This window comes from Amaranthus tricolor, chromosome 7 (genome assembly GCF_026212465.1).
Source record: "Amaranthus tricolor cultivar Red isolate AtriRed21 chromosome 7, ASM2621246v1, whole genome shotgun sequence".
In the NCBI taxonomy this organism is placed as follows: domain Eukaryota; kingdom Viridiplantae; phylum Streptophyta; class Magnoliopsida; order Caryophyllales; family Amaranthaceae; genus Amaranthus; species Amaranthus tricolor.
In genome coordinates this window covers 5248862-5320950 of record NC_080053.1, presented here as the reverse complement: position 1 = coordinate 5320950, position 72089 = coordinate 5248862, and the positions used below count along the sequence as shown (strand labels likewise).

The 72089-nt window shown below is 33.8% G+C and overlaps 3 protein-coding genes, 1 long non-coding RNA gene and 1 pseudogene across 4 annotated transcripts; 2 read left to right on the top strand and 3 right to left on the bottom strand.

The window, feature by feature from the left end:
• Window positions 1–11152: 11152 nt before the first annotated feature.
• LOC130818915 (uncharacterized) lies at window positions 11153–12281 on the bottom strand. The gene has a single exon (XM_057685178.1). The coding sequence runs from the start codon at window positions 12029–12031 to the stop codon at window positions 11399–11401; it is 633 nt and encodes a 210-aa protein (XP_057541161.1). The 5' UTR covers window positions 12032–12281; the 3' UTR covers window positions 11153–11398.
• Window positions 12282–16707: 4426 nt separating this feature from the next.
• Window positions 16708–19000, bottom strand: LOC130818914 (uncharacterized). Its single transcript, XR_009044036.1, has 3 exons — window positions 18668–19000; window positions 18439–18574; window positions 16708–16929 (listed from the first exon to the last, which is right to left on the bottom strand). It is a non-coding gene; the product is annotated as an uncharacterized LOC130818914 (long non-coding RNA).
• Window positions 19001–25988: 6988 nt separating this feature from the next.
• On the top strand, window positions 25989–34650 carry LOC130818913 (tRNA-aminoacylation cofactor arc1). The gene is made up of 12 exons (XM_057685177.1): window positions 25989–26237; window positions 26409–26507; window positions 27336–27530; window positions 28270–28335; window positions 28493–28558; window positions 30203–30361; window positions 31874–32016; window positions 32124–32214; window positions 32392–32460; window positions 33007–33098; window positions 33356–33419; window positions 33732–34650. The coding sequence occupies exons 1-12, from the start codon at window positions 26175–26177 to the stop codon at window positions 33834–33836; spliced, it is 1212 nt and encodes a 403-aa protein (XP_057541160.1). The 5' UTR covers window positions 25989–26174; the 3' UTR covers window positions 33837–34650.
• Window positions 34651–43244: 8594 nt separating this feature from the next.
• Window positions 43245–57214, top strand: LOC130818414 (two-component response regulator ARR17-like; annotated as a pseudogene).
• Window positions 57215–69831: 12617 nt separating this feature from the next.
• Window positions 69832–70684, bottom strand: LOC130818413 (uncharacterized). Its single transcript, XM_057684584.1, has 3 exons — window positions 70538–70684; window positions 70272–70445; window positions 69832–69843 (listed from the first exon to the last, which is right to left on the bottom strand). Exons 1-3 carry the CDS (start codon window positions 70682–70684, stop codon window positions 69832–69834), a joined length of 333 nt encoding a protein of 110 aa, XP_057540567.1.
• Between the last annotated feature and the right edge of the window lie 1405 nt (window positions 70685–72089).

Sequence of the window (72089 nt, the reverse complement as noted above, 5' to 3'; positions counted from 1 at the left end):
CAATTTTAAGTTGAAGATCTACATGGATTTTTACCCACCACCATCTGGATTTTCGGTAGCTCTTTATCGTTTTTATTTTGCCATTTATCTTTGATATTTGATTCTGATATTTGTTTGACTTAAATGCTAATGTAATATTTTGAATTCAAATTCTGATATTTATTCAACTTCAAATTCAAATTCAAATGCTAATGTTTTTGATGTATATGATGATGGTAGATTATATATAACTGAATTCTGCTTGTATATGATGATGGTAGATTCACTAGATTGGTAATTGATTGTGAAGATGGTAATGCTAATTAATATATAACTTGTACATTATGAATTTATGATGATAATTGGTAACTGAATTCTACTTTAATATTCTATTTTATATATAACTTGTACATTATGAATTTATGATGATAATGATAATTGATAATCTCTTTTCAATTGGTAGGTCATAATCGATGAAACCCTTGACGTCGTTGAAGATGATTAATGGAGCTTGAAGTTTCAACTTATAAATTTTAATCGCTTGCTTTTAGTTTTTTAATAGTTAGATCTTAGATGTGTAACTTTATGAGTTTATGGAATTATGGTTGTATTTCAATTAACTAATGGTTGTATTTTAATAGTTTATGACTAATTAAGTTAAGTATTTATAGAGATTTAGTATTTGAATTATATATAAAAAAAATGTTAAAAGAAATAAGGAAAAAAAAAAAAAGTTTTTAACAAAATCGGGTATTCGGTTTCCGACCCGGTTTAAACCGGATACCCGAATTCCGGGTACCCGGTTTAAACCGGGTCGGAACCAGATCACAATTTTAGGTATCCGAAAAAATGGGTACCCGGTACCCGGTTTTCCGTATCCGGGTCGACCCGGTATCCGGTTTTGAACACCCCTAATGATAATAATTTCAAGTCCAATGTTGTAAACCCATAGGTTAGTAAACACAATCATCCTCAATTTCAACCTTTGACTCCTTTGAAATTATTTGAGGGGTCTAAGCCTTAAGTGATATACAACTCACATCATAGAATGAAAACAACATTACTTTACATAACCAATTACAAAAGTATGGTTTAAGCATGTACCTTGGTAGCACGATAAATCAAATCAAATCACTTCACGAATGAAATCTCAACCTCTTATGAATTGAGGTCCTAACACAAACACCCATACAAAAAAATCACGTATTAGTACGTATTTACACATTCAATCCACTTTATACTACCAAGGCATCACTAAATTCATAATTTTAAATTATTAAATTCTAATCTCAATAATTTCCTAACATCAAAATACAACCAGTGACTTTATTGGCCTTTTTGGAAAGTTTTGAAAATTCAAACAGAAAATCCGACTTCACCATTGCGTCCGGAAGGTATCAATTACGTTGGGCACCAAATTTCATAATTTTTAACACCCATTTACTATTTTTAATTAATTTTAGCGTTTAAATGACTGTTGATGGCATTATTGAGCGATACGACAACATAACGCACTTAAATTCGGGGTTTGAGTCGCACCTGCCGAGAGAAAAAGCTACTGTCCAGATTATTATTATTATTATTATTATTATTATTATTATTATTATTATTATTATTATTATTATTATTATTTATTTTATTTAAATAATTAAATTCCTTTAATCTATTTTTTTTATAATTCAATGATTCAATCAACAACACATTATACATAATCAACATTCACTATCACTATTAACTTTCAAAAATGAAATCAACTAAAACTTTAACATATTCACAAAACCAAAACAAAATATAAATAATCATTAAATATATATTCCCATCAATTATCAAATATATAGATACATATAAGTATATTTTTTTCTTTATGTATAAAAAATTAAAGCCATGAACATGATCCTTCTAGCAAATTGAAATTTTGCTAAATAATCATAATTTGTGATAACTAAAAATAAATAAATGTGCACACATAATTCTTTTAATAAATGGAGATTTTGTTATAGAATTATAATTTCATAAACCTCATCAATTAAATGTATGAACACAACCCTTCTAACAAAATTAAATTTTGTTAATGAATTATATGTCATGAAAAAAACTATATAAATTAAAAATAATGCTTATGAATAAAATTCTTTTAACAAACTAAAATTTTTTAAAACAATAACGGATTAATAACTTACAATTTTCAAGGATTAAAGGTTGAATTTAGAACAAGTGAACACCCAAAATAAATCCAAGGTTTTTTTTTCTCTTTTTTCTCTCTTCTTCCCTCTTGTAGCCAAAATTATGAAACAAAAGTGAAGAAATTTTCTGATTTTTTTTGTGTAATCAAAAGCATTAGGCGACCTTTCAAAGATAAATTTCTTCATAAATTATAAAAATAATGGTCCTTATTTAATACCATAAATCTTGCCATTATTTTAATTACACGAAATCATGTAACTCCTTCTCAAATTCCATGTGACCGGCCTCCATCCCTTCACTTTCGCATTTTTATTTTTTTAATTTACTTTAATTACTTTATTGTTTTGTTAGACACAAAATTCGTTACGCGATAAGCTTGTTACGCGACGAAACACGCCCACAACAAAAGTATGCTCAAATAATTATTAAAAAGAAATTTAATCGACTAACTATTTATTAAATAATTAATTTTTTTATCGATATATTAACGGGGTGTTATAATGAGCTAATTCCCAGAATATTGCGTAAAAAAAAAATTCTCACTTTACATAATTTGGGAAAGTATTTCCCACAATACCGTCCACGTGGAAAAGTGTTTTTTTTTTATTTTTCAGACAAAACCGCCACTTGAGATGGCGGTTTGCCTTAAGCAGAAAAACGCCACATGAAGTGGCGGTTTGGTCAAGGCAAACCGCCATCTCATGTGGCGGTTTGGTCCCTGGTAAACCGCCACTTCATGTGGCGGTTTGCTTATGGCATTTTATTTTTTTATGTTTTTTTCTTTCATTTTAAAATAGTGAATGCAACATGCATTAAAGTAGTTCAATACCATCTATTCCATAATAATCAATTACGAACCAGCTTGTTTTGGAAAAAATAATTATGAAAATAATACAAAGATATATTACAATTATGGAAACTCATACAAGGAGTTCAAGTCATATAAGAATATACAAAGTTTGTTAAACTACAACCCCCGGCCCCTTTTGTTTTGCGCACCGGTGGATGATGATGGTGTGAACTCGTCAACCTCCGCAATGACATTAAGAGCAGGAGCTCGTCGTTGACTAACACGCTGATATGTGATAATCCTTTGCGGAGGCGATGGATGTGGCGGAGGAGTGTTGATGGAAGACGGGGGAACGAACGGCGACATAGTAGCGGATGCCGATGGCGATCTGGAAGACCGACCTCGAGTAGATGAACGCTGGCGGCCTCTTGTGGACCGAGAACTGGATCCTCCGGAAGAGCTACCTCTATGGGCTGAACTCCTTGGAGAAGGAGTGTGGAATGTGTCATCTACCTCGCCAATGACGGGTGGAGTCGGTATGAGGTACTCATAACCCGCCTGACTCAATGCATCGGTCAACGACGCGTTAATGGAGCCTAAGGTCTGAGAACATAGCCGATACCCCACGTCAACTGGCGATGTAGCGGCCCCTTGAATCGTGTCATTACATTGTATGAGTACCGATCGGATGCGCTCAGCCTGTTTGTTATCATTATATTGTTAAAAGAGTTACTTAAAACTATTACTATTTGTTATGAGTGTTGAAAGAAAACGTACCAGTAACGTAGATGTCGGATGGTAATGTGATCTTGGCTGCGCAAATGCGGTGTTCGTTAGGCGTAATATGGAGATGCGCCTGTACCAACTCATGTACATAGCAGAGCTATGACCTGTGAAGTTATCTCCTCCAACCAATGTGGATGCTCGGTCGTTCCACGCATCTACATGCGATCTATGTCGTACGAGGTAGTTCTTGTCCCCAGTCCTCCGATCGATCACATGTAGTTGAGGTTGGGTGTCACAGGCTTGCGGAATTACCTGCTCCAAATCGAATTGACGCATGACACGATCCGGGAGATGTAGCTCGACGATGTCAAAGCAAATAAGAGGACAACGCGATCTCCAAATCTCGTGGCCCGATGTACATATGTGCGGTAGAGCTTCCATCTTAGCCGCTGTGTAAGGCTGCCATGTCATCTGTAATAGAAATCAATATGCTTAGTAATGTATACAATTTATTCATAACTAATACAAATAGTAAATGTTACTAACCTGCTCGTCCCGTTGTCGATCTAGTGCGTCCCTGTAGTAGACGAGAGTATGTGGGGAGTGGGATCTCGAAAGATATACGCGAAGCCAGCTGCAAACAAATAAACATTGATTAACATTTTCATCTATCATAAAATAGTGAAATTATGAATTTGAATAGTGAATTGAGTGTTGCTACCTTACTGCCAAAAGATCCATCCCGCGCCGATGCTGTGACCCTAATATCGGTTCAAAATCATCCGCGTCATCTTCCTGATCATGTTGCCCATCCGGTCGAACCGTCCGAATAATGGGCCTCCCTATATGAATGTGCTCCCATGACCATATCTGTAACAACATCAAGCATCCACCCATGTCCTTGGCACCCTTACGAGATGCTCGACATAAGTTACGATACAGATACGCTAGGGTAGCACTTCCCCAACTGTACTCATCTACGCGCTCCAAGTCTCCCAGTAGAGGGAGATAGATCAACTGTACCGAGTCGCCGCTCTTGTCCGGAAACAAGATGCATCCAAACAGGTACAAGATGTAAGCTCGGGCATGTCTGTCAACCGTCACATCATCTGCATCATCCTCAAGCGCGCTAAAATGCTGTCGAAGCCAAGTCAGCTTCAATGACGATCCAACGATGATCTTCGGCTGTGAGGGGTCTTGAGGGTTTTCCGGCCAAACCCCTAGCAGCTCATGTACTAATGCTGGCCAATTTCCCTCCCCATGACCAATGACTGCTGGTCCTTCAACCGGCAGTCCCATGATAACTGCCACATCTTGCAACGTGATCGTTGCCTCGCCAACTGTGAGGTGGAAGGTATGTGTCTCCGGCCTCCACCTCTCCACCAATGCAGTGATAAGAGCTCGATCGAGCTCTAAGCCCCCGCCCAACAACCGGTGAATGTATCTGAAACCAGCTAGCTCGACTACGTCTAATACCCTGTCATCCACCTCCCACCGTAACGTACTCGCCTAGTAGTGCTGACGAGTAACCAATTGGGCAGTGGAGCCCTCTCACGCAGCTACGCTCCTGTGTGTCGCCTGAAGCGTAAGCACTGATGGATCAACTGGGCCCGGCATCGCCATGATCGCTGTTACGTGTTTTTCATCGCCATAAGTGTTATAAAAATCATAAAAATATCATGACTTCCCTCGCATTATCCAAATTTGCAACCAATTCAACATGTTTTTCAATGGGATAATGATCTTTCATGTGATATCTCCACCAATTTGCTACCAATTTGCAACCAATATCATGACTTCCTCACCCCAATACACTATAACGGGAAGTGTAAATTTGAATACAAGAATTTGTGATATTAAGGTATTAGAACACTTATTAGAAAGTTCATTACAAATATAAAAGCTAAAAATACCATGAATATATACTAAAACCATTAAACTAACCCTACAAAGTAATAAACTTTCATTGAAGCATTTCATCAAACACTTTATATGCATACAAACCAAATCCTAAAATTCAACTATAAATGTGTAAAATGTAAGCTTAAATCATGAAAACAAGAGAATGTAATAAACAATCAATGTATTTATAACTTCAATTGAAAACAATAATGAACAAAATATTCAATTTGCAAATTGAAATAAATTAGGGTTATGTTATTACCTTAAATGATGATGAATATGAACAAGTAAAGAAGGAGAAGATGAGAATGTAGTTGATTAATTTAGTTAAATGAGAAGAATTGTGAATATGAAGTAAATGAGAATTGAAGAATTTTATTTTTTTAGATAACCGGCAACAGCGAAGGGAAGGAAGCAAATGAAATGAGTGAAGAAAAAGAACAGATACTGCCGTTTTGTACACGTATAAAACCGCCACTTCAAGTGGCGGTTTACCCAAATTTTTTTTTTTTTAAAAAAAAAAATTACCAAACCGCCATTTCATCTGGCGATTTTCTTCAATTCCCTAAACAAAACCGCTACCTCAAGTAGCGGTTATATTAAAAATTAAAAAAAAAAAATTTCAAAATAATCCTACGTGGACGGTAAAGTGGGAATTACTTTTCCATTTTAAGGAAAGTGGGAATTATTTTTTTATTTTGCAATATTGTGGGAATAGACTCTGTTATAATTCAAGAGTACTTTTTAGAGTTATTGGAAGTGAATGATACTTCAAGATTAGGAATTTTTGTTGAATTACAAAATGTATTAAAGTCTCCTATCTCAATGTTGATGATAGAGGTCAAGGTTATGATAATAATTCTAATACGAAAGGAAAATATTAAGGTGTACAAAAGCGTTTATTTGAAATAAACTCTAGAGTTTTATATGTGTCTTGTGCTTGTCATAGTTTGAATCTTGCTCTTTCTGACATGGGATATTCTTCGTTACGAGTTATTCCATTCTTTTGAATTGTTCAACGCCTATAAACAATTTTCTCTTGTTCCACAAAAATGGAAAATATTGCTTCATAATATTTCTGAACTCACTCTCAACTGTTTAATAGTCTTTGGGAGGGTCAAATTAAAAGTATTAAAGCAATTAGATTTTAAGCTCCCAAACTAAGATTAGCTATATCAATGCTTTATGATTCTTGTGGTAATGATACAAAAACAAAGAGTGAAGTAAAGTATGGTTATTTGGTATGAACTTTATTTGTTACAAATAAGATAAGCAAGAACATTAATCTAAGCCTATGTGTGTAAACAGCACTATAGAACAAATATAAGGCATGTTGTTGTCATATTTTGAAAAGTTAAGAGATAAAGGGCTTATTTCTTTCATAAATATTGCTAAAAATATTGCGCTTGATATGAATGTTGATCTCACTCTTTAAATAAAGTGTCATATAATTAGAAGAAAAAAAAAATTTTGATGAAAATGATTTGGAGGATGAAAAAAATCAATCATTTGAAGAATTGTTAAAGATTGAGTACTTTTTGGTTGTGGGTATGGCAATGACTTCTTTGAAAAGTAGGTTTGAGCAATTAAAACATTTTGAAAATATTTTTGGATATTTGTTTGATTCAAACATGTTAAAGACATTAGATGAAAAGGAATTAAGAGAATGTATGTAGTACTACTTTTCACTATTCTTTTTCTCACAAAGATTTCATTTGATATTAATTTAAATGATTTTTACTCAAAATTGAAAATTTTACAATCTACTTTGCAAAATTAACTAATGATATGAGTTGAAATTCTTGAGTTTATTCATTCTACATATTGTTATCTAAATGCTTCAATTCATTAAAATATTTATCATTATTCTAGTGACTGTGACATTAGCGGAAAGAAGTTTCTCAAAGTTAAAGTTGACCAAAACCTACATGAGTTCATCAATGTCACAAGAGTGGTTGAATGATCTTGCAACATATATTATTAATTGAAAAATAATATTTGTAAAACATTGATGTTGATAATATCGTAAATGATTTTGCTTCGGGAAAAACTCGTAAAACTCATTTTATATTTTAGAAATTTTATAAGAGGGGTTTGTTAAAGCAAGTGCCAATAATCTTAATGATGATGTTAACTTTAAACGTATAATCGAACATGCTTTGTCTTGTACTTTGGAGAGGGTCGATAAAGATGTGTCGGATATGAGTAGTTTAAGGTTTAGAACGGTTGATGAGAGTTGCTTGATCAAAGCAACAAGAAAAGATGCAAACTGTGAGTGGCTCGACCAGGCGCTTGATCAAGCAGTGTCTAGCTCGACCGATCGAGCGGTGTTGGCTCGGTCGAGCAGAATGTCCAAAACAAGTCAGTAGCTTCACTGGAAGCTCGCTCGACCAAGCGAGGTAGTGGCTCGATCGAGGGGTAGTCGAGCAGACTACATTGGATCCTGTTTTTTGTCAGAATTTGTAGTGACTATGCAATAATATGATGCATTACTCTATTGTTTATTGTAATGTTTATTGTCATAGTTAATTAGGGTGTTAATTGGGGTGTTACATGTAAGTTTATGGTGATTTATGAGGGAATACTAAGAGTGATGAATACCTTGCCTATAAATAGAATTCATCACTCATAATAACATACACAAAAATATAAATAAATAAATAAATATACTGTTGAGAGAGCTATTGTATTGTAAGAAACTTGAGAATTTTCTTACTTTACTTTAGTATTTGTGATCTTAAGAGATTGTTTTCAAGAGAAGGGAAGGTTTATTATACTTGTAATTGTTGAATTCAATATAATAAACTACATTTGAGGGGGAGGTATCCAAGATACCTCATATACACTAGTGTTCATCTTTGCATAATATTTTTATTTGTTTTTCATTGTTAAACCACTTTGTGGCTTTCATTTTCAGGGTTTATTTTTTTCATTTGGCATAGGACCTAATAAACGCCAAGACGACATTGCCATCAACTACGCCACTTTGATTATCAAAAAATGTCACATAATATGTGATCCTGCACACAATAAAATGTGTTGCAATATGTGGTATTGGTTGAAATTTTGCTTTTCTTAAAAGAAAAAAGAAGTTTGTTAATTGGATTGGTTTAGATATAATGATTTTCCAAACAAACTAACAAAGAGATAAATATAGCTTCAAGAAGAAGGAAAAAATACGCAAAAAAAGGGAAAGTTTCACGGGGGCGCATATATGGACTTTATCAGACCAAGATCAATAATAGCGCACTTTTGTGAAATATTGTGTTGAAGTAAGAGCCGATCCCTATAACATTGGTGATGAGTTTGATCATCTCATTGCCTATGCTTTAGCTTGCACTCTTGAGAGTGAAGATGTGAATAGCATGGGGTTTGGGAGGATATGTTTTGGATTACTTAATGAAGTAATCATTGGGGATGGCATGACATGCTTTGATGAAAGCTATGGAGTTAAAGAAAGGTGTTGAGGTGTGCATTGATCAAGACAAGGCTCGAGGAGAACGTTGCAGGACCAAGGGCTTGCTCGACCGAGCGGATGCCAGTCTAAATTTCTTTCGACATTCTGTTTATTGCGGGAAATTCTTAGGCTTTAAAGATTTTTTCCTAGAGTCTTCTAATATGTTGTGGGGCTATAAAAGGGGGTTTTAGCTTAGAACATCATTAGGGTATTAGAAAGGTTAATAGAAGAGAGGCAACTAGAGTTATCACCATTAGAGTTCTTCCTCTTTATATTAGTGTGTTTGTGAGAGATTGACATTAAAGGTTCAATCTTTATCTTGAGAAAGTGTTCTCAAGTCTCGTTGCATGTTTTTCAATTACAATTAATATTGGCTCTTTGAGTATTACATCTTGCGGATTTTTCTTACTATTCGTATGATTTCTAAGATAATCGAAATTTCTGTTTGCGTCAGCTTGTTTGTCTAAGCCCATGCCTAAGACCTTTTATAGTCGGTAATCTTCGCTTGTACTTGCTTCTCCAACAAGTACAAACTTGTCATCTACCTATCAATCAAGTCTTCATCTAACTAAGCTTATTGAACCATGAACTCAAGGCACAACTTCAACATAATTTCATTGATTTCTATTGCCACAACTGCTTACTCAATCCTACTTTCTTATTAATACTAACTTCAAAATTATATTTGGTTATTTTGAAATGAGGATGACAGTAATTTACTTCTTGTTGATGATACCAAACATTAAATATTATATTCACTCATATTTGTTCTTCAATGATGTGTCTTCATATTATTTTTCATACTTTTTCATTGCATTTCATATTTAGGTGGAGGTTTTGTAGTTTCCACATGTTTTGAGGAAAATGAGTACATTGCATGATTTTTGAAAGCTTGATTACAAATAGCTTGGAGTTAAATGAAAGTTAAAAAGGGACCAAAAAGGACCAAAATAGGAAAGAGAGATAGAGTGAGAGACCGTGAGAGGGATAGCTCTATAGTCACATAATTTAAGGAAAGAGAGATGTTAAATGGGGTTAATTAAGGGTAATTAGTAGAGTATTAAAGAGTATAAAAGTGTGTTGAGAATACGGAAATTTGTATAAAAATAAAAATATGACAAATTTATTATGACAAACTAAAATGAAAAATAGAGCAAATTGAGTAAAAAAAGAGGGAGTATAAAGTTTCATATGATTAAACCTCATATCTTTATGGACTAATTTGTTATATTTGAGTTAGTTTGCCTCTTTTGTAACACCCGAATTTCCTCCCTTCCTTCACGATTCTGGTTTCGTTGAAGGGGTTGGAAATTCCATGAATTTCCAACCCCTTCAACGAAACCAGAATCGTGAAGGAAGGGAGGAAATTCGGGTGTTACATCTTTAGTGGTTAATAAAACACTTTTACCAATTAACTCACATGTTAATATTTATAATTGTCGAGTTAAAAGCTACTTCATCTTTTCCTATTTAAAGTCTCATTTACTCTTAACAATTAATCATAAAAGATCAAATAATAATGAATGAAGTACAAATACACACGAATAGAGCATCTTTGGCAATCGCAAACCTACAAGTGTAAATTTGGCTCGTTTGGTAGGTGGTAATAACGATGATAATGAGAATGAAAACTAGTGTAATTTTGGTTGAAAAATCTCTTGGTTACCTTAATATTCATGCTTGTCCAACTTCAATCATATTATTTTCTTTATAAAATTCATTCCAATGCATTATCAATGGAAGAGGTGATATTAGGTGGTAATGAAAATTTGTAAACAAAAAATTTTTTTTGTGATGGAAGTTTCATTACCATGGGAATAAAATGAAACTTCTGATGAAATTTTATATTATAAATGATTTCCATTACCACCATTTAATAGCACTAATCGAACGGGACACTAGAATACTAGTGGTATGGTTTATTCAAGAAATACAAATGTAGCAAGAAACAATTGATTTAAAAGATTGATCTTAAAACGTCTAATAAGTTGCTCTACTAATTGTTCATAAAACTTGTTAATATAAACTAAAATAAGCGAATATTATCTTTTAAATATAAATTGGATGTATTGCATCAATATTCATCAATATTTAAAGAGATCATAAAATATAAATAGATAAACACACAATTTATATACTCTTACCAATCAACATAAAGTTTTATACCATAAAACTTCACATGATCTTACAATCAAGATGGAAAAAACATCTTATAATATTATTATACCCCAATTGTTATAATCATGAACTAATAATAATCATTTTGTACAACTTAAGACAACAATCTCTTGAACAATTCATGAATCAACCATCAAAGTGACATAGCCAAGAAATTAAATGCCCAACATCTATGACTATGACTATACCAACCAACAACTATTAAGTTGTGATCTTGCTGATTCCCTAAAACTTTTTACCCTCACCAAACAAAAATGTGTACAAAACAACCCTAAATTACCACACCCAACTTTACTAGTCTTCAACAAATAACAAGCTACACCTCCATCTTCTCCTTTTCCTTGTATTAATACCCCAAATGCTTTTGTAGAATCCCCTGTTTGCCCTTCAACTTCTTCAAGAATACCCATTTCACCCTCTTTCAATTCCTCCACAAGAATGATCCCTTCTGGGGATGGTTCTTCCCCTTTAACCCATCTACCCTTTAAATGGCTCCAATCATCTGCAATTGCTTTCTCTGTCTTTAATTTAGTACCGGGCTCACTGTACACGTGGACGAATAAGGGAGCTTCTTGAAGATTCTTCACAATTTCTCCCACTGATTCTTTCACCCAACGGTCTAGCTTTTCCGATTCTGCTGTCATATTGTAATTGTGGGTCCTTTCTTGAACTAATTGAATCGCTGAGCAGTTTGCTGCCATCGTCGGAGCTAACCGAACCCGATTCTTCTGGGAACTTGGTGACTTGACCCGGTCAATGACTTGATAACTCTTGAGTGTTATTCCTCCACTTGATCGGAGACCCAAAGACGCCATCTATGGCCGTAAATCGGGCCAAATACCAAACCCAATTGTAAGCCGTGAAAATTAGAGATTAAATCTTTTCAGTACCAATCAATTTGAGAATATTAAAATTGAAAATGATAATAATCTGGGTAAATGTTAGAATTTTGAAAGTAAATCAGAATTGAAGAGGGTAAATAAATGGATCTGGTGAAGCAAATAATGAATATATTTAGAAAAAAAGGAAAAAGTTGTTTCGGAGAAGAAGAAAGAAATGGGTTTTAATTTGAAAGGCGAGTGTTCGAATAAGGCGAGGATAATGCAAAGCGCGCGCTACTGCGTGACTAACATTCCACGTCATATACCACATAGGATTAAACATTGACAGCATGGAAGATTGGATATTCCACGTTAGCTAAATAATTTGTAACGTAAGAAGAGCACGTGGTTTTTTGAGATAAGCGCGTGCTGGGCTCGGGTAGTTTGTTGGTTGGGCTCTACCATACGTTAGTTTTAGCGTAGACGCGGCGTGTTCGTTGCGTCAAAGTTTGTGTTGCTTGTGAGATTCATTCCGCGATTTCGGGCGCCGACAGGGTTGACAGCCCAATTGCATTGAGTTAACAAAGCCCAAGTTGTTTTACTGATAATTGGGATTCAGTTCTACACAATGTAAAAAACATGAACTTTTTTGCACAAATTCTCAAATAAGAAAGTTTTTATTACGAGATTATTTATATGGAGATAGCATAATATGTAATTTTTGTATTAAAATGGTTATCTATAATTTTAAAATAATCATTTATAATTTTAAATCGATCATTTTATAGTTTTAGAGTGATTATATATACATAAGTTATAACCTTAAATTAATTATTTACAATCTCAAAATAATTAATTGAAAAAATTAATTAATTATATGAGCTCGTTTCATGGTGAGATGATTTCTTACAAGACTTGTTTCCGTAAAGAATCACAAAATGATGTTTCCCCAATGTATCTTGCATTTGTGATATGTTTGTGAATGAAACTTTATTATTTTCTTGGGATAAATTTTTTTAATTTTGCGTTGAATAACTTAACATTGTTAAAGGATCAAGAAAATAAAATTAATTCGATCTCTTTAATTCCAATAATAAAATGTTGTGTTAATGTAGAACCTGAACAGTAATTGATAGAAGCATGACAACAATTCACAAGGCAACAAATGAAACTATTATTAAGAAAAATTGAGTCAAAAAAAATTGCATCATAGAAGGAAAAAGATGAAAATTTGAAAAATAAATGAGGCTAAAAACAACATTCTTGGAAGAACCCTTAAACAAATTCAGAGAAGATGCAAAAGTATGGCACATAAATCTCGCCATTTCATTTTGGAGTTGTGTGTTTTTGTTCTCAAATGTGAAGAGGATTTCAAAAATAAAAAAATATATTATCACTTGTTCGTTGTTATTAGAAGTGTTTAAAATAGATCTGATGATCGGAAATTCTCCCCACCAGTAATCAAATCCGATTCCGACTTAAAAAATGAATTACAACTATGTAAAAAATAATATGGACACAAAAAACCCAATTTCAAACTGACTCAAAACATCTAATCTGATATCAACCCAATGACCTAAATGAACACCTGTAATTATTACTAATAGCGAACAAGTAATAAAAGATTTTTTGAATAAGAATTTTGTTTAACCAGTTTCCTTTTGTTCACTGTTAACAGCAACAACAAACAAAGTCGCGATAGGTATTTTACTTTTTTAATGTGGTATTTCACTTGTTTAATGTTAGTAACATTAAATAAGACTTGAATACAAGCTCGAATAAAGAGACGCTTATTTTAGAAGTTATATTTCCAAAAAAAAAATGTTGGTATTTTTTTTTATTATAAAAAGTTTATTTTCTTCAAAAGTTCTTATTGTATCCATGATTTAATTTCTAAGATACAGATTGTAACTAAATCAGTCTTGCCTAATTAAGTACAAACAATTAGAAAAAATGAGATCAATTAGGGAAAACTTTTTTTTTTTCTTAAAAAAAAAAAAGCATTTTTAAAAAGTTATTAAGTATGTTTCTCTTTATTCCAAGCTAGTAAGGAATTAATCATTATTAGTGATAGTTATCCTTAATGAATCTGTAAAGAAATCAACAAATTAAACGTGTTCTTTTTACTAACAACGACCTATTAGAAATAGAATAAAGGGATTTTCTTAGCAATTGGATTGCTCGTTGTTATAAATAGCGGGCCATTATGAGTTGCCCGCCCCATTTTCATCATCATTCTTTGTTCACCATCATCTTCTTCATTTACCTCCACACCTTTATCTCTTCATTCATCATCATCATCATCATCACCATCAACTCGACACCATTTTGATCATCATCATCATCATTGTTTTCTCTATCATCATCACCATCCTCTCCTCGTTCATCATCTCCTTACTATTTTCATCGTTAACACCATTCCTTTTGTCTTAATATTTCAAGTACATATTGTTAAGATTAATGGTGTGACTTGAGTGCAAATGTGTGCATTCATGTGTGACTCATGGGATGGAATCCTATGGATGACTTGAATGGGTGCATTAAGTTGTTACTTAATGTTTGTGATTTATGATGAAGTTTAAGAGCTTGATTAGTTCATGAAGTTATTTGACTTAACAATGGGAATTATGGCACTTAATGAAGAAGTGTAAATGTTTGATTGAAGATGCTCTACTATATTTAGTCGAACAAAACTGTCAGAAAGCACACTAAAGGTCGTTCGACCGAGCGAGCTCCTGGGTGGGTCGAGCGAACAAACAGAATGTATCCAGAAGCTACCTGTAGCCTGCTCGACCGAGCGAGCCTCTGTTTCGGTCGAGCGAACCTTCTGACTTTTCCCAGGACACTGTTTTCGTCTTTTTAAGTTCTTGGAGCAGTTTCAAAGTGATTAATTCTCAGCATTAAGGCCGTAATCTTATTGAATGTAATTAGTACTATAAATAGTGAGCTCATTAGCAAACCAAAAACACATCAAACACAAACCCCTAAGCCTAAACACATAGCCTTTGCATTCTCTTACATCTTTTGTAATACTTCATTCTAAGAGTTGTATTTATCAATTGTGATAATATAAGCAAGTAACTACACACCACGGAGGACGTAGCCATCATTGGGTGAACCTCCTTAAATCTTTGTGTTCTTTTTGCATTGTTTTATTTCCTTTAAACATTGTCATAGTCATTGAAATTATATCGGTTCATCAAAGTTACTTCGTGCCTTTCGATCTTGGTAACATTAGAGCTTAAGTTTCATACTTAAACTCTAATCAAGCAATTATTTCAATTGGTATCAGAGTCAAGGTTGTTTTTACGGGGGTATAAGAAGTCTTTTGTTGGTGAAACATGTCCACGATTAAGCTTAACATAGAGAAGTTTGATAGGAGTGTGAATTTTGGCTTATGGCAAGTCAAAATGAAGGTCGTTTTGATTCAAAATGGTTTGCAAAAGGTCATTGATGGTGTAGACTAAATGCCGGAAGGAACGACCGCGGCGAGATGGGAAGAGATTGACACAAAGGCACTATCAGCAATCCAACTTTGCCTTTCCAATGATGTTCTAAGAGAGGTTGTTAAAGAAACCGCAACCAAGGGGATATGGGAGAAATTGGAATCACTCGGTGTTAAGTGCTGAACGATTTAATCGGCTGTCATCCGTATCATGGATGGTAGCATTTTGTAGGATTTAGTTCAGGTTCCGATCCAGGCCGCAGGAATTACTATTTATCGAGAACTTAGTTGCTTTTTGTTTCTTTATTGATGACTTAATGATGATGTGTTTTTTTTCATTTTGAGTTATCAAATGTAATATTTTACTTTTGTTTTAAACAATTTCAGTTTTTATGATTTAAAGTTTTTAACAATTCGGCATTTTGAGACTTTTGCACTATTTTTGTATTAAACATTATTATTAAATGTTAATTATGTATCGAGATTGCCGCTCCTATTACATCATTAGAATACCAAAAACACATCAAACATAAACCCCTAAGCCTAAACACATAGCCTTTGCATTCTCTTACATCTTTTGTAATACTTCATTATAAGAGTTGTATTTATCAATTGTGATAATATAAGCAAGTAACTACACATCACAGAGGATGTAACCATCATTGGGTGAACCTCCTTAAATCTTTGTGTTCTTTTTGCATTGTTTATTTCCTTTAAACATTGTCATAGTCATTGAAATTATATCAGTTCATCAAGGTTACTTCGTGCCTTTCGATCTTGGTAACATTAGAGCTTAAGTTTCATACTTAGACTCTAATCAAGCAGTTATTTCACATATGATGAATCATCACGACCCACATTGTCTTATCCACTATTAAAGGTAACATAGTAATGAGCAAATTTTATTAAATGTAGATTAATTTCTTCTCACAATTTCACATGATAACTGTTAGCGTTTTATTTTAATAAACGGCAAGGGTACGGTTGTTGTAGTACGATTACGGGTCAAACACCAAGAAGGCTATGTGTCTAGAATAATTCAGTCAATCAATCACAATTGAACAACTAAATTATGATAAGTTTAAACTAAACTAAGATTGCAATGATGTAAACTTGATTCAATAAGAGAAAAAGGCCTAGGGCAATTGAAACAGTCCAAACAAACGTAAACAGTATAATAATACTGTCCACAACACAGCGGAAGACTTAAAGTGGTCTGGACTGAATATGACTTGTGATTTGATGATCACAGCAACTAATATCAGAGTTATTTAAAACTTTTTACATACATAAGTAAATAATATTTACAAAATATTATGAAATTATTACAATTTAATTTACGAATAACTAATTTACAAAATGTATTTCAAAAGAAATCCTCGCCTCGCCCGTAACACATATTACATGTAGACATCCTCTCCACCGCAGAGCTAACCTGAAAATGGATCTATCCCCCGTAAGGGATAGGCCCCATCAAAGACTGTTAACAACTAAATTGTTGAGTAATCCGACAAACTATTACATTTACATATAAGTTATTAACAAACATCTTCAATTAAATTTCTTGCTCAATTGGTAACTACTTATAAACATTATTTTATCCAAATTCGAACTCTTTTAAAAGACCATTTGGTATCGTTATAAACACGGCTAAGTACCTTTAGTTCATAATGAATCAAAACACGGCTATAACTTTGCAATTTAATAGCAAAACTCAAAATACAGCTATTACTTTATAAATCAATAGCGAACAATACGGCAAATAAAACATATGATTTCATTGCAAAACAAACAAAACTTTATATACCAAACGTATTTAATCAAAACCCATATTAAATTAATAATATAATAACACTTAAAAACGTGAGAATATGTATGGAACGTCAGGAAGTAGGCTTGATCTAAATCCTGAGAACACGGGTGATCGTCATCACCGAAAATACGGTTCTTGCAAGAACGAAACGGGATCGGGGACTCGAGACTGATCCAAATAGCCATTACCTATTATCAAGCTATAGGATTTCACAATAATCTGGATACAAATATCCGTTGCCAATTCTCACAAACGGACATTTTTCAATGTCGGATATTTTATAATAAAACAAAACAAGAATTCACTTGATTTTCTTTGAAATCAACAATCATTACTTAAAATATAAATCAATTCATCATCAATCATCAACATATAAGAACTTGAGTTACTAATTTTACACCAATCTTAAATCCCAATATCCAACTTATATCCGATCCAAATAATATCAACTAATCAAATACCCAATTGATAATTATGTTCCCAAATTTGATACTTGAACCTACACCCATAATAATCAAATAATAATCATAACTCAACAATACCAATCAATAAAGAAAGAATAATAACCCTAAATTGATCCCTAATACCCAATAAATAACCTTAAACATTTGATTAAAAGAATACCCAATTTATTTCATAGTTTCTAATCCCACTTTATAAATCCCGTATTAGTACATTTCAGGACACCTATTAGTATTTTAGTCATAACTTTCTCATACGAACTCGTATAGAGGCGATTCAAGTGGCTATGCGACCATGACTCAGAGCTCTAAAATTCTAATGCACACACTAAAACCCAGAAACAATCATAACTACCCCAAAAATGGCAAAATAGAAAGCTTATTCTCGATTTTCATGACAGCCTGCTAGTATTTTGGACATAACTCTCTCATACGAACTCATTTTGAGGCGATTCAAGTGCCCACGCGACCGTAACTTACAGCTCTACAAGTCTCATGAAGGAATCAGAACCCAGAAACGACTCTAACTATCTCAAAAACAGCCAAACAGATTCAGACAGAAACTTGCTCTGATATTCAGAACTTTACTCTCAACTTTGAACATGAATCAACAACCATTTAAGAACTTAAAACTACTTTAAAACAATCAATTTATACTTTAATAAATTAGTTTGTGAGTTACCTTTGAGCAAGATTAATTCCGCACAAAATTTCAGAAAATCAAAACCAAGATCCACTTTAGCTAGCAAGTTCTTCTATGGTTTGATGAACTTCAAACTAGTCTCCTCTTGATGCTACTTTAATTAACCATAAAAAGCCTAACATAAAACAATCAAATATCAATTTAAGGCCCTATTAACCATGAAATTAATATACAAGTATGAAATCAAGAACACATAAAGAAATCTTACTTCTAACCCAAAAGAGATGGAGATGGTGATAGTACTAGATGTGTTCTCCTTCTTCTACAATAGCTACAATCATCCAAAACACTTCAATTAACTCCCATATTTCATACTAATTTTGTAGAGATCTCAATTGAATTTTTAAGAACCCTAAATTGAAATTGGGGGTTTCTAATATAAATACTAACTACCTAAATCATGGGGGTTTATGAACTTAGGATGGAAAAGTAAACTAAAATTTTTCAGATTGATTTTTTTTTTTTTTTTTTTTTTTTTTTTTTTTTTGTTTGCTTTGGAAGAGGATGAGATTTTTCAGAAATTTTACTCTAAGTTGATAATGAAGAAGAAAGGTGAATGGATTTTATAGGCTTGTATAGGTTTATAAACAAGAAAGGGTTAGCTTTGATGAATCATAAGTTAGGTGGCAAAATTATGGGCGATTCAAATTCATACTCATACTCATTAAAGTATGAGGTGGATAATATACCTATATTTTTCGTCGTATAATGTATTTTGTCTCTAAAAATAATAAAACTGATATCTAAAATTCGTAGTAAAATTTTACTTTTAAAATGACAACTCATATTACTTATTAAAATAGTAAATTTTAACAAAGTCGTTTTTATAATTGTTTCAGCAATGACAATTATTCCCACTAATATGCATGCTAATATGCATAGGATTTGACAAATGTTAGTTATGTCGTCTAGGTGTTAGGTAGAAGAATTATTCCTTTTCGGGATCGTAATCGACTAATTACGGATTGAATAAAGTTCTATCTTAATCTCAACTTTCGTAATTTTGATTAAGTCAACCTTTAACAAGACTAATTAAAAATCAATTCTCAACTTTCGTGATTTTGAATGGCAATAAAAGGAATTTAACTTGTACAGCTAAAAGACTTTTTTACCTCAACTAATTAAAAATCGACTAATATACTTTTCTACCTCAACTTTCGTATTTCGGAACATGAACAGCTAAAAGACTTTAACTTAAGTGGATTATAACATATTCAATCATACCTAGATAACAAAAACCAATAAATTCGTTAAGAATCTAATCTAATTGTGTAACAGTTGCAACAGTCCCCGTATATAAATCACACTAATAAATATGTTTGCAATAAATAATGCGAAAATCTTAAATTCCAAACTGCTGAAATCTATTAAAATTTAAAATCGTTTGAAAACAAAAGTTTAAATTATTACAATTGAGAGAATAATACATATTGTTTTCTCAAACCATAATAAAGGCATAAATACAATGATCATCAAAGTCACTAATAAATAAAATAAAATGCAGCTAAATCCTTGATAAAGAAAATAAATGTTGTGGCTTGGACCGAAACTTAAAGCTAAACCTTCCTGCAATATACTGCCATTCATGATACGGATGACAGCCGTTTGAATCGGAATCAGCGCCTAACGCCAAGTACAAATTCCTCAACAATGTAATACTATGACAATCATAATATATTCACAAGATATGCAAAGTACATTTCAAAACTTGATTTTAAGTTCCTCAGTTCTCGTTTCTCATTTTCAGTTCTCGAATACTTTTAACAATTTTTCACATTCATCACATGAATGTAAATAAATATCTTTGCTACAGTCACCTACACTTGTTAATTATAAGGTTCATCTAATAGATCTGCTTAATTAGATCCAAAATCACATTTGCATAACACACATAATAATGACTTTCTGATATATGTAAGGGTCTGGCTAGAGGAGGAACATATTCCAAACTCTAACTGTGATGGGAGCCGTCGCTCCACTAATTTTTATGCTCGAGCTTCTACAGGATAGGACTTTCTCGGTCCCCCTGTCTAACCCCGCATTTCTACGTGTCGGGAAACACAGGCGCCAGATTACATGCCGGTCCGTGGTTCGATATTTCCTTATTATCAGAGTCATTCATCCAAGTACACATAAGTTCAGAAAAGACTCCATGTTATCTATTTCACATTGCTATAAGTCGACCCTAGTCTAGTCAAACTCCAAGTCAACATTATCCTCTTAAGGAAAAGTCAACATATTTGCTAATTCAATAATTAAGAGATTATCAATGAATAAAATTTCACAAATTATAACAAGGTTCTAGAGGCTATATAAGTTCTCTACAAGACTATAGAAACTTATAAAACTAAAGGCAAATATTTCATAATATTTATTAAGGAATTTCCATCGATTAAACATGTAAATTAATTAAAAATTTATAATAACCAACAAAAATATTTTAAAAATATATTAGAGGTTCAGAAGTTATATGAAGTTAGTTTTAGACCATAACGTTAAAGAAAAACAAGCCTATGGATTCTAACTAAATTGTTTGGCCAATTTATCGATAAGCCGACATAAAATTATTGATGTCCTCAAATGTCCTCATATAATTCTACTGTATATGAAAATGTCTCATAAAAATTTCAAGTCCAAAATAGTCCATTTAGTATATATTTCATATTTTATTATTTTTGAATTTACCGTTTTATTTAAAATTCACAAGGGTCCATAGATGGTCATATAAAACTATCTAATAATCAAATTTCAAACCTACTGCTCATATAAGAGTCTCATAAAACATATAGCTCGAAATTACGTCATTTAGTAATTATTTCATATTTTTGCATTCTACGTTTTATCAATAAGTAATAAAAGACATAGTAAAAATTTATAGAAAAATGCCAATAGTTTATATTCTGGTCCAAACTTGTAGAAAACATAATACGATGAATTTATAAATTTTTTTATCCATTAAGATTATATTGAACCCCCTATTATATAATAGAACATATTTTATTATTTAAAATTCCATAAATAACCATTTTAATAAAATAACTTTAAGGAAATGAACCTAAATGATTTTCAAACTTTTATCTACTGTGGAGTTCATATAAAATACATTCCTAAAGTTACTAAGCTCACGCAAAATTTATTCTCAACAAGAACTTCACAAAAACGTCACAAAACACTGTTTTTTACGCATTTTTACATAATAGAAATTCATAAAATTTACATGCATGAACATTAAAGTGAAAATACACATAATAAACCTATATCCATCATTAATATCATATAAATGAGAAAATTTCAGATTTATATATTTTTCTTTTATGACTTTAATTTAATATCGTTTCGGGAAATAATCGCAATACTTGAAAATTTATAATATAAACATATGAATAACATTTCTAAAATTAATATATATATATATATATATATATATATATATATATATATATATATATATATATATATATATATATATATATATATATATATATATTATAAATTTTCAATTTATAACATGTATATACTTAAACTTATAATAAACACTTTATCTTTACTTTGAACACAAAAATGTGTTATTCTTACTTTAAGTCAACATGCAAGATATAAATTAAATCAATCTAACATATTGTCATATATTTCACATACTCATGTAAATATAATATAAATGTCACATAGTAAGAAAGTTAAGAAGTGTGTACCATAAGCCACCAAGGGTGCAAGAGAAATAATAAGAAATAAAAAGTCCAAAATAAGAGGAAATAAGCTTTAAGAATAATCTTCAAGGTTTCAAGAATAATAATCCAAGCTCTCAAAATAATAATACTAGAACCTTACAAAAGTTGATGATTTTGGCTTAGGAAATGATAAAATTATTTTCTATCTTTATCTCTAACTCCAATTATAAATTTCACATTCAACTTAAAGTCCAAATCTCTCACCATCATAAGTCCCTTTTCGGCATGTCTTACTAAAATGCTCATAACCTCTATCTCCGAACTCCAAATCCAATGATTCAAGTGTCTAATTGCTCACAACTCCAAGATCCATATTTCTTAATAACAAACTATAGTGTTAAAATGAGTATAAGAAGGTCGAACATCCACAAAACAGAAGGTTTTTGAAATTGGCTTACTCTTAGTTGTCCAAAATGTTTGAGGGTAAAACATAACCTTTCATGCTCCAATTAACGCAATTCTTGGGTCTAAAATATGTGGAACTTTGTGTACAAACCACCATAAGGTTTATTTATACATGCATGAGGAGGAATATGGGTAAACACTTCATATTGTGTTCATGAGGAGGAATAAACCAAATTAATATATTTATCAAATCAACCAAGTTTAGAAGGAAATTTATGTTATTATAGTAAATCAAATTAACTTTGATAAAATTAAGTACATTGAAATCTTTACTTTATATATAATAATGACATCTAACAAAACAAGACTTAGTTTATTCAAACTTAAGAGTTTTAAAAATTAAACTCTCATTATGTTTGGCACATAAGGATAAATAACTAGATAAGTTACTAGTACTAATCCATACTTAAGGCTATTTAAGCTAAGATTAAAAGAGTTAAAAATAGGGCTATTACAAATTGCATATTACGATTTATACCAACCTCTTAAAAGAAAACTACTCATTAAATGAATGCATGGAAGCAATTGAATTTAACAAATAAACAAAACCAACAACAATAAACATAATTAGAGGATTGAAGAACAATAATACCTTGAAATATGATGTTCCAATGAAGAATGATGAGAACAATATAATAAAAGTGCATTAGAAAGATTCTAATTGAGAATGTATACCAGAATATTGTTAAGGTCATGTCACATCCATATAAACTCCAAGAGTTATATGTGTATGTGGCACGACCTAATTTATTAAAGAAGGAAGGGACATATTTTTGATAACAAGGAGTCTCTGTTAGTAGCTATTAGACTGTATTACATTCGTAGAAATAAGGAGTATAGAACTGAGACTTAAAATCAAACTATGTTAACGTTGAAGTATATGTTAACTAGGAGCAACAATTAAAGAAATATCACCTAAAATAATGTCATTGCCTAAGGCATCCTCATTGTCAAGTTCCAATTAATTCCATCATATGTTGCTCCTAGGTTAACTCATGTGATTTGCAGGTTCATTTTGAGGTGGTTCAAGAGAAGTATAAGACAACGGTGGAGCTAACTTAGAGATTTTGACTTTCTTAGGTTAGAAATAGTATATACGTTGGAGAAGGAATAAATGAAACTACATGTATATTATGTGATTCCCTAAAGCTTACCTCTTCTACATACAACTATAAAGAAGGAATATGCGTAAACTTAACCTCACATAGCCTCTAATGCCTCCACATCATCAATAGGATAGGCTAAGAATTGTATATTCATCCCATATTTAAAACTCAAATTCACACTAATAGTTATTGAGTCAATCTCAATTGTTGAACATATATGAAGTTTTAATTAATTCATCCAAGGTCACGTTCGAATTGCATACAAACAATTTGCATTTATCACCAACATAACCAACATCTTTATTACTTGGACGGAATCATTTATTCCATAAACATAACATAGTCACACGTTAAGATGTCCTTTTCTACAAGATAGAAATAACATCCAAATCATTATAAGTTCATGGTATGAACAAAATATAACAGGTACAAGCACATTAAACATCACCATCAAGTTCAAATTCAGTGAAGAAAAACTAAATAAGTACTTTAACCATTAACTACTATATAATTTCATAAAAAAAAAAGAAAAAAACACAAACAATAAAGTACTAAAACTAATAGTTAAGTACCTTATATCAAATGGGGAATGGGCAAGTGAAGATTACCTTTGCAAATTTGTGGCCTACATATAAAATGAAAAAAGACTTTTAAATAATTTAGTAATTTTACCTCAAATCAATCTAAGTATTATGCCTGATAACACTTTAGAGCTAAATAAAAGGAGGAGAGAAATAAAATCAATAAGTTTTTTTAATGACATTTTAGAGTGAGTAGTTTTCGTTAGTTTTTGATTCATTGTTTCAGGAATTAGGGGAAAGAAAGAGAACAAAATAACTGTTGTATTCTAAATCTGAACTTGTTCACTGTATGGTCAATGATGAATGAACGATGAAGAATGAACAAGGATCAATGATCAATGAAAAATGAACGATGAAGAATGAACTAAAAAGGCAGAATTGATTAGACAAAGACAACTCTGCTTTGTTCGCTGCTAGTAACAAACAAGCACTTGTTAACTTTTGTTGACCTTTTGAGTATCTTGTTTGCCATTGGTAACAACTAAATGACAAACAAATCCTAACCACATGCTCCAACAAGATCACTTTTATTTTTGGAACAACTAGTCTCTTGAGAGTCTGTTTCTTTGAAAGACTGTTTGATTGAAAGACGTCTCGCAGGTTTAATTCATTAAAGCTTAATGCCTATGTACATCATCCTTAATGCCTACTTACATCATCCTTAATGCCTACTTATTTTATCCTTAATGCCTATTTATTGTATCCTTAATGCCTACTTTTTAAATGTCTACTTACAGTATCCTTAATGACTACTCAATTATATCATCCTTAATGTGTATTTACATCATCCTTAATGTCTACTTACCGTATCCTTAATGCCTACTTACAATACTTAATGCCCATCGAGTAAGCATGCAGTACTTACAATATTTTAAATGCTTACTTACAATATTCTTAATGACCACCGAATAATTTACTCTACATTTTTCTTTATGGGCCAACCCAATTAGAAATGTCTCTCGAAGAGATCATTTCTCACAAGAATTTGTGTTTTTGGAAATAGTTTATTGAAAAACTTAGTTTTAAAATTTTTATTAAAAAGCAGTCGGTCTCTTGAAAGACTTTCTTTTTGAGAGACGTCTTTCAGGCCCGTTAAACCTTAATGCCCTCTTAGTGTATCCTTAATGCCTACTTACATTATCTTAATACCTACTTACAATATGCTTAATTCCCACCGAAAAAGTACTTAAAGCGTCTACTTACAATATTCTTAATGCCTACCGAGAAACTTAGCCTACTAGCCTACTTACCATATCTTTAATGCATACTTACAATATTTTTTATTGCCTACTTATAATATACTTAATGCCACCGAGTAAGTACTTATGTATTTACAATATTCTAAATGCCTATTTACAATACTCTTAAAGCCTACCATGAAACAAACTCTATATTTTCCTTTTCAACTCGTCTTGTATGAAACCGTCTCACCATGAGACGGGTCCATATAATAGCCTATTTCTTCAATTGATTACTTTAAGATTATAAGTAATCGTTTTAAGATTATGAGTAATCACTTTACTATAAAAAGTGATTATATTAAAATTATAAGTAATCACTTTAACGTCATAAGTTATCATTTTAAGAGAAAAAATGTATATTAGGCCAACTCAATAGAAATGGTCTCACCATAACTCCGTTTTATTCGAGAATTAGTGTTTCTTTTTGGCCATGCATGGGCCAATCAAGCTTAGCCCTATGTTTCTCTCTTACTGATTACTGATTTTAGCCCAACATACATACACTCACATAGATCAGCATAGTTCCAAATTCGCAAAATTGTTGATACATATTGGTATACAGTCGATAAACCCTAAGAAAATCAATACTCCTTGCCTCATACTCGAGTAATCGTTGTTTTTGGAAGGTACAATTCGACAAGAGATTTCAGAAAGATGGCTCAACAAAGAAAGCAAGTGATAGTTTCAATTCTTTGTAAACGCCAGTCTTTGGATCCTGTAGGTTTATCCATTTTAATCATGGCAACAAACTATCGATTTTCTATTTGTTTCTGAATAAATGTGGATAATTTGATCTAGGTTTCTTAATTTTTTCCCATTTGGATGATTTTTATTAAAAACTTGTTTCTTTGAATGCTAAGTATATCAGGCTTATTTTTTGGAATGCAGAAAAGTTTTGCTGATGATAAGAAATTGGACCTGAAAAGCTTGTGCACAAATATCTTGAAGTCATCAGAAAGTGGGTCTAAACTTTTAAGCAATGATGAGGTATTATTTAATAAATTTGTTAGATTTCAAGTAATTTTGAAACATTCTAGTGTTAGTATTGGTTGATTATATTCTATCAGTATGAATTTTGAATGAGAAATTGAAAATTGTGAAATTTATGTTCATTATGGAGAAAACCATTCCCACTTCATGGGAAAAACGAATTGGTTTTATCTAGATTTGATGTATGCTATATACGTTGAACTGGTTGAATTGAGTTAAGTTGGTGTCCTTTCTCAATGGTTCTTTTTAAGCTCATAGAAAGGAAATTAATTTGGTATTTATGAACTTGCATTCATACAATTAGTGTGTGTGTATTTTTGGGAGGGGTAGTTCCTCTCTCAATTGAGCTGCTAATGAAGTAGCAAATAATACTCTCTCCGTGCCTTAATAACTGTCATATAAGGTTTTGCATAAGTATAATTGAAAAATACTAATACGTATAGAAGTGTTTTTAATTGACTAATAATGTGAATCTTTTCGTGAATGGAACCAAGTGAGTGGTAATTGTTTTGTTTCTATAATATTGAAACAAAATGTAATACTCTGATGACTGGTGAGCCAATGCTCAGTTTATTCCCTTGTTCAATCAAACTATAAATGCGTTTTAGTGAAAACACTAATTTGGTTTGGTCATCAACGCTGTCGAACTTTTCATGGTCTTTGAACAGAAGGAAATTAACTAGCTCTTATTTGTTCTAGCATAGTATGGTTGGTGATTTGTAATTCTATTGCGTGCTTTTTCCTTTTTCTATGGACTGGAGCTATTAAAATGTTCATTGTCTTGATTTCATTATTGGAATGACTCTGCACTCTGCATAATTACAGGAAAACCAACAGCGTCATCTAGAGGTGATGAAATGGTTAGAATTTGCAAATGGTTTTCCGGTGGATTCTGCGGTTTGTCATGGAGCAATAAACGGATTGAATGATGAGTTGGTTATGAAGTCTGTTCTGTTGGGAAGTGGTTTAAAAGTCTCTGAAGTTGATTTGATTGTTTATGCCGCAATCCATCCTTGTGTGGTATGTTTTGCGTAGTATGTATTTAATTGACCGTCTGAATTGCAACTCATTGCATTCTAAACTATGTTGTTTGAATGAGCAAACGAAAATCACTTATGCTGAAAGGCTAGAAGTTGGGAACTTGATGGAGTCATAATTGTTTTACAATTTTTATGCTTGATGCTTTTAGGGTGTATCATGCCCCAAGATAAGCCTCTTTTCTTAGATGGTTATAGTAGGTTGTCATACTTTGTAAAGGGGATGTCTTTTTACTAAACTTGCATTACTAAGAGAAGTATCGAGTATGAATGACTCCGTGTACATGTGCAGTCCCATCAATGAAACTATACTTCTCTTGGTTTGATACTCTTATTACTTTCCTATTTTCGCTTTTGGCTCTGTTCTTGCTTTGAAATCCTCTATTTGAGCCACCTTATTGATTTTGTTTTTTTCACTTGCCCTTGAGTGATGAAGGATTTTTTAATTTTGAAAGGGAATGAAATTGACTTAATATCTTTATTGGTCATTAACTAGTTACACCTTTTGTTAAGGAAGGGGATTTCTTACTTTTGCAAACTTTTCCTTCTGTATGACCTCTATTTATGTTGGCATTTTATTGTAGTATGATTTTTCTCCTCTCTCCTTTTGTAAATTGTAACTAGTGCATTGAACTGACTAATAATAGTGGTTTTTAGATCAAATGATATTACTGGTGTTAGCTTTATCTCGTACCTCTTTGTGCTTTATTACTTTTTGGCAGGTTGCTATGTCAAAATCCGATAGGCAGAAGATTCCAAACGTCTTAAGATGGATGGATTATGTGCAGGTATTAATACGTTATAACCCCTCCTGTATACTAGTTGCTTCTGCCTATAGGGGCATTTATTGTGGTTTTTACCTCAGCCATTTTGGCATATTGTTGTCCACAATGCTCATTTATGGTGAAATAATACTTATTAATTCTTATTTGTCCATGTTTACAGAGTAAGGAGGATTTGACAGACATACTTGAGAGGATTTCTCTAGAGAAGGTCAAATTTGAACCTCATGTAAGTGTAGTCTCTATGCCTGAATCTACTTTCTTTTACTGGTTGATTTCATACAAGATGTGGCTACGAGTACTAACTAATCCATTTTGTTAGATTAACAAAAATCTTGAAATTCGGCTTTGTTGTTAAGTAGGGCAGGGATATGCATACATTCTTTCAATTGGTTACGAATGAAGTCTTTCACTGCTAATAGATAGTTTTCAATTTAATTTGATGGATTACTACAATTATGTTTTCGAATAAAACGAAGTCTTAATTTAAAATCATGCTGAGTGGGTTCCTTAAACAAATAGGATATTGATGATTGTAAATAATTGCATATAGGTGTCTTGAAAGATGATTGAGGCAATTACAGAACAATTGTGTTTTGATTGATGTTCTACCACCTCCTTAATCTTGATATTTTATTTTTTTTAATTTAATTTAATTTTATTTTTATGTTTATTGTGTGTTGAACTTGGTTGCATTCGTTCCATTTCATGGGGAATAGTATTTGAAGTTTTGATGGAAAAGAGCCTTTATAGCAGTAGTTGACATCACTTCAATGCATTGCTTATTACTTTACTTTTCAAGATAGCATTGTAGGACTTCTTCTAGCTTAATAATGCTTTTGGCTTTTGATGTATTATGTGGAGTACAAAATCCATTTGGCTTGTGAGATTGTTGGTGGGAGTAACTTCTTTATTTCAATTGTAAGGAGTTAAAGGTACACAAGTCATGTGAGCTATACTTGCTGAGTTGGGGGTGGAGATATGTTTTTTTTTTTCAAGGGGAAAGTTAGATGTGGAACTGGAATGATGGTTGAAATAGAAGAGGAGCGCCTGAGATGAACTTAGCCACGGTAGTGAAAAATGACATGAAGAAAAAAAAAGTTTTTGTGGACCACCTTAGGAGATTAAATCTTAGTTTATGAAGCCAACTCCATTTTATGTGATTTCGGCTTTGGAATTGTGGGTAGGGTGCTGGATTCTTTTGAGAATGCATGTAGTGCTAGGACTTACGAGTCTCATTCTTGTAGTAGCTAATCTTCACCTTTGATAGAGTTGAGGTTTTTTTTATTGTGTGTAATACATCCTGGTGTTAAAATGACAAAAGTTACTTGATCTTTGTGTCTTCAAGACAAAATTTCCCCCCTAATTGGACCACTCATCATTTGTCAATCAAGTTTGATTGGTTCATGTGTAGATGTGAAGATTGCGTGTTAGGGTTTCTTTAGTTGTTACCCAGTTGACCTAGAAGGTTAGAAGTTCTGATTTCATTAATCATGAAGTCATGTGAGTATTGCGAGATATCTAAGGATGTGTTAGCCATATTGTAAACTATTAAGTAGAGGGCTATCCTTTACTTAATAACCTGTGTTCCATCTTTGCTTGATTTATTTATTATTTCATAATTAATTAATTATACATAGTGTGTAACTAAAGTTAAGAATCTTTAGAGAAGGAAACATGTGTCTTTCGATTACTCTTTCTGTTTAGTGTGTTGGAGTATTGGATCCTCTTACCCGATAAGAGTCAAGACATTGGGAGTCTCTAAACATGTTGCTTGCTAGATCCAATCTATGATCCCTAATCATGTCCTACACTTGACAAATTTTTGTAACATAGAAGGAAATGATTTTGATATATGTTAATTATTTTGAAGGCATTTAAAAGTGTGGCTTCAGTGGAAGCCAACGCAAATGCAAGAGATGCGGCCAAAACCACAAAAGCTGATGCAAATGGAATGAAGGATACGACTAAAGGGTCAAAACCAGTCAATGATCCTGAAGCAGATAAGAGCTTACAAAAAGATTCTACTCAGGTTATATTTTTCTTCTATAATTAAACTTTTAATTCTTTTCATGCATAATTTATGGTTATTAATTTGTTATTCTGTAATTTAAATATAGTTTTTGGGTTCTCTCATTGTGAGTTTCCCCTAGCCAGTTAGTTAAACAATATGAGAACTATCATGGAGTTTAGAGAGTGCTTTTGGTACTTGAATATTCTATAATAGCCCAAGACAAAAAATATTTGAAATACTTCTTCCCAAGACAAGAAATTAGTGCTGACGTTTAATTAGAAAAGATGTTACAATTTTGGTCCAATGGTTATGAAAAGCTTATGACAAGTGTTAAATTAGTTTTTTTGAAATGTTAATTACTAGGGAATATTTGTGGCATTGTTACATGAAATAAAATTCGATCCAATACAAGAAACGAAATAAAAGACGAAAGACATGAATTTAAAGTTTCCAAAACGTAGGAAAAGAAATTCAACCTAATGTAACACAAATAAATGCAACATTATACACTAGCATAAACCTAAAAGTGTCTTATAATTTGAACATTAAATTTTGTTATTCTCTCATTATATATAAATAATTATTCTGTGATGATTTAATTAGATACATTCACATGGGTGTTATCGGGTTAGTAGTGCTCCTCATTAACATAAGCAATAAATATCAACTTGTGACGAAGAAACAAGCCAAAAGATATACTTCTAGGTTATATAAGTTGGGGGACAACGACAGCAGGCAAAATAGGCATTACTTTTACATGTTTTCTGCTGAACTTCTCAACTTTCAAGAGGAAACTCACTTTGTTCATTGTGCAACTTCGTTAATTTAACCAGACTCCTTCCTTCTTTTTCTAAAAATGAAACTCATTTAGCATTCTAGAATTAAGATAACTTTGGTCTTCTTCATTTTTACCATTCACCTTCTCCTTTTCTTTCACATTTCTTGTCATTTTCAAAAATTTGAAGAGATGGAATTACAAATATTTCAAATAATAACATTTAATCTACATGAATATTGGAGTTTGATTTAGGTTGGAATTGTTTAGTGGTGGGTTGTGGTGTAATTACTAATAAGTAGTTTGGAAAAGGAATTGGCATCATGATTTTGGTTGGCATATTGTTAACAGTGTACAAGTATATATAGTGAGGAGTATAACAAACTAATAGCTAAGTACATGGAGTTTAATCCACCCTAATATAACAAACTAGTATAGAAACCCTGCAATGAACAAAGTTGTCAGTATGGACTCCGTCATGCAGTAACTCGTGCTTGGTGCTGCTTGCTTGAGCCTCTTCAATGCTTGCTCAAGCATTGTTTATTCAGCAAACCATTGACTAAGCACACCAATGTTACATCAATCCATCAATAACACTATGTGTCAAACAACATAAACTCTTCTACTCAACATACAAAGGAGTGTTAATTACTTAGTTTAGTCGCATAGATCAACAATATTCTTTACGAGATTTAAATTTTGTTGCTGTAGTTAACTAACATGTTGTCATGGATGTGCTCTTTTTGGTCTTTTAGAAGAAGGCTAAGGGAGAGAAAGCAAATGCGGAGTCGAAGAAACCACAAACGGAAGCCTCCACTAAAGACGAAGTCCCAGTTAGTGTGCTAAATATACAAGTCGGCCTCATTCGCAAAGCATGGAAGCATCCTTCAGCTGACAGGTATGTTTAATGAAGCTGTGAAGTTTTACTAAAGCTCTAGAGATCAAAACGTGTTTCTGTGATTCTATTCTGAGATTATCTGCTGAAATTTTCTTTTGCAAGTTTAGTTTACTGGTTGAAGAGATAGATGTTGGAGAGTCCAAAGTACGGCAGGTAGTCAGTGGTTTGGCCAAGTACTGCAGTCCTGATGATTTATTGGTAAGTCATATCCATGAAACTTTTTACACTCTCAATCCCTTATATAAGTTCATGTTTGATTAAAATAATAGGCTCATATGAATAAAAGCTGGAGCATATCTTTGCAACGAAGGGAGTTTCTTATCTAGTTTGTCTTGCAACTGTTTTTTCAACACTGATGATCCTTCGCATGTGCAGAATCGACGTGTGGCATTTATCACTAATGTAAAACCTGGAAAACTACGAGACGTGGTATCTGAAGGACTGGTAAGAATTTGGATCGATCGTGAACATTTTATTTAAGTCATTTTCTGTGCTTTTAAGGACTGTAAATGACATGGCTGATAACATACTTCCTTGTATGGAAGGCCAAATTTATGTTTAGGTTTAACTTCATCTTTTTGGTTGAAAAAGATGAGGGAAAAAAGATATGCCAAAAACAACAATTTATTTGCTAAACATTAGACATGAAACAAATTGTAATATTCTGTATTGGTTGATCCATTAACTGATTCCAAATTTTGGTTAAATACCACTGCAATGTAATGATTGATGCTGGGTTGAAACTTGAAACAAATATGGTTGGTGTCTGAGATTGAGGCAATGAGACTACTAACACTAAAATTGGTCAAAATTTCAATTTCTAACTAAGATGTGTGGGTTTTTAGTCCACCTTTTTTTTCTTGTCAATTTTTAAAGATTTAGTTTTGTTTTTTGCAATAGGCTGCATAATTTATGACATGGGAAAGGGAGTTCCTTTTCCCCTTATTTTTCTTTCGTGTTGGATCTGTGATTATGGTTATTTCTTTGTAGGTTCTTTGTGCTTCAAATGAAGATCATAGTGTTGTAGAGCCTTTGCTTCCTCCAGAAGGTGCTACAATTGGGGAGCGTGTTTCCTTTGAAGGGTAAAGAATTCGAATATTATCAAGTTTTAATGTCTCGTTTCCCTTTCTTCGTGGAATACCAGCGTATTTTTTGGTATTGCATGTGCCAAGTGAGGATCGAAAATACAAAAAATATAGCACCATTTTTTTGTTGCATTGCATATAGTACATCCTAAGTGAAAACTTCAAGGCGCACATTGTATCTCCTTATAGTAATAGTCATCTTGAATCTTGATCTTTAATCTGTGTATTAAATATGAATTTATGGGGTTTTCCAGGCATGATGGAAAACCCGAAGATGTTCTCAACCCGAAGAAGAAACAACTGGACAAGATTACACCGGTATTACTTTTTTTAATTTTATGTTGGATTCCTTTTCCTGATTTTGTAAAAATTTTGCAACGTTGCTGTGTTTCTCCATTTCAACTGTCAAATACTTGTTAATTGTTATTTACGAAAAAGGGACGTTCTTAGTAACTGATATACAGCATGAATATTAGATGGTTAAATATTGCTTTCCAGAGAGGTCACAGATATTTGTTTATGATAAGAATTGCTGTGATGGCTTGTTTCCGAGTTTTTCGCAACATAAGAAGCCATATATGATTGTGCTAATTAATTTGTTGATTTTATTTGAATGGAATATGTATGCAGCATTTATTTACTGATGAGAATGGGATAGCAACATACAAAGGAATACCGTTTATGACGTCTGCTGGTCCATGTACATCTTCAATCAAGAAAGGAAGCATCAAATGATCAACAATCCTGGTAAAAGTATGAGTTTCAGTTGTGTAACCTTGCACAATCATCTAAGATGTCGAGCCAGATTTTATATAACAAATGTTACAAGAACGACAAAATTTTGATGCCCTCCTTTTGAAAATACTATTGTAGTTGCCATGATATCATTCAACATGGCCTATTGACTGCAACATGCTATCATGTCTGCCTGTTCAACTATTCAAAGTTTAAGAATTTGTCTTTGTAAAGCATGGCTATCATTCAATTCCTGAACTGGCGACTAAGGATGCCGTTGATACCAAAACACTTGTCTCATGCTCTGTGCCTTTACCGGGTTATGATTTTGCCTCTTCTCACTTCTGTTCACATCATGAGGTGCAACCCGTTCACGGAGGACGCAGCACCTCCAGCTCCAAGTCGTTGTGTGATGTTATGAACCGAATGTGTGTCTACTGTCCGCGTTGCCACATGAGCTACACGGTCCACATAATTCATCTTCTACATAGGTTCTATTGTATTACTCTGCAGCCCAGTGAGCCTTAACCATCATGGTAGCAACCATATTGGAAGTACTGGACCATGGCCTTGTTAATCTCCTACTAAAGGACGACACTCTATCCCCCACTCTTCCGAACAAACATCGGTAAGTAGCAATACTTACCAATCGGTGAAACATTACATGTGACGTTAAGCCAAGAGATAATCTTGTTCTATTTTAATGCAATTAGTACCAATCAGCATTATTGTACTGTACGTAGTAGTTAGTACATTCTGAATCATTGTCATTATAAGAGTATTTTAACCCACACGCCCTCGTTAAAACTTCAAATGATGCCATATATTCTCGTAAACTTGTTAACAGCTTTTGTGTCAATTGACTGTTGACCATTATATCTTTGGAGAGTTTGACCCCTCTGAATTTGCTTTGAAAGATATAAAATCGACTCCTAATTTTATCAATGCTAGTGCATAAATTCATGTGAGAGACAGGTCTCTTTGAGAGATCATATCTAATTGGTTTGGCCTATTATATACTTTTTAAAATATTGTAAGTAGGTATTTAGAATGATGTAAGTAAACATTTAAGATATTGAAAGTAGGTGTTAATGATACAATAAGTAAGCACTAAGAATAATGTAAGTAGGCATTAATAATACGGTAAGTAGACATTAATCTTTAATGGGCTGAACTTAAGATACGTCTCTCAAGAAAATTTGAAAAAAATAAGATGATTTAATAACTTTATTCAAAAAACAAGCTTCGTTCAAACTTTATTTCTAAAATAAGCGTTTTTGGTTCCAAAGCTAGGCTTGGTATGTAATCGCTCTTACTAACAGCGAGTATAAAGAAATGGTCAAAATTTTAGTCAAGGCTTATGTCGCTGTTACTAACAGCCACCTAATGTTTGACTGGTCAACAAGGTCAAGTCGCTGTTAGTAACAGCGATCTAATGCGTCTGTAAATACAGCAACTTCTTCCTCCTTCCTCATTTCACTCGATTTTGTATCAGCGAAATAACCCACGAAATCTCCCTCTTTTTTCCACCATTAAAATCAACTTCAATCCTTCAATTAATTTCATCAAATTTCAAATTTCTACTACTAATTAGTTCTGTCATCTTTCTACATTCAATTAAGGTACTATTTTTTTTGTGTTTTTTTTTCTTTTTTCAAAAATTAGGGTTCACAAATTCTTCATCAACTTTCACATAAATGCAGGTTTATAAACTTGCAATTTACTACTTCTTGTTGATTTACAGTTTATTAAAGTACGTTTTTATTATAAATTTTTTAGTTCTTGTTGATTTTAAAATGTATGTCATTTATAGTGGTCATTTACACTTAAACTCTATGAATATGTCAAATGTACTTGTTATTTGCCATGATCTTCATAATGAGGTTTTTTGTTAATGAATTTTATGTAGAAAATGTTTGAGTTTAATGTAGAGAATGTTTGAATGCAAACCCTAAATTTGAGTTTAATTTACATAATGTTTGAATGCAAACCCTAAATTTAATCAATGTTGTTATATATGTATATATTTATGAACTTGATGGTGATATTGATTTTGTACGTATTGTTATAGAAATGGCTTCATTTCGTGTGACTGTTGTATGTTTTTGGAATGGTTCAATTCGATCAAGTAGTAGCAATGTTAAGTATGCTGGGGGAAGACGTAAACTGTTTGCATGCAACTCAAACATAGACTTGAATGAATTTAAACATCTTATATGCTCTAAGATTGGCATTGACACTACAAGAAGTACTGTTAATGTAAGTTTTAAATACAATATGAGTGGAGAATTGTTAGTTCTTCCGGTTGAGGATGAGGAGGCTATAGATGCAATGTGGGAGTATTCAAAGTCTACCTCTATTCATTCTTTAGAGTTATATGTAGAAGAGGTACCCCTAGGGAATCAAGATGTCAATGTTGTAGAAACAAATGCATTCCTGAATGTAACTTCTTCTGCTCCTTTTCCTACGCTCTTCCCTACCCAAGAAACCCAAAATCCCATTATGCCATCTTCCTCTTCTCCTTCTAATGATGATACTTTTAACTTAAAAGATACAAATGAGCCTTGGGATGATGTTAATAAAGAGAGTAATGAATTCGTTGAAGCTCCTTCTGAGGACGAAGTGGGTGTTGATGAGGAGGCTCTAGCTAATGACATGACCTTAGGCAACATTCCAACAATCGTTGCTCCTACACCTTATGCACTAGTTCCCCCTCTAGATGAACACGTTGAGGACAACTCTTGGAGGTCTTGGGCTTATGATACAACCTATACCGATGAAGGAGAGTTTCAAAAGGGTATGATGTTTGATAATAAGGATGCCTTGTTGGACGCTGTTAGATTGTATCATATTCGTAGGAACGTTGAGTACCGAACTGAGACTTCAAATCAAACCGTGCTCACCTTGAAGTGTAAGAGAGGGTGTGCTTGGAGGCTAAGGGCTAGGAAGAGCTCCTATTCACCTTCATGGGAGATTGTTACATATAAAAGGAAGCATGGGGGTTGTGTACTAAGTACTGAAAATGTATCAGCTGGACACATTCATTTGACATCTTCCGTGATTAACAATGTTATTAGAAAATGTGTTGCTCAAGATTGTTCAAGATGGGAACAAGGGAATCTTCCCGCTTGCCTTTGACGGAACACACTTGTATGGTAAGTATCGCCATACATTATTAACTGCGATTGCTCAAGATGGGAACAACGGAATCTTCCCGCTTGCCTTTGCTTTTGTAGAGAAAGAATGCATAGCTGTGTGGTCTTGGTTTATGGCGTGTGTTCGTAAGCATGTGATGCATAGTCCAGGTTTATGTGTTATTTCTGATAGACATGCGGGCATTCTAGCAACCATGGAGGAGCCGGAATGGCAACCTCCAAATGCCCATCATAAGTTTTGCTTGCGGCATTTGTTAAGTAACTTCAACCGTCAAATGGGTAATATGAAGCTGAAGAGGATGTATGGAAAACTGCAGATCAAAGACAACCCAATAAGGTAATCGAGGGATTGAAGGCTATTGGTGTTGCTAATCGAGAAGCTCTTTTTTGGATTGATCAAGTTGGTGATATGTGTAAATGGTCAATATGTCATGATGGAAGGTATAGGTATGGTGTTACTAATACCAACTTAGTCGAAGTATTCAATAACGTGATGAAGGGTGTACGTTTCTTGCCTATAACTACTCTTGTGGAGTTCACCTTAGGCACAGGGCATTGCATCTGTCATCAGCTCCACCTAGGAGGAGCCTGTACGGGAGATTGCCCAAAGCATACTCCTAGGGACACAGTTTCAGCACTTCATTCCAGAAGTCGCTGTACCCGACACCACTATGGACGAGCAGGGGTCATCTCCTCATCATGTCGACGTTCATCTTGAGGAGGTAGACTTAACGTGCCCCGACTATGGTGCCGGGTCCTCACAGGGTGCTGGATCATCCCAGTATCAATCACCTCCCCTACCCAAGCGTCATGCGACGACCTCTTACTATCGTAGGAGGCGTCGTAAACCGTCACAATTAGACAGGGTACAGGAGGAGGATTAGCATTAGTATACTGTTTGTATATATTGAACATTAGTAACATTTTGTATATATGGAACATTTTTACATATTGAATATTTGTAACATTTGGACTTTTATGTATAATTTGTAATATATATGTAGATGTGTATATTTTTATCGTATTATCACATGTTTATTATGAATAAAATGATGTTAATTACTCAGAGTTTTCGGTGATGAATCATTCCGCCAAGAATTAAGTATGAATTTAATCAAAATCAAACAGACAATCATATTCAAATAGGGAAAATGCTCTCGAAAATTCAACACTATTTCATTCATTTTCAACAAAACCATATCAAATAACATAGTTCATTCGTTAAGTTAAACCACCGCCGCTAACTAAGATTGTTTCTTCAACTTTCTCATAATCCTTTCAGTCTCTTCTTTCCTATGTTCCATATCATCTAGTTGTCTCTTGTGATTAAATACCTCATCTTTAAGCTCTTGTTTTTCTTTTTCAAGCGATTTGGTACTCTTCGGAGCAACCCACCTAAAGTACGTGCATCCGAATCCTTCATCCAAGTAGAAAGGACAAGCAACAAAATCACGGTCAGGATCGACGTCGCTCCAATCTGTATTAATCTCAACTTCATAACCACAATCACAAAGCTCTTCAATAGAATGCTCCTGTGACATCTACGAAACACATATAATATAGTAATATAAGTAAACATTCAAAAATAATATTAACATTTATAAATTGAGAATAATACTAACATAATACTTTATATTACCTTCAAAATCGATTAACTAGAACAAGAATGATGGAGTTTGGATACAATGAAGTAGGGAGATGATGGAGTTATTTATAGAACATAATAACAACGGCTATTTTCAACTTCATAACGACTATTTTTCAATTTTACAACGGCTAGTTTAAATCATACAAAAAGATTAATAAAGTCAAAATTGGTCAAGGGATATGTCGCTGTTAGTAACAGCGACATTATGTTTGACCAGTCAAAGCTCTTATTTCGCTGTTACTAACAGCAACATATCCCTTGACCTTTCTTTTAATTCGCTGTTATTAAGAGCGAGTTTACACAAAGCCTAGCTTTGGAGCCAAGGACTCTTATTTTGGGAATATAGTTTGAACGAAGCTTTTTTTTGAAAAAAGTTGTTAAATAATCTTATTTTTTTCAAATTTTCCGTCTCTCAAAGAGACGGTCTCTCAAGAGACTCGTTGATGCTAGTGTATTAGCACTAGGAATAGGCATGAGTTGGATGTGGGTTGAATTCAACCAGATTTAAATTCAGACCCTATTTTTTTGTTGGACCTAGACCTAGCCAAGATTCATAAGGTTCGAAAATTTTGGACCTAGACCTAAACCCTTAAAGTCTGGCAGATCTAGGGTCTAAATTTGGGTCCAAAACATTATTGTGTTTTTCTTTCCTGAATTTTTTTAAAAATATATATTATACTTCGTCCATTCGTATAAATTATTTAAACATTTTCAACCAATAAGAATCTTCTAATACTTTATACCCCAATTGAGCGATCAATTATATGAAGCATTCCAGATTCTAGTTTTTAAAACGTCATCAAGTCTTTCTATTTTTAAAGTATAGATTCAACGATCACATTTAAAATTATATGAACCGACAAAGTTTCAAATCACGTAATATTCCAAAATGTAACAATTTAAATACACATGATAGCTAGTATATAATTTTGAAAAACAATTATTAAATTTGTCCATGGGTCGGATATGGGTCTCAAACGTTTGGACCCGCACTCAGAACCTAAGGTTATAACCCAGATCCAATCGGGCCTATATGGTCCAAACATTGGTGGATCCAGCCTTAAAGTAGAGTTGGGTCGGGTGAATCTGGGTCCACACGTCCACCTTAACATTCACATCTCACATCCATCTTATGCTCATATATCTTCTTAATTGGCCAAAACTAGGCTAGTTGAATAGCAACTCGGTAGAATTTACCTTTGAATTTAGTTGGGAAGTTCTATTTGTGTCATCCATCTTGTTGCGATGCATTACATTTTCATCAATCTCCCCATTATTTTGGATTACTGATCCTAAATATTTAAACTTGGTCATTTTCTCCATCCTTTCTTCGCCAATGGTCACCTGAGGTTACCCACTTGCATCCCCACTATTATTGTACTGTAAGTATTCCGTTTTAAAGCGACTTATTCAAAACTCTTTTCCTTCTAAAGTCACTCGCCAATGTCTAGCCTGGCATTGACTTCTTCACTAGTCTCCACTACAAGCAAAATATCGTCAGCGAATAACATGCACCAAGGGACACATTCACGAATATATTTGGATGACTGGTCAAGTATTATAGTAAATAAGAAAGAACTAAGCCGTTCCCAGGTGCAAACCTACTTCTATCGAAAAAGTCTCAAGTTTCCCTCCGGGTGACTAAATGCTAGTCGTGGCTCTTTCATACATATCTTGTATAACCTTAATTTACCTCAATGACATTCCTTTATAGCCTCGAGGCTATCATATAATGGTCCTTGGTACGCTATCATGTCTTTTATAGATCAACGAATACCATATGCATGTCTTTCTACTTTTTTTTTTTTTTTTTTCTCTATACTTCGCCATCAATTTCCTCATGACGCGAATAGCTTAAGTAGTGGATCAACCTAACATGAACCCAAATTAATTCTCTTTATAGTTTCTTGTCTAAGCCTCCTCTCTAACTCTCTCCCACTAGCTTTATTGCATGGCAGAGAAGTTTGATCCCTCAATAATTTTTAACATAATTGAACATCACCTTTGTTTTTATATAGTGAAATAAGTGTGTATCCTCTCCGTTTCTTTGGCATCATAGATTCATAGTTGTCAACCAAATTAATGTTAAAAGGTTTGATAGCCACACAGTAACCTTTTTGCCTAGACAACACCATACCTCAATAGAAATTTTACCTTAACTTTTTCCATTCTCCCGAAGTCTTCTTTTACGTCTTTATTTATTATTTTTTTGTAAGGACCATATTCTTGGCAACCTTGTAAATATTTAGTTTCTTTTCCTTCCTCTTTTGCATCCAACTTTTTATTAAAGTTCTTATATGCTAAACTTTTATTAAAATCCTAATATCCGTAGGTAAATGTTAATTTTCATCACTACATGTCTTAGCTAAAGAGATGTATGAAATATTTGCTACTAGATATGTATTGTGCAAATAAATTTTAGGGTTGAAATTTTTTTTGTGTTGAAGTCTTAGCACATCCTTAATCTTTTCTAAGTTCATTAATTGCGTTTATTCACTTTCCTCAATAGAAACTCACCTGACATTCAATATTCTAAAGTGGTTGACTTTTAAAGTCAACTACCACTCCATCACAATCATGCAAATTCAATACATCATTCTAAAATATAAAATCTAAGTTAATCATAGTAATTTGTACATTACCATAAAAAACAAAAGAAAACTAATAAAATAATCAAAACAAATAAAAGGAAAACAAAATTTATTAAAGTTATAGACCTATAAATACTTGCAACTTACATATGATTTACCAAATTAGTAAATCATAGTTATTTACCTAGCAAAGCCCTTCTAAAATAAAAATCTGAGCCATTTGCTTTTTATTGATTAAAAAAATGATTAATATGCAATTAAAATATCTAAAAATAAAAAATGAAGTCTTAACATTTATTTTTTTGGGAATAATTAGATAGATATTTTTATTGTTTTATGAATAATAGTGAGCGAAAAAAATGAACCCCTTCGAACGACCATTGTAATTGATACTTTATAATGGTTTATGTGGCTGACCTTAATTTTTTGGGATTAAAGCTCTGATATATTGTTGTTGACATTATTGTAATTAATCTCATATTTAAAGTTAAAGTTTTATAAATTTATTTTGTTAAATTTATTTTAGTTGTTAACTTTAAAGTCATCCAATATAAAATAACCGATATTCGAATACCATTAAGAATACTTATCTGAACTCGTCCACATTCAAACAAGCTTCATTTATTATTCAAACACATTCATCTCAATTCAAATCATTAAATCACCCACACTTATTAATTATGTTAAGGTATAGGCAGTGTTTGCTACCAAGAATACTTAATTGAAAATAACCTTTTTATTATCAGTAATAATATTAAAATGGTGTACTTCCAACCCTCTCAAACGTAACCTAGGTGGTGAACCTCTTCATGGTATTGGGGTACTAATGGCTAATCTATAAGTTTGATTGAATACTTCTCTTTATTATCGATTGTTTTTAGGTGAAACCTTTGACGTCAACTTTTGCTCTTGTGTCGGTCTTATTGTGTGCAAATCCAATAACAAATTTATCATCATATTCAAATCAACGAATTTTGATAATTGGAAACTACATTTTTTTTTTGCCCTTCCAAAGAAAAACTTGCGGGTTCAAATAATAGAAAAATCTGATTCAAAAATGACTCGTCGCGACATACAATCAAAAATTAACCAATTTGAAATCCAATCGAATCGAATGACATTTCGAAACCGACCTGATAATTAGAATGAACACCTTTAAATATACCATAAGAGAAAATGAATAATTTTGATTATTTTAAAATTGTACACCCTATATATTTGAAATTTATACGAAATAATTAGTAGTTAAAATTTTTTGATTATTAACGTCTATTTTTCTGAATGAAAATTCTTTATTGTTGGAGTACACTCAATTTTAGCATACTTTAAGTTGTTGAGAAGCGTAGACATTGTTGATACTTCACTTGTAAATCATACTCCCTCCTATACATAATATCTCATTTTTATTTCAGGTATATTAACTTTATTAAATTATTCTTATTAAATTTAGAATTTTCACACATTTAAACTTATTAAATCCACTTTATTACTATTAAAATTTAATAGTACTATTATTTTTTTTCACGTGTAGTATTAATTGACCACTTAAAAATAGTAAAAAATCAAATTGAGATAAGAAGGGGTAGAAATTAAATAATAATGATTGAAATTTGGAAACATAACGAATTTAATATTTAAAAAATTAAATTGACAAGCTATAATAGATTGACATTATAAATAAAAACTATAAATAAAAGACATAAACAAAGTGAACCCAAGTTGGAGGGAATAGAAAGAAACAGGATTATAATAGAAAAAACTGCAAAGAGATCAGGGGAAGAACCCAAAGAAGATCTTATAACATCATTTACTGAAACCACATCTTTTCTTCTTCTTTTGATCTTATCACATTAACTAAGTACAGCTATTATTATTGTTTTATCTAGCTTTTTTTTTTCGTCTTCTCTTAGCTTGTATTTTTTTTCTATAAGATTTACTTAATTCATATCATCATAAATACTTAATTATTAGAAGACATAAAAAGAAAAGAAAAGAAAAGAAAAGAAAAGGGAAGATGAAGAAGAGTTGTTCAAGTGAAGAAGGAAGTGGAAGTTGTTCGAAAAGGGAAGATGAAAAACTTCATGTTCTTGCTGTGGATGATAATATCATTGACCGTAAACTCATACAACGCTTGCTCAACACCTCCTCTTTTAAAGGTACTTACTTTTCTTTTCCTTTTTTTTTTTTTTTCTTTTTGTTGTTGTTGTCTCTTGTTGGCATTATTTGTTTCAATGAATTAAAGATGATCTGTATAATAAGTTATTGAATACCTTTTTTTTCTTATTATATGGTTTTAAGATATATTTTCTTGGCTTATATAGTGTGTGATTCGTGTTTTGTTGTTGATATGTTAACATTCACAATAAGTTTACTCTGATTTGACATGATATCAAAGTCAGCGTGATAAGGGACCATTAGTTCGAATTTCAACCACCTATCACTTAAAGTGGAATATTCAATGTTATCGATGAATTTAGCCCAAAAGGCTCTCGTATGAGGAAATGTTTTAGAGTATATAACATATCCTGGAACCTCAATTATCAGTTTAAGCTTTTGGTTGAGTTTGTTAGTAATTTATTATACAATTATAATATTTGTTATATTTTTGTTATTTTTGTTCCATCGGATTAGCTATAAATATACCATTGAAGTTTTCCAATCAAAGAGGTAAAAAAAAACGGATTTTAGGAACTAAGTGAAAAAAACGTAAAAAGTATATCAATTGTAGAGAGAATTGCGGTAATTTATTATTTATTATGGATAACGATTAATTTGTTTAGTTTTTGATAAAATAAAGGAAAACTTAATATTTCGATATAATTAGAAAAGTATCGCTTTTACGGTAAAATAAATATTACATTCAACTCTTATCTTAGTTCTACTTTTCCTTAACCTAATAAAAAAACTAATAAAATTTGTTTTGAGGTAATATTTGTTATGGGTCCAGCCCAATTGAAGTAAAATGTTTCTTGTTTTAGTCCATTTAATTGGTCCATTTTTATTACATTTTACTAGCTTGGATTAAGTCTAATTCAGAGACTTAAGTTGTGACTTCCACTAGAAGTTTTAAAGGGGTTATCAAACATGTGACCAAGAGAGGGTGAGTAGTTTTCAAGAACAACACACACAAAATAGAGAAAACAATGAGGTTTTTATTTTCGGAGTTTTTAGGGCAGGTTTCAGTAATCTGTCCATTGTCGAAAATTGCACCGTTGGATCATTCTCAAATTTTGGCAGCTTGTTCCTGACATCAAGAGCTTCATTTTGAACGGTTGGATCGTTGTTTTGAGCTCTAGTTAGGTCACAATTGTCTCTGTACAGAAGTGCTGTTTTTGGGTGTTTTCTACTTCTCTTGTTCTCTAATTCCAATCTCTTATTGTTTATTGTTGTTGGTGAGCTGTAGATTGTTGTGAACTACATTGGGTTCATTTTACCTCAATTTAATCATCAATAAGAGAATATTAAGGGTGGACTCCTCAAGAGGTCCCGTGGTTTTTATCCTTCACATCGAAGGGGTTTTCCACATATAATTTGTGTGTGTTGCTTGCATCTTATTCCGCTTATTATTGATGCTTTGTGACTGAAATATTACTGTCCACATTTCATATTCTTATTGTGTGATATTTTGAGTTGATTGATTTGAATATTTAAAGAATTGTCTCGAGTTGGTAATCTAGTGAGCGTCGTAGTCACCTCACCCGTTCCTTACAATATTTGTTACTCCATTGTCATGCATTAAACATGAAAACACAAAAATGTTTTAGGCACAGAATCAATATTAATGACTTCACAAAATAAGGTGGTTGATGAGTTATTACTTATTTACAAGAGCTGAATAGGATCAATATTTTTGTTTTGACTTTGGACTTTTTCTTCATTATTTATAATCAAATGGATTATTGTAGATTTTGTGTTGACTCTTATTATAATTATGAATTTGGAATACTAAATACTAACATGAAGGCCTCATTGGCTATTTAACTTTCTATAATTCTTTTTGGTTTTTAAACATGAATATTAATCTTTAGTTGGAATGTTTTATGAAAATTGAAAATTTCTAGCCAACAATCACTAAAAAATAAACCCTTTTTATGCTTTTTGACTTAATTAAGTGTCAAACATGTTCTTGATAGTTGCATGTACTCAATTAAACTCAACAACTTAATTAGGAATATTATTTTGATTATATAATATAATATATATGGATATACTAATTTGCTAATTAATTCCAACTTGCATCTTAAAAAATTTTGTAATTTGTAGGTCAATTATCTTAGGAAAAATAATACATACCCAGTTCACCACCACAATCTGTCTAGGATTTTATTGGAATAATAAATTGTTAAATAAATTATTGGTCAAATTTATCCTATACCATTTCTACTACCTGGTACTCGCTCTGTTCTTTTTTTTTCCCTCACATTTTTCATTTGGAAATTTTAAAATGTTCTTTTCATTTAAAATCATTCTATTTTAGTAACCAATATAATTCAAGGAAATTATTACGCTTACACTTTAATCTATAAAAATTAATTTACATTTTAATTCCCAATGTATTTACTTTATATACACCCAATGAAATTCAATGATATTATTACACTTACACTTTAATCAATAAAATCTTTATTTTTATATTATTTTACTCAACTCTCAAAGTATCTATTGTGTAATTATTGTTTATTTTTATTTCTTCCCGTATTCCAGATGGAAAGATAAAAAAAAAGAGGGAGTAGTATTTTGTAGCCACATTTCATATATTTTGTATATGTAGAATTAGTCCGGTGACCTTTCTGCTTAACGCAATGTGTTTTTCATCTCAATATTTATTATAAACTTTTATATTATAATAATATAAAAATCATCTAAATTACCAAAAACAAAGTTTTTTTTTTTTTTTTTTTATCAAAGAATTAATATTTTATTAGTATTGGTTTTATATGTATTAATTTTATAGATTAGAATTCTTGTATATGCCTTGAGAAGATGGCCGATTCAAGTGTGGGGATCGTTACTAAGAAGAAACGATAGTGTATGTATTGATTTAATCAAGGTCGTTCATAACCATAGGCAAGGTAGGCATTTGTCTAGGGCTCAGAGTTAGAAAGGGTCCTAAAATTAGAATATGCTAGTTAATGGAACTACATATTTAAAAATTTGCAATTTATGAGTAGTTCTTTTATTATTTAAGAATTATATGATACGTCTATATTTTTAATGCTAATTATAATATATAAGGTCTATCTTTGTTATTTTTACAAAAACCTGTTTAAATTCAAAATCGACCCTCCATAGAGGGGGCCCACTTCTTTTAGTTTGCCTAGCGCCCATACAATACTAGAAACGACATTGAATTTAGTTTGAAAAGTCAAGAGTCAATTATTGAGCGGAGAAGGAACAATATCCAAGTTTTCGGAATGGAATAAGCGGAGTTGGCTTTCCTTGTTCATGTCCTAAAGCCCACCTGGCTTTTGATTGGAAGATCTTCATGTTTTGGGTTGAGAAGTCGACGAGTATTTGAAAAAAATAAGATTATTTAACAACTTTATTCAAAAAACAAGCTTCGTTCAAACTTTATTCCCAAAATAAGCGTCCTTGCCTCCGAAGCTAGGCTTGGTGTATACTCGCACTTACTAACAGCGAAATAAGAGAAATGGACAAAAATTTAGTCAAGAGATATGTCGTTGTTACTAACAGCAACTTAATGGTTGACTGGTCAAACTATTAAGTCGCTGTTACTAACAGCAACATAACCCTTGACCTGGTTTGATTTTTGTTGATTTTTTGTTTGATTTAAACTAACTGTTGTAAAATTGAAAAATAGCCATTATGAAGTTGAAAATAGCCGTTGATATGGAATTTGATATGGATTCGTTGAACATGAATGAAATTGTGTTGAATTTTCGAGAGCATATTCCCTATTTGAATATGATTGTCTGTTTGTTTTTGATTAAATTCGTACTGTATTCTTGGCGGAATGATTCATCGCCGAAAACTCTGAGTACTTAACATCATTTCATTCATAATATACGTGTGATAATACGATAAAAATATATACATCTACATATATATTACAAATTATACACAAAAGTCCAAATGTTACAAATATTGAATATGTACAAATGTTCAATATATACAAAATGTCACTAATGTTCAATATATACAAACAGTATACTAATGCTAATCCTCCTCCTGTACCCTGTCTAACTGTGACAGTTTACGACGCCTCCTACGATAGTAAGAGGCCGTCGCATGACGCTCGGGTAGGGGAGGTGATTGATACTGTGATGATCCAGCACCCTGTGAGGACCCGGCACCATAGTCGGGGCACGTTAAGTCTACCTCCTCAAGATGAACGTCAGCATGATGAGGAGATGACCCCTGCTCGTCCATAGTGCTGTCGGGCACAGCGACTTCTGGAATGAAGTGCTGAAACTGTGTCCCTAGGAGTATGCCTTGGGCAATCTCCCGTACAGGCTCCTCTTGGGTGGAGCTGATGACAGATGCAATGCCCTGTGCCTGCATTAAGACTGAAGTATTAATGAAATGTATAACATGTAAGTTCTATGGATAATAATCAACGTTGAAGAATACTTACAAAGTGTGTCATCGTCGGTGCTGCGGGAGCATACTGGGCTGCCGCGATGATACCTCGTGGTATCATCCATCGACGAGTGATGGAGAGGAGCCACGGCATGTAATCCGCCAAAGTAGGTGCGCCTACAGCCTCGATCGACGCACCTTGGGCCAGCAGCTCTAGCCTGTGATCCCAACGAGCTATATGGCGCCAGTTGATCTCCAACTGGTTCTTGGGCTCTCGACCCTTGCGTGAGCTGTGATGGAGATCCGCCACTGTGTCACAAGGCGGCGGGATGCCCTGTACCATCCCAAATTTGCGCATTACGCGCTCAAGGAGATACACTTCGACTATGTCGAAGCATATCAAAGGTACAGAGGCTCTCCACGCCCCTGACAAGATCCCTTAGTGCTGAGGCAATGCAGCGTATGCCTCAGCGGGGTAAGGGTCCCATCGAAACTACACGTGAAAATGTAATTAATAAATTACGCAATATGATAGTTACAAGACAAGTTGTAGTGAAGTTTTACCTGGTCAGCTCGAAGTAGATCGAGTTGATCGCGGTAGAACCCCACGCCCGATCCTGTGTGGGTCCTTGTACGTCTATCAAAGGACCACCGCGATCCATACGGCACATGTGGGGGTGGAAGAATTGGTGGTGCAAATGCACCACGTCCCACAATCCTCATCGGTTTCCCAATGAGAATGTGTTTCCACGCCCAAAGTTATAAATTATAGATATAAGTAAGTAAACGACTCTCAAAAACAAATTAAGAGAAAAGCGTTAACATGTAAAGTTAGTATTACCTGGAGAATAATCAAGAGCTCAGCTATCTCCTTCATGTTCTTCCGTGAAGCTTCACACAGTCTTCTGTACAGATAAGCTAGGGCTGCAGAACCCCAGCTGTAACCGGAGATGACCTCCCATGGCGCATCAAGCAACGTCAAGTACAATAGTTATACCCGGTTGCCAGTCTTGTCGGAGAACAAGACTGCACCAATCAGATATAAGAGATACGCCCTAGCGTATCTCTCAACGGTAGCCTCATCAGCACATTCAGGGAGGTGCGAGAAGTTCTGCGCAAGCCATGTTACGCGCAGGCTACTCCCTTTGGCTACCTCTGCGGGAGGTCGGACTCCTAATAATCTATGGACTTTGTCTTGCCAACTTTCGAATTGGCGTCCATTGGTGCAGACGGCATGTCCCTCGATGGGAAGCCGTGTAAGCACAGCTACGTCAAGTAAAGTGACAGTAGCCTCACCTAGAGGTAAGTGGAAGGTATGGGTCTCCTGGCGCCACCGCTCGACTAAAGTCGTGACTAGCGCCCGATCGATTCTCCCATACGCGATGAGGTGGAAGTCATACAATCTCGCGAGCTGAAGGTACGGGACGATCCGTGCGTCAATCGCCCACGAAGCAGAATCGGGATGCCTGGTGTATATGGTCTCCGTGTCGGAACCTAAACGCAAATATTATGTTAGCTTAAAGTTAAAGTATTAAGGCATATAAATTCAAAAAGGGTAAGTTCAATAACCTGGACATCCCATAGCTTACTGCTCCTATGATCCGCCTGCATCGTAAGCACACTAGGGTCGCGAGGGCCTGGAGCTGCTGGATCCATCTCTGCTGCAATTCAACAATAACTAAGCGTTATTTATTGTAAAAAAATACTTAAGAAGTACTCAAATTGTTTACTCATGTTTTTTTTTTATTTGTTTGATAATCTTTGTGTTTATAAACTCAAATACAGATACTGTTTACCTTGACGTGCAAGTTCTAGTGTTGTGACCGTCACTACCACACCGTCGACAAGCGTTGCGTCTCCGCGATCCTTCGTCCATTTCGTTCGTGATCCTCCCGGACTTAGGTCTTCCTAGTCCACGAATGTGATCTGGATCGTGTATCACCTCAACACCGGTGTATTGAGGCCATGACCTCTTATCAATCAACGGCAAGAATAATTTAGAGAATGTTTGAATGTAGAAGAGGTACCCCTAGGGAATCAAGATGTCAATGTTGTAGAGACAAATGCATTCTTAAATGTAACTTCTTCTGCTCCTTCTCATACGCCCTTCCCTACCCAAGAAACCCAAATTCCCATTATGCCATCTTCCTCTTCTCCTTCTAATTACAGTAACTAAGTTATTGTTGAATTACAGTAGAGATGGATCACAGGAGCAGTGTACTATGGGATGTCCAGGTTAGTCAACTTAGTATTTTGAATGTACATGCCTTTATACTTTAACTTTATGCTAATATAATCTTTGCGTTTAGGTGTCCGACGTAGAGACCATATACATCAGGCATCCCGACTTTGCTCCGTGGGAGATTGACGCACGAATCATCCTCTACCTTCAGCGAGCGAGGTTGTACGACTTCCACCTCATCGCTTACGGGAGAGTCGATCGGGCGCTAGTCACGGCTTTAGTCGAGCGTTGGCGCCAAGAGACACATGCCTTCCACCTACCTCTAGGTGAGGCTACTGTCACTTTACTTGACGTAGCTGTGCTTACACGGCTTCCCATCGAGGGACATGCCGTCTGCACCGTTGGACGCCAACTCGAAAGTTGGCAAGACAAAGTCCATAGATTATTAGAAGTCCAGCCTCCCGTAGAGGTAGCCAAAGGGAGTAGCCTGCGCGTAACATGGCTTGCGCAGAACTTTTCGCACCTCCCTGAAGGTGCTGATGAGGCTACCGTTGAGGGCGTATCTCTCATATCTGATTGGTGCAGTCTTGTTCTCCGACAAGACTGGCAACCGGGTACAACTATTGTACTTGACGTTGCTTGATGCGCTATGGGAGGTCATCTCCGGTTACAGTTGGGGTTCTGCAGCCCTAGCTTATCTGTACAGAAGACTGTGTGAAGCTTCACGGAAGAACGTGAAGGAGATTGCTGAGCTCCTGATTATTCTCCAGGTAATACTAACTTTACATGTTAACGCTTTTCTCTTAATTTGTTTTTGATAGTCGTTTACTTACTTATATCTGTAATTCATAGCTTTGGGCGTGGAAGCACATTCTCATTGGGTAACCGATGAGGATTGTGGGACGTGGTGCATTTGCGCCACCAATTCTTCCACCCCCACATGTGCCGTATGGATCGCTGTGGTCCTTTGATAGACTTACAAGGACCCACACAGGATCGGGCGTGGGGTTCTACCGCGATCAACTCGATCTACTTCGAGCTGGCCAGGTAAAAACTTCACTACAACTTGTCTTGTAACTATCATATTGCGTAATTTATTAATTACATTTTCACGTGTAGTTTCGATGGGACCCTTACCCCGCTGAGGCATATGCTGCATTGCCTCAGCACTAAGGGATCTTGTCAGGGGCGTAGAGAGCCTCTGTACCTTTGATATGCTTCTACATAGTCGAAGTGCATCTCCTTGAGCGCGTAATGCGCCAATTTGGGATGGTACAAGGCATCCCGCCGCCTTGTGACACAGTGGCGGATCTCCATCACAGCTCACGCAAGGGTCGGGAGCCCAAGAACCAGTTGGAGATCAACTGGCGCCATATAGCTCGTTGGGATCACAGGCTGGAGCTGTTGGCCCAAGGTGCGTCGATCGAGGCTGTAGGCGCACCTACTTTGGCGGATTACATGCCGTGGCTCCTCTCCATCACTCGTCGATGGATGACACCACGAGGTATCATCGTGGCAGCCCAGTATGCTCCCGCAGCACCGACGATGACACACTTTGTAAGTATTCTTCAACGTTGATTATTATCCATAGAACTTACATGTTATACATTTCATTAATACTTCAGTCTTAATGCAGGCACAGGGCATTGCATCTGTCATCAGCTCCACCCAAGAGGAGCCTGTACGGGAGATTGCCCAAGGCATACTCCTAGGGACACAGTTTCAGCACTTCATTCCAGAAGTCGCTGTGCCCGACAGCACTATGGACGAGCAGGGGTCATCTCCTCATCATGCTGACGTTCATCTTGAGGAGGTAGACTTAACGTGCCCCGACTATGGTGCCGGGTCCTCACAGGGTGCTGGATCATCACAGTATCAATCACCTCCCCTACCCGAGCGTCATGCGACGGCCTCTTACTATCGTAGGAGGCGTCGTAAACCGTCACAGTTAGACAGGGTTCAGGAAGGATTAGCATTAGTATACTGTTTGTATATATTGAACATTAGTGACATTTTGTATATATTGAACATTTGTACATATTCAATATTTGTAACATTTGGACTTTTGTGTATAATTTATAATATATATGTAGATGTATATATTTTTATCGTATTATCACACGTTAATTATGAATGAAATGATGTTAAGTACTCAGAGTTTCGGCGATGAATCATTCCGCCAAGAATACAGTATGAATTTAATCAAAAACAAACAGACAATCATATTCAAATAGGGAAGATGCTCTCGAAAATTCAACACAATTTCATTCATGTTCAACGAATCCATATCAAATTCCATATCAACGGCTATTTTCAACTTCATAATGGCTATTTTTCAATTTTACAACGGTTAGTTTAAATCATACAAAAAATCAACAAAAGTCAAACCAAGTCAAGGGATATGTCGCTGTTAGTAACAGCGACTTAGTAGTTTGACCAGTCAACCATTAAGTCTCTGTTAGTAACAACGACATATCTCTTGACTAAATTTTTGACCATTTCTTTTATTTCGCAGTTAGTAAGTGCGAGTATACACTAAGCCTAGTTTCGGAGGCAAGGACGCTTATTTTGAGAATAAAGTTTGAACGAAGCTTGTTTTTTGAATAAAGTTGTTAAATAATCTTATTTTTTTCAAATACTCCTTGAAAGCCAAGTTAGCTTTGGGTGTTAGAGCAGAAATTGTGTGTTGTTTAATTTCGTTATCTTTAACCCGTGTATGTCTATTTGGGGCACTCACTCAGTTTTACAGAATTGTCCCTCAATTGTAATCCCAAACATATAGAGTAAAAATGTGGTATCAGTAGCAATTGCAATAACGAAACGAAAATATGGTAACGAAAGTGCTGCATTTATTGTAACGCTTAAATATCGGTCGAAATCAATAGATATCCTTAATATGGCCCAAAATGAATTTATTTTACACCTTTACAACGTTGAAAATCTCAATTCGTTATTTTCAAAAATCTTTACAATGCTTGTTTTTACACTATGGTTTTAACCCTCTTGCCCAAACACTTGGTTCTTCACTTCAATACTAGAATCTTTTCCACTTTAGGCCTTCATTGAAGTTTTTCAAGAACATTGTTTCATCAATTAAAAAATGCATTAGGTGTAGGTAGAAACATAGCCTATATTGGATGAACATTATATATCGGTGAATTCTTAATGTTTTTGATTGCATTTGGTAGTTTTTCATACCCAATATTAATGGTTAATGGATGAAAATCGTCAATTGGTAGTGTTTCACAAAGGAAAGAAAATTTATAAGGTATTTATTGAATCAAAAAATTTATTAGATAGTTTTTAACAAAAAAAAGTTCACTAATTAGTTTTGACAATTTTTCCCTATTATTATTTGATGAATGTTTGTGTAACAGATAAATTAAGATAAAGTATTTTTATTTATTAAATTGTCTTTTTAAATCTGCTATATTATGAAAATCAAAGAGAAAATCTTTTAGATTTATTATAATAAAAAATTACTTCCTCCTATTCTAATTAAATATCCCATTTGTTTTTTAACACTGTTCATCCATCAACATGTCCAGTTTCTTGATTTTCGTGTTAGAGGCAAATGAAGTTAAATAATTGTAACAAAATAGTAAATTTTGATGATTTTATTACTGTGGTTAATTTGAAAAGCGAATAAGAGCAAGTAATTTCAAGAATGTGGTGCATATATTTTACTGCAGTAACCACAGTTGAGAATGCAATGACTGCATTGGAGTATTTGGGAATTGGAGAAGATCAACAAAACACTTCCAAGGCAAGATTAGTTATATTTCATGCCCATTACTTATTTATATAGAAAAAAAACAGTTATTCTTGTGAGAGACCATTTCTCAGAGAGACAACCTCAAAATAAGAAGTCCACATTCTTATTTCATCTTTAATTTGTATTAATTGGACTATTTAACCTATATATAATACGTCTCTCGTAAAGACTGTCTCTTACGATTATTTATGAAAAAAAATCACAATAAATTTAGATAATGATAATTATTTTCAACAGGTCTGCAAGGTGAACTTAGCACTCACATACTACTTCATGCCAGGAATGACTGGCTATGATACTCATGAAGATCAAGGTTAAATCTTTGATAAGCATTTTAATGTCCATTCTTTATTATTTTTAGTGACAAAATGAACATCAATCTCATTATTTAATTTTTGGTGACGAAATACTAATTTTCTCGATAAGACAACATTCATTTACTCAATAAATTTAACTAACAATGAAAAAATACATCAAATTATCGTGTATGATTTACATGTATCCACAAGAACAAAAATATTCAAGACCTGACCAAAAGCAGAGCCCGAGCAACAGATTCGTCTTGAAAAATTTTGGAACCCTGTGCAAAACTTTTATTTTGCGCTTTATTTATACTAAATATATGTTTTTTATTTATATATAAGAGAAAAAGGGGCCCTATATGGTCGATCACCTTGAACATCCTCAAAGACCCCTCTGCCGTCCGAGCAATCGCTCATAGCGCTTAAAAACATGAGTTGGCGACTCTTATAATGTGATGGTAGTGAATGTTTCATGTTTATGATGCAGGAGTGTCAGGGATATCTTTAGTAAGTAATATATTTAGGAATGATTCTAGCATTAGTTTTGGTATGTAAATATTCGATTAAATATTCCTAGGATTAATTATAGGAAGGCTTGATTGTATATATTGCTATGCTATGTACATTATTCTATGATCTTGATTCCGGAAATTACTTTGTGTCATTCCCTTTCTTAGTAACCCAACATCCCCAACATTAGTCCCGCGTCACATTGCCCCTAATTTTGATTCGCTTGATGACTAGGGGGATAATATTATACATCCAAACTCTCCTGCATCCCATAGTCCAGTAACAAATGTTGACCCCACTAACACAAGCACTCCTGATTTGGGTTTTATTGAGCCTAATGTGATAGAGAGCCCAATAGAGGTTGATAGCTCAGTAGTTATGTTCAAGCGAAATGATGGATTGCCTAGTGTTGACGTCTTTTCGTTGCCTTGTTCTAATAATGGTACATTTTTGGGTCATTCAAGTATCTTGGGGGAGGAGGCAGTGGCCACTCCTACTTTGTCTAAGGACATTGCTCATGGCAAGGGAAACGCACAAAATTTCCGTCTACTAGGTTGAAGGGATATGTGGCTCCCACCATTCACACAGTCCTTCCATCTTCTCCGTCGTCATCTGTTCCAATCATGTCCTCCGGTAAGCCCTAACTTTTAGCACATTTTGTTAATTGTGAAAAATTTTCTATGGGCCATAGAAATTTCCTTATAGCTATTTCTACTGGAGCTGAACCTCGATCCTTCAAGGAGGCTATGGAAGATCCTTCAAGGAGGCCAGAGAAATACAAGCTTTGGAGGAAAATAGAACTTGGAGCATGGAGAGTTTGCCCCCGGGAAAGAAAGCTCTCGGGAGTAGGTGGGTGTATAAAATCAAGTATAACTCAGATGGGAGTGTTGAATGTCTTAAGGCTAGATTGGTTGTTTTTGGAAACCACCAAGTAGAAGGGATTGACTACACAGAAACTTTTGCACCAGTGGCAAAAATGACTACTATTCATACTTTTCTTGCAGTTGCAGCAGTTAAGAATTGGGCAATACATCAGATGGATGTGCATAATGCCTTCTTACATGGCGATTTATTTGAGGAAGTCTATATGAAAATTCCTCCAGGTTTTCAGGGAGCTCAATCTGGTAAGGTTTTTCGCCTAAGAAAGTCTCTTTATGGCTTGAAACAAGCATCTCGATGTTGGTTTGCAAAATTGGCTCAATCCCTCCGTCATTATGTTTTACTCAATCATATTCCGATTACTCTCTTTTCACATATACAAAGAGTATGGTTCAGCTCAACATTTTAGTGTACGTAGATGATTTATTTATTTCTGGGAATGATTCCGCTGCTTTGATCGCTTTTAAAAAATATTTGTGCTCATGTTTTCATATGAAAGATTTGGGTCTTCTTAAGTATTTTCTTGGAGTTGAGGTTGCTAAAAATTCCGAAGGGATTTATTTGTGTCAACGGAAGTATACTTTAGATATTATATCTGAAACAGGTAATTTGGGGTCTAAGACTGCAAGATTTCCTATGGAGCAGAACCATGAATTAACTCGCTCTATTAGTCTTTTCCTTGATAATGTGGAACAATATCAAAGGTTAGTTGGTCGATTAATTTATTTGGGGTTCACTAGACCAGACCTTGCATACTCTATTCACATCTTGTCTCAGTTCCTTCACGCTCTTAGACGTGATCATTGGGATGCTGCCATTCGAGTTGTAAGGTACTTAAAGGGATGTCCCGGACAAGGTGTTCTTCTTCGTTCCAATTGTGATTTATTATTAAGTGGTTGGTGTGACTCTGATTTGGCTAGTTGTCCTCTCACACGTCGGTCTTTGTCAGGATGGTTTGTTTTTCTTGATGACTCACCTATTTCATGGAAGACAAAGAAACAAGTTACTGTTGCTCGCTCTTCTGCTGAGGTTGAGTATCGCTCTATGGACATGTGAGCTTAAGTGGTTGAAAGGCTTGCTTAAAAGTTTGGGTGTAAATCATTTCGCGTCTATGAAGCTCCATTGTGACAGTAAATCAACTTTGCATCTTGCTCAAAATCCTGTGTTCCATGAGCACACCAAATATATAGAAGTTGACTGTCATTTCTTACGAGATGATATTCGAGATAATATAATTGCTCCTTCCCACGTCTCTACTCATACTCAGTTAGCAGATATTTTCACCAAGGCTCTTGGAAAAAGCCAGTTCATGTTCCTTCTTAACAAGTTGGGCATTTGCGACGTTCATGCTCCAACTTGAGGGGGGATGTCAGGGATATCTTTAGTAAGTAATATATTTAGGAATGATTCTAGCATTAGTTTTGGTATGTAAATATTCGATTGAATATTTCTAGGATTAATTATAGGAAGGCTTAATTGTATATATTGCTATGTTGTGTACATTATTCTAACAGAGAAATAAACACATTTCATATCTTTTCAGGAGTCCTCACGCCTAAGGGAAGTGCATGTTGTATGATGTCATTAGAGAATATTCCATGGAGAATTAACAAGTAATTAATGTACAAAACTCATTGTTAAGATTTGGGTTTACTTATAAATGTTAAATCCTGATTTGGCTAATTAAATAAATGTACATATGTTTGGAAGAGGGTGCTGAGATGTTCATGTTGAAACCACTTACACTTTCAGATGTGGAGAAATTGAAGAATCAAGTTATGAAGTGCAGACACTAATTGCTAATTATGGAACTTCTAATCTTGTTTTGGACACTTTCTAGATGTACGTGGTTATGGTGGAAGGTTATATTCAATGGAAATACACGGTTTAGAAGTCATTTTGATTGTTGAGAATTGAGATCAACTTGGTTTTGGTGACATGCTACATCCAAATTAAGGGAGGAGGTATAACAAATTTCATATATTAATCCTTGGGAAAATACATAATACAATGATCCAATTTGAAATATTAAAGTACTCCAATTATCGAAATAAACTCGAGTTGCAAAAACACCTACAAACAATAAAAAAGAAAATCACATTATAAATCGTCAATACGACCAATCCATAACATTAGTGTCGTTCTTAATATTTTAAGGCCTTTAGGTAAAATGAAAGATACGGGCCTTCTCTATAGAAGATCATTCTAGTCTTTGGTGGATGCTTGACAAAATAATTGAAACAAATCCCTATATTTTCTAATTCTCATTATAAATATAGGTGTGTTATATGTTTGTTAATTGTTAAAAGAACAAATCATAAATTACGTATTATGCATTGAACCCTTTTCTAGACTTAGGTTCTAGGCAAATGCATACCTTGCCTAAAGTCAGGAATGACCCTCCATAGCATGCCTAACGCACAAATGGATCACCTCTTTCGTTCCAACTAATTCATCTTCTAGGTCGAAGCCCATACGGTATATTTAAACTCGATCTCAAATACCAAGAAGGTTCCAAATATCCATCACCTCAAAAGCCACATAGATGCACTTAAAGACTGTAATTGAAAAATAGTGATGACTGTAAATTTAATGTTTTAACTCAAAATAAGACTTGGGATTTAGTCCCCAAGCCTTTTAATGTCAGAGTTTTTTGTTTTCTATGGACTTTTAGACATAAAAAGCATTCAAGTGATACTTTTAAGCAGCAGGGTATAGATTAGAATGTGAGCATTAACTATGGTGGGACATATAGTCCTTCTGCAAAAGCATTCACGATTTGTATTGTTCTTGGTCTGGCATTATCTAAGAAGTGACTTATTTATCAACTTAACATCAAAATTACATTCTTACATGGTACTCTATTTAAAATTTCTAATAAGACTTGTATACTTTTGGTTATTTTCATGGTATTTGCATCAGATATCTGGCTCTTGGGTTGTATCCATCCCAGGAAAAATATGCCATGGTTATAATCTCATTTTTATGTCGTGCTCCTCATGTAGATCCTCTTCTACTCCAATGAATACCAAATCTAAACTCAGTGCATTCTCATTATATTCCTTCAAAGATTCTACTCTCTGCCCTAGTCTTGCCGGTGCCTTATTATATTTTACTTTTACTAGATCAGACATTTCATATGTTGTTCATAAGTAATCCTTTTACATAATTCTATGACTTCTCAAATACATGTTATCGTTACATACGAAGATATTTTTCTGGAACACTAAATTATGGTCAAAATTAGTATCCTTCATCCACTTAGTCTTCTCTTCTAAATCTATGGTTCTTGGGCAGGATATCCTGATGCTCGCTGTTCAACCTATAGTTTTTGTGTACTTTTGGGCGATAACATCCTCTCTTGGTCGTCAAAGAGGTAAGCTACTTTGTCTTAATCTACTGGTGTGGCCGAATACAAAGGCGTTTTCTACATATATGACCATGTAGTACAAAATCATCGAACTATGCACATAGAATTGAAAATTCATATATTTTGTTTGTGAAAGAGTAGCAAGTGGCCAAGTTCACAATCTCCATGTCCCTTTCTGATATAAGATTATGAACATCTTTACCAAGGAACTTCCTCTTATCTTATTTCAAGACTTCACATCTAATTTTAGTAATTATCAAGTTGCCAAAGAAAGTATTGCAAATTCATGTTTTTACATTTGTACAATCACTTTTTGATAATTTGAATTTAACTTGTATTCAAATTATATCTTGAAAGGAAAGCCCTTGTACCCAATAATGGTGAGAAAAAATGTAAAAGAAAGTAAATATTAGAGTACGAATAAGAATAAGCACAAAAACTATAGCTTTGATGAACAAAGTGCACATAAAGATATTTGGTGTTTTGGATACCTACCCCTCAAATGGAATTATATTTCATGAACTAATTCAATAATACATTAATGAAAAAAACCTCACAATGCTTGAACCAATATTATCAAGCTTAAATCTTCCTCCTTCAATTGGAGGTAACTCATCTAACACAAGAGGAATTTTTTAGGCTCTCAACCTCTCTTTTCCTTGTATAAACCTCCTCAACATATGTTTAAACCTGATTTTTAGGACCTTATATAATCCCTAAAACATTATAATAAACTCTATTCTAAAGCCCAAACATGCCCAATATGTTTGAACCAAAACATAAATAGTTAAATGGGCCACTAACCTGACCTGCTCGAACAAGCTGGTGGAGTCAGGCACCTATTGCCTTGGTCTATTGTGGGTATCTCAAACATGTGGTGTTGATGCCTTGTTTAAGACACTTCTTGCACCCTTCATCCTCTTTGTTGCTCCATCAACATGACACACAAAAGACCCTCCTTCATTGCTTCCTCAAAGCCTCCACTTTAATTCACTCGACCGCTTCATTGCTCACAATGATGTATGTCTTAGCTTGAGCCACTTGGTGATCAACGTCTTCTCCAACAATAGGTAATTTGACACATGCACTAACATTATCTCTTACATGTAACTTTGACCATGCCCGGTGAACAAGCTGTACATCCTATGCTACAGCATAGGGCCTCACATTAATGGGGGCTTTAAAATAATTCCAACAGCCAATACAATTTGCAAAAGGAAGTACACAATGTAGCACTCCTGAATTTCCGACCCCTTAAAGAAACAAAAACCGTAAAGAACGGGAGGAAATTCGAGTGTTACATAAAAGAAAAAGGAAGAGAATTTAGATAAACGTTAAATATTAACTTTAAAAAAAAGGTGAGTGGAAATTTCGGCAGCATCTGCATTAAAACTGTGCGCCTTTGTAGAAAAACAAAAGTTATTTAGAAGCTAATAAAGTAAAGACATCAACGGCCTATCAAAACTATGTCACGATGGAATGATTTGTCGCCGGCTTCTCAAATCAACATGCCAAGCATGGATCGTGATTCCAGTGTCGACGTTTGCGTTTTAAAAAGACTTAACTCCTTAAAACCATACAGAGTTATAAACTACGCAGCGGAAATACAAATATACGAGGGAGGACACAAGGCCTCATAACCAACATATACAACCAAAATTTACAAAAAAATAACGAGAGCTACAATAATCGAAAGATAGCAGTATGACACAGGTTATGCTTCGCCCTCATCACTCTCCCCAAATGCAATGCAATGCAAAAGAAGCTCCAGTACCTGCTACGCCTGTCTATGATCCTTCTGCTGCTCGACATTAGACCAAAGGCCAATGTGTCATAGCAGGACAATCATAGAAAGTCATCAGCAATCAAACATAAACACAAACACGTACACGTCAGTAACTAGCATCAAATATAATAAGACCAACTACTGGATAGCATTATATCATAAAACAACATGAGATGATTTCATAAAACACAAGCACAGATAGTAACCGTTTATCGGCCACTTATACTTCTTAATTTCATTACGTGCTTTCCAACCGGAAGCATGTGTTCTTGGGTAGAATGTAGGTCTTCACGCTCCTCTTTTCAAACATAAACTCTTGCAAAACACATATAGTATCAACTCGACCAGGGCATTAACAGAATACCTAACACATGACCTTATAGATTTTGTCTATCTTAAGGTAAGTGTGATCATAGTCTGTAATACCCTTGAGGTAACTTAACTTAGGCACACTTCTCACTAGCATAAACATAAACTATTCTATAATTAAGTAGATGTTCTATCAATGAGTATATATTCTATCAAAGAGTAAACGTTCTATCAATGTGTAAGCTTTCTATCAAAGAACGAACCTTCTATCATTAAATAACTTTCGATCAATGAATAAACTTTCTATCACTGAATAAATTTCTATCAGTGGATCTTTCTCTACTTCCTGGCATAGTGACACGGCCAAGGGCGTTATCGGCCATCCGGCGCCCATGGCAAAGTATGAGCTCATGCCCCCTCCAGCTGACCCTCTCGGGTCCTACCTTCGAGAAAAACTAACACACTGGGGTTCTAAACCAGTGAAGAGGCCACCATATTGGGGTTTGCAAGGCCCGCATGGTAACACCTCGGTCAAGGGGCGGTATCAGCCATCCGGCGCCCAGTGACCCAAACATGCTCATACCCCCCTTACGGTTGTCCCGTCGAACCTCACCTAGGGGACTAATAAATCAACCGGACATAATCCAGTTGGGTCACGCCAGCTAATCATAATCTAATACTTTATTAGATGGGAATAACTTCAACTTTCGACTATTAATGAGCGCCCTGGGATAGCAACGCGCTAAAACCCACTGAGCCACTCAATAGAATATGAAATTCACCTATAAAGGAGTCATTCTAACTCCAATTAAGGCATAATCTAATTCTTAAATAAATAAGGGGGGGTGGTCCCCGCCTCCTACTAACACTTTCATTCTCTATAACTATTCTAAGCGCAAGGATTTCATAGTCGACAGCGTTTCGTATAAGGCGTACTCACTAGTATCTCATAGTTTTGATGCAGTGCATATTATTACAATAAACAATAATGTGTTAAATAAAATTGCATACAAGGGTTCGTTACTGCGTGTACGTACCTGTAAGCGTCACTGCACGATCAAAAGTCACAAAATCACCCGACTAAGGCTCTACTTTCCTCTTACAAAATGGACACCTATATAAGTTATGAGTAGAACTAATAAGTTCCCTTAACTACTTTGCCATATCAAACTAAATGCCAAAGTAACCGCTATCACCCATTCAACATGAGTTTCCGATTACCCTAGCACTCACACAAGTCATTCAATACAAGTAATCATTAACTCAACACAACATAAGTCTTCCCATTAATTTAAAGTAGAAGTATGTGTGAATCGTTTCTTTACATTAACTAATTTTGAGCATATCGACTCGCATTACCCAAAAATAACTAATCACAACTAAATCTTACAATTTTAATATAACATTAATATAACAATAAAGCAAACCTTAAGAGTTATCGTATCGAGATATCATTTGTTACATTCCCCAAAGCTATTAAGAACTATAGTCAAAACAACACGACAATTAACTTTAGCAACCATCGACGATAAGTTGACATTATGCTCTTGGCTTACTAGTATCATGTATCTATAACTTCAATAACAACCTAATAAGGGTATTTGTAATTCACAACAATCAAACCACAACAATTAGTAGCTATTTTATTCTCAATTTAATCAATCAAAATCACTTTCATAGTCAACTAACATCATCACCATTACTAATAATAACCAATCGACCAAATCTTAAAACAACTTTTAAAGTTATTTAATCAATCATCACCAAAATATAGTATAAAACACACATTATTAGTAATTTCATCTCTAAATCCAAGCCCTAATCGTTTCGTGTTCAAAGATAACATATTTAATTAGTACTCATACTAAGATTCAAAGAAACTAATACAAAACCAACACATCACCCATAATTTCAAATCACACTTCAAACCCTAATCAATTCATGTTCAAGGATAATTCTTTTAACCATTACCCATACTAGAATTCCATGAGACTAATACACATTCAACACACAACTCATAAACATGGTAGATTCTAGTTAGAAATGGTAAATTAATCAATTTGAAAAGTGAGAGATGACTTACAATGGCGTAATTTAGAAAAGGGGTGAAGGCTAGGTGGTTGTTGTGGTGGTGTGAAGCACAAAGATGGTGGCGCTGTGCTCGTGGAGGGCTGCTGGCTGCTGCCGTGGAGGAGGGAAGGGAGGCTGCTGAGCAGCTGCTGTTTGGGGGAGAAATCGCAGCCCCTGCTGCTGGCTGCTGTTGGCGGCTGTGCTGGAGGTCACGTAAGCGGCAGCTGGTGGTGGTGTTTGCTGGTCTTGAGCGGCTGATCGAGGCCAGCTACTGGCAGCACAGCAAGGGAAAGGGAGAAGAGAAAGAGAGAAGAGGAGAAAGGAGTGACGGCTGGTGGGAAGCAACGAGGGTTTCGTGCCCTTTTTATCATGGTTATTTTTATTATTATTATTATTATTATTATTATTATTATTATTATTATTATTATTATTATTATTATTATTATTATTATTTATTTAGTTATTTATTTATCTATATTCATCTTCTTGCAAGGGACCTTCGTGTACTCACAAATTTAATAGAATAATAATCTTAATTCGAACCTCTTTATTTTAGAAATCGCGATTGTATTTTTAATATAAATATATGTTAATATTTAAATTCGTATATGAAAGTAGTTTATTAAAACTATTTCTAAATTAATTTAACATAATTATAAAATCCCCAAAAGTTATTAAAATATTAATTAATGACATTCGAAAATCTCGGGGTGTTGCACACAATTAGTCCAATAGACCAATTAATGCACTAAAAATTAAAGTTGAAGATTTCTTCATCAGCCCAAAATTATTCCAACAGCCCATAATATATAAAGGGGCCTCATTTTGAAATTGGCACAGCGCCTCCGAAATGTTTAAGACGGCCCTGACTTTGATAGTAGATACAGTATATAGAACTAAAAATTTGCAGGTGTGAGAATCTAACATTAGTTTGTGAAGATCCTAATTCCTAAAAAACAATGCTAGACAGACAAGAGAAAAGTTAGACAAAATGATGCAGATGATGCTGATGCCTGCACTCATCCCATCCAAAGCATCTGATAACCGGGAAACAAACGATAAATAGGCATCTTCCTATGATTCTACCCACTACATAAAATGTATAGACAACTGCTCATTTCTGCTTCTATTGTATCTTCACGTTCATGTTCATGTTCTTGTGCTTGTTCTTGTTCATGTACATCTTTCTCCTGTCCCCTTCTCACCATTAGTATTGCTCTCCTCATCTCTTTCTTGACGCATCTCCAAATCAAGCTACTCCCTACCAAACAGTAATCAATTTGATTAAAAATTTTACATTGGACACAATCTATAATTACAATTTTAGAAAGTAATCTCTTTGCATAATTACAATTTTTTATTTGCAAAGAGAGCTATTACAAGCGCATTAGAGATATCTTCAATTTTTCGTAGGGTCTATGTATTGATTTATAAGCAACTTAACTAATGAAAAAAAAATTCCTATAACCCAACTATTAATTTTTTTTATTTGGTTTAATATATGAAAACAATTGAACCACATATGAAAAAATAGGGGCGTTAGATAATTGAGTTGTTATCCAGTTATTGTTAGTGTTTGATGATAAGTTCGCTGAAGCAACTTGCTTATGAATCAGTTAATTTACAACAACTTAATTCTACTAAGGTATTCAAAATCAGTTGAAAAATCGATTGATAAAAGAATCTAGTAAAATTAGTCTTTCTAATCATTAATCAATTGTTAGCTAACAGATCGTTTGAGTTGGAAATGAGAAAATGAAGGAAAATTGTTGTCCTTTTAACTTTAAGGAAAATGTTTACAAGAAACCAAACACTCTCTCCACCCTAATTTGTTATCCTAAAACTTAAATTTTTTTTTGATTTGGTTTAATATTTGAAACAATTAAACCAAATATGTAAGCTTGTTGGAAAATTTTAGCTTATTTAGGAAAACAAATGGATAGTTAGGTTGTTAACCATTTCTTGCTAGTGTTTGGTAATACAACCTAGCGTATTCAAAATTACTTGGAAAAATCGATTGATTAAAAAGCTGGTAAAATTAATCTTTCAAATGAGTTACCAATTATCAGCTAACAGACCGTATGACAAACAAGACATAGTGATGTTGGAAATGAGAAAATGGAAGAAAATTTGTATTCTTCTAACTTAAAAGGAAATTAAATGTCTACAAAAAAAGAAACACTCTTTTGCGTCCTAATTTGACATTAAAATTTTCACAAAAACTTAGACGAGATGATTTCATTATGAGAACGTCCGGCCCAATACGTGCGTGTAACAACATCACATTCTTTCCCTTGTTTTTTTCATTTTCTGGGCATTTATCATTTTTGACCTTAAAGGTATCAATTTTGACTATAAAGGTATCAATTTCAACGTAAAGTAATACTTAAATATATCAATTAAAGTAAACAATCTCAATTTGAACCTATAAGTGATCAATTTTGACGTTAAACTGATCAATTTCTACCTAAACATGGTTCTATTTCACAAGTTTAGAACGAAGTTATATAAAATGGTGTTATTCTATCATTCTATGGATGAATTTCAAACAACAAATGAATGTTCAATAAAACTATCAATAATAGTGTTAAAACTATTAACATATTAAATTTGAACTAAATGCTATACAATATATCTATACAATTTGAATACTTATTTTTAAAACAATAATTGAAGATTAGAAGTTTCAAAATTGAGTTAGATTATAAAATATCATTGTCAAACTATATGTCATAATTTAACTACTAACATATTCAATTTAAACTAAAACCTATACGATATCTTTATAGAATTTGAAATACTTATTTTGAAAACAAAAATTGAAGCTTATACGTTCAAAATTGAGTTGGATCAAAAAGCATTAATTGTCAATTTATGTGTCATAATCTAACTATTAGCATATTCAATTTGAACTATTTACAAATATATATAAACGTGTTGAGGAAAGAGTAATATCACTATTATTGATCGATGATTAAAGAGTACGAAAAATTACCCTGAATAATACGAACTTTTACTGATTTCCCAACAATAATATGAACTTTCAATTAACCATGAATAATACGAACTTTGATACATATTTCCCGCTGGCATACCAATTTACCTGTTACCGGTAAACTTACTCATTCTTTTTAAAATCTTTTTTTTTGCTGATGAAACTAAGTAAGGAAACAGAAGCACTGATGAAACTAAGTAAGGAAACAGAAGCACAACAGTCATCTTCCTCACGCAGCGAAATTGTTCTTCAATCATCTTCCTCAAGCTCGTGATTTCCATTGATTCTTCTCCCTCTCGTTCTCACGCATCAACTACAAAGATATCATCTCATTCATGGTTAGTTAATTCTTCTCAATTGCAATATAAATCCCTAAATTATGTTTTAATCCCAAAAATTAGGGCTTGTATCCATTTAGGCGAAAATGGATGAAATTATGTGTCCATTTACTCGAAAATGGATGGATGTTTGTTTCTATTTTATTAATCCATACATGATTATTGTTTGATGTTGATTTAAAACGTTTATGCCTTCGAAAATGGATGTAATTTACTGTTTTTATCCATTTAGGCGAAAATGGATGAAATTATGTGTCCATTTACTCGAAAATGGATGGAATTTTGTTTCCATTTTGTTAATCCATACATGATTATTGTTTGATGTTGATTAAAAACGTTTATGCCTTTGAAAATGGACGTAATTTAGTGTTTTTTGCTTGTTTTTAGGCTAATTTGAATGATTCAATTACTTTGAAGTTTTGGTATGATGGGGTATTAAAAAAAGGAGTTGTGGGCTTTGAGTATGTGTACGGTATATGTAAAACCATCTCCATAGACCTAGATAAGATGTCATTTTTTGAGTTAGAAGGAATTGTAAAGGTGGATCTTGGGGTAAAGCATGACTTTTGTCTTCGGTATCAATTACCTAATGCTGTTAGCTTTTTGGAAGGGTTAAAGAGAGTTACCGATGATATTTGTGTTGTAAAAATGACTGAAATAGCTGTTGAAAATAGAGCATTATCTGTGTATGTAGTTAATGATAAGGATAATGAGATGTTGGTTCTAGAAATATCAAAAAGTGGTACTAAAGGTAGTGAAGTTTTGTCCACTTTTGGGAATAGGAAAAAGTTGACCCCTAAGAGAGCATCTAAGGCAAAACAATCCCTTAGTGAAAGTTGTATACCTCTTGAATATGATTTTTCTGAAGATGAGCCACATTTTGGTAATAGTGCTGAGGTAAGTGATGAAGATGCATCTGAGGAGGATGATTCTGATTATGAGCTATCGTATGAGGATGAAGATGAGGATGAAATTTCGGAGGAGCTTGTGCATAGTCAAGATTTCTCATTGTCATTCGAAGAAGTAGAGCAAGTGGGTGATTCTGTTTTGAAATTGGGTGAGTGTAGTAACACACAGGTTTATCTGAGTATGAAAATAGTAATGATGAAGATGAGGATGCTACTACCGATTTTAGGAAGTTCAAATGGATTGTTGGGAAAGTTTTTAGCACCCCAGTTTAATTTAAGGAGGCGGTAAGGAAATATGCAATTCATCAGGAAAGGAATGTAAAATTTTATTTGAGTGACAAGTCTAAATTGAATAAGCTTGGTGTAAGGTGTGTTCATGGTTGTCCCTTTAAGCTTTACGCCAGTTGGGATAAAAAACGAGCTTCCTTAATTGTCAAGAAAGTTAATGGTGATCACACTTGTCAAAGAAACATGGATTCTAATCGTCAATTCAAAGCTTCTTGGTGTGCAGATCAGTTACTTGATTTATTCAAGTCAAGGCCACACATTCCTTCTGCAGAACTAGTTGATATTGTTAGGAAACAATTTCGAATTATCATTAGTAGGGGCTTTGCGTACAAGATTAAGTATGCTGCACATAGGAGGTTACATGGATCCATGAAACAACATTATCAGAAGCTCATGAGCTATGTTGGGGTTTTAGAACGAAGTAACCCTAATAGCCACTTCGTTGTTGTTACCGATCCAAGCACAAATCCACCCACATTTCAGAGGTTTTTTGTTTGCTTTGAAGGGGTTAAAGATGGTTGGGTTGGTGGGTGCAAGAAAATATTGTGCATTGATGGTTGTTTTCTAAAAACATTCTTGGGAGGAATGTTATTAAGTGCAGTTGGGAAAGACCCTAACGAGCAAATGTATCTATTGGCGTGGGCTGTTGTTGAGGGTGAAAACAATGAATCATGGCAATGGTTTATTTCTGAATTGAAGAAGTGTGTGCCTCATGATAATGGTAAATACTGGATAGTAATATCAGATGAACACCAGGTATACACCCTTCCCTACTGATTTAGCTATTTTGTATTTAGTATACTGTGTTGGATTTAGCTGGAAATTGATCAACCTACTGCATTCTCATGAAAATGATGTACATGCTGCATTCTCAATTGATCAGTACACACTGCAGAAATCAAAAACACACTGCATTCAACATTGAGGGCTGATTTTGTTCTTTTTTACACTACATTCTCAATTGTACATGTTGCATTCTCAATTGATCAGTACACACTGCATTCTTTTTTACACTGATGTACATGCTGCATTCTCAATTGATCAGTACACACTGCATTCTTTTTAACACTGATGTACATGCTGCATTCTCAATTGATCAGTACACACTGCATTCTTTTTTACACTGATGTACATGATGAGGCCATTTCATATTCACGCTTGAACCTACATATGATATTAGCATAAGACACTTATCTTTTGTACAGAGAATTTTGAGGGCAGTCCAGCTGGAGCTTCCAAAAGCATAACATAGGCATTGTGCTAGGCACATCTACGCAAATTGGAACAAGTCATTCAAAGGAGAAGAGTTGAAATTACTGTTTTGGAGATGTGTCAAAGCATACAACTTGGCTAATTTTGAGGAAGCAATTACGGAGATGGAGGATGTTGATCCGGTTGCTGTTGATGCCTTTAGGAAATGTGGTCCACATTTGTTTTGTAGATATTTTGTCAAACTAGATGGAAAGTGTGATGTTATTTTGAGCAATATGGTAGAAACTTTTAACAATTACATCATGAATGCTAGATCCCATCATTTAATAGATATGGTTGAAGATATTAGAACAATGCTAATGAAGAGGATGACTAACAAAAAGGAAGAGGCATTGAAGAAGTGGAAGGGTTTGTTATGTCCCAAAGTACAAAAAGCGTTAGATTCAGAGAAGCAAGAAGCGGCTAAGTGCACTGTCATTCCTTCAACATCAACTCGTTTCCAAGTAGCCTATTGTATGGATGTTTTAGAGGTTGATATTGAAAATAGAACTTGTACTTGCAAGAAATGGGATTTAAGAGGGATTCCATGTTGTCATGCAGTGGCATCTATTTTTTACTTGCACAAGGAGGTTGAGTCATACGTTGATCAGTGCTACACTAGAGAGGCTTATTTGAGAGCCTATGAAGGAAACATCAATCCTTGTATTGCCTAGAGGCATTGGCCTAAAATTGACAAACCGATCGATCCTCCTCCAATTAAGATTGGTCCTGGTAGACCACGAAAAAACAGAATCAAGGATCCGCATGAAGATCCTAAAAAACCAGGAAAGCTCTCAAGACACGGGGGGTTCAAATGACATGTGGCATTTGCAATATAGTTGGACATAACAAAAGGAAATGTCCGGAAAAGGGTAAAGCGGTTGAGCAACCACCTCCATTGAAAAGAAGTAGAGGAAGACTGAAAAAGATTGTTGATGTCGCAACCAACACACCAGAGTTATCCCATCAACGTGTCTGCACAACCGAGTTCTTTAGGTAAAGGCAACAGGACAATTAGAACAGGGGAAGGGAGTAGAGGGGGTAGGACTGGTAGTGCAAGCAGAAGGAGTGGTGTTAGTACTGCTAAAAGGGGAAAGCCTAAGAAGAACCCTAGTGAAATAATATCAACCCAAGCATCGACAACAAAGAATTGATGTTGTAATAATAAGTGTCATTTTGCTGCTCTTTTGGAAAACATTACTTTTTTGTATGTGTTAAGTTACCATTATGGTATAATCTATGGCTTAGAACATTGTTCAAATTTTACATTTTGGAAAACGTTTTAGCACTTTTGTGTGTAAGGAATGCTTATGTATGTAAAGGTAATTATTGAAAATATTGCTATAAGATGTATGGATTGACGCTATAATTCTTGAATCGAAGAAACTTTGTTACACTTTTTAATTACATTGGATTTTCAATACATAAAATTCCATTACATGATCAAATTCTTATACTTAGCTTAACATAAATAAGAACAATACATATAAAACCCATGATGCAACAAGTACAAAACTTAACGTTTTTTGTGCGTTTACATATTCAACAACTTTCAATTTCAACATAGCTTCACTTTCTTTCAACTTCGCATTCTTAGCCTGGAATTTCCTTATTTTGTCAATCAACATAGCTTTCTCTTCTTCCAAACAAGAAGAAATTTCACTTGTATACTCTACATCTTTTTCCCACTTAAAAAATTTGCAATCCCGTGCCTACATTTCAAACCAAATCATGAAACCCTAATTAATAAAGAAATTCAAAGATAACATAAAACAAATAAAGCTATTGAAAAAAATAAACTTACTGGCCAAAATGCACATCCATAAAACCTCTCACCAACCCTTGTTCCTTTTTTGACTACTTGTAATTTAGCATGAACACCATGTTTACATAAAGGAATTCCTTTTGCAATTGATGTTCTAGATTGAGATGAGGACGAAGTAGAATACATGTTAAATATCAAATTACTTTAGAGATTAAAATGAAAATGGAAAAAAAAATTTAGATGTTGGAAGAAGTAATTAAATTGGAAGAGGAGAGTGAGCAAATGAGGAAGATGAGCAAATGGAAAAAAAAAGCTGTCTAAATACCCCTTAACATGACGCTGCAAATGAGGAAGAAATGGAGAATTTACCGTTTCTCCAGGTAAAGAACCAGTCAGGTATGCCAGCGGAAAATATATATCAAAGTTCGTATTATTCATGGTTAATTGAAAGTTCATATTATTGTTGGGAAATCAGTGAAAGTTCGTATTATTCAGGGTAATTTTTCCTAAAGAGTATAAGTACTCTTATGTTCCATTAAGACCATCATGTTGCGTTGAATAAAAGTACTTGTATTGTACAATGGTTTTACACTATTATTGATAGAGTAATTGACCATTCATTTGTTGTTTAAAATTCATCCATAAAATGATAAATTAATACCATTTTATTAAGTTTGTTCTCAAATTGTGAAACAGAACCATATTTAGGTAGAAATTGATCAGTTGAACGTCAAAATTAATCACAAATAGGTCAAAATTGTAATTTTTTAATGTTAATTGATCTGTTTAAAGTTTACTTTAACTTGAAATTGATACCCTTTAAGGTCAAAAATGATACCTTTAAAATTAAAATTGAAAAATACCCAGAAAATGGAAAAAACGAGAGAAAACATGTGAGGTTGAGACACACGCGAATTGGGCTGGCCCTCTTGATCTCAATTTGAGACGGTCTCGAGCAAGACCAGCTGTTTAATTTTTTGGGCTTTTTATCAATTTTGACTTTAAAGATATCAATTTTGAAAATTGATACCTTTAAGGTCAAAATTGATACCTTTAAGATTAAAATTGAAAAATGCACAGAAAATAAAAAAAATTTCCAAATTATTACATACACGAATTGAGCCGGCCCAAATTAACGATCTCGTTATGAGGCCGTTTCGTCCAAGACCAGCCGTAAAATTTACCATATATACTACATTGAATTTAAAGAGATTTCTTTTGGTTTGGAGAGACCTATACCTGAAGATTTTCTTGTTGGAGACAAGTGTTGCTATCTATCTGCTGAAACCTAATGAATGTCAATGTATTATTTCTGAAGATGTTTATTTATTGTAGAGAATAATAGTGGAGAAAGAGAATTAGATGATCATGGATGGAACGATAGTCAGCTAAAAACAATGGTTGGGCAAGTGGCAACTAATTTATTTTTTATGAGGTAAATTGTCAAATTAAATTTGACTTATTCATAATCATTCTTTTAGCATGCACTCCAAGTCTCCAAGTAATTATGATTTCTCTTGAATTCTTTAATTAGGCTTCTAATTAACTTCTAATCATACTTGGCCATTTCTGTTTTTGGTGGACTGCAACA

Coding starts and splice junctions, on each gene's coding strand:
- LOC130818913 (XM_057685177.1), top strand. CDS start 26,175: ATGGCTCAACAAAGAAAGCAAGTGATAGTTTCAATTCTTTGTAAACGC. Junction 28,336..28,492: donor GATGGATGGATTATGTGCAG/GTATTAATACGT, acceptor CCATGTTTACAG/AGTAAGGAGGATTTGACAGA. Junction 32,461..33,006: donor ACGTGGTATCTGAAGGACTG/GTAAGAATTTGG, acceptor ATTTCTTTGTAG/GTTCTTTGTGCTTCAAATGA.
- LOC130818413 (XM_057684584.1), bottom strand. CDS start 70,684: ATGTATTCTACTTCGTCCTCATCTCAATCTAGAACATCAATTGCAAAA. Junction 70,446..70,537: donor ATGGATGTGCATTTTGGCCA/GTAAGTTTATTT, acceptor TTTGAAATGTAG/GCACGGGATTGCAAATTTTT.
- LOC130818915 (XM_057685178.1), bottom strand. CDS start 12,031: ATGGCGTCTTTGGGTCTCCGATCAAGTGGAGGAATAACACTCAAGAGT.